Here is a 72,089-nt window from a genome sequence, read left to right on the forward strand (position 1 = left end):
ACGATTTGCAGCGGTCGGGGAGACAATCCACAGCTATCACACCTGACAACCATGACACAGCCCCCCTCTACTTCCACTTGTTTGGACCATTAAAGAATGTCATTTGTTGAAGACATTTAGGGGACGGTGAGAAGGTGATTCAACAGAATTGGATTTATAGATTCGAGCCATACAGAACCTAACTTTCATAACTTGGCAGGATTTAAGGTTTCCCAAGTAATGTAGGCATCCTTAATTTTGTGGCTAGCTGCACGTGGAAGGGTGATTATTTACTGTAATTTAAGGTGTGTTAAATTTCTACGAGGCCCATTCATAAATTAACCTCTGATTGGTTATTTAAAATAAACAAGTTCTTGCAGTTTCGTAGTACTTGCGTGGTTATAAAAGGATACTTTGTAGACCCGTTACATCAGTCAACTCTGTTGCGTTGGATACGTAACAAGCGAGTGAAATAGACTGCCAGCTGCGAGATAGGTTCTGTCATTCGCTCATAAGGAGTCAATATGGCCGAGAGTCATCGTAGGTTGTGTCGTATGGGCTGGGGTTAAAAGTGATGGTGTTTTAAGAGAGCGGTGCAGAAACTGATAGCTGCCCGCTCAGATGTGCGTGATGAAAGTGGCCGAGGAAGACCCTCTGATGTGTCTGGGAACTTGTGCAGCAAATTGACGAAATGTGCCTCTGTGACATCATTTCACGATTACGAAACTTTCTAATGCTCCTCACATGACAAGGCCAACCATTTTAACACTGTTAAAGAGAGCTAAGGCTACCATAAGTTTCGTGCATGGTTGGTGCCAAAATACGTTACTGGTGTTAACAAAACTGAAATACTGCACTCGTCGTTGAGATTCCTGCAGCGGTACCATAAAGAGGGGCTGGAATGTCCGAACAAAAACGTAACAGAGGACGAGATGCGGGTGCAGCGTGTCGAAATCTGAAACTAATGAACATTCTTCCAATAAGACCAAAAATTCTGCCAGACGCTGTAAAAGCGCAAAATAATTGTTATAGTTTTTTGAAAACGCAAATAAATTTTTACACCAAATTTCATGAGAATAACGCGTGAGAAAATTATGACAAAACAGGTTTATTGTGAGACTCCTACGAAACTCCGAAGAACAGTCCAAAACGAACGGCGCAGGAAAATGCGCGACCCTACATGAAGAACTGAAGGAGAAGCTCAGACTTTCCGGCTGGGAGATTTTCAACAGCCGCCCTGTAGTCTGGATTTGACTTTTATCTCTTTCTCAAGATGGAAGTCTCGCTGGCCGTCAGCACTTCACGATCGACGCTAAGCTCAAGTATGCTGTCAACAACTGGCTCGTGTCCGAAGGGACGCCATTCATTGTGAAACGTCCCCTTAGAAAAATAATGAATTATTGTGCTGATAAACCTCTTACATTATTTCATTTTCAAACAGCTGAGCAGAACTGGACTTACTCAGACATTTTGCTCTTTACCTATTCTGATCAACACTAAACTGACAGGCAGTATTTTTAGCGCAACGCTACCCCAGCGCTGTTAACAGCCAACTGCCCAACACTACAATAGCATATACTCCAACAATGCAAACCAACCACAGCCTTCACACAGCACAGTCAAGAGATTTTCATATAGAGCGCTACGTGGCATTACCAGCATAAAAACCTAAACAGCCTAATTACAATTGATAATGGGATAAAGAAGCTGGTGCCATGGTACGATAAATGTTTGAATCCTGGTGGCGAGTATGTGAAGAAGCAATTTCGATATGTGAGTACATATATAAAAAATCTATTATTTCTTGTTTAGTAGTCAATCGGAGGTTAATTTATGAATAACTCTCGCAACTATTAAGTTCCTGAAGAAACGTCAGCTGTTCACATAGGACGGTGGCGGTTCCAACGGCACTCGTTAAGTCTTAAAAAGAGGAGTGTACTGACTAATTGTTGCAGGTTTTCGGTTCAACCCTTCCTGAAAATAGCTACAAAATGTATTAAACGTGACGAGTAACGCACGGGCCTCAGACACGCATCGGTTGTTGGCATGGAATGATTGGTGAATATGCTCTATGTTTCCAGTCTTCTCCTCACATATACAACAGCTGTTCACCCTTTCTAGTGGCTAGTTGCACTGCAAGCTTTAACGAACGGCATGGCATTACATTCCACATTCACAAAAGCGCTGTTATATGTGTATGATGTGTGCCGCTGCCACTGTACACGTGTATTTTGTCCGGCGGACTTCATGCCGACTGCAAACTCTTGGCTTCTGGTGGTTGTTTTGAGCCTGACAGCGTAGTGCAGATGCAAGAGATAAGCTGTGGAGGAGGGACAATCCCGGCTTGCCAGAATGTTTTTGTTCTGTTTGCATAGGATTGACAGCGAGCGCACGCGTTTCAGTTACGTGCGTGTGAATGTACTTCGTTCATACGTGGTTCCACATTCTTGTGAAATCTGGACTCCTTCCTACAGATTACAAAGTAGTGATGCCAAAGTGTCCTCGTAGATGTTGAGAGCTACAGTTGTTACGTATTTCCTGTCAAAAAGATCTCTCTCTTTCCCATATGATTAGATTAAGTCAAACTGACCATACGCTAAAAAGTTTACTTCTTGACATAAATATACACTACTGGCCATTAAAATTGCTACGCCCTGAAGATGACGTGCTAAAGACGCAGAATTTAACCGACAGGAAGAAGTTGCTGTGATATGCAAATGATTAGCTTTTCAGAGCATTCACACAAGGTTTGCGCCGGTGGCGACACCTACAACGTGCTAAGATGAGGAAAGTTTCCTACCGATTTCTCATACACAAACATCAGTTTACCGGCGTTGCCTGGTGAAACGTTGTATTGGTGCCTCGTGTAAGGAGGAGAAATGCGTACCACCACGTTTCCGACTTAGATTGTAGCCTATCGCGATTGCAGTTTATCGTATCGCAACATCGCTGCTCGCGTTGGTCGAGATCCAATGACTGGAAGCAGAATATGGATTCGGTGGGTTCAGGAGGGTAATACGGAACGCCATGCTGGATCCCAACGGCCTCGTATCACTAGCAGTCGAGATGACAGGAATCTTATCCGCATGGCTGGAACGGAACGTGCAGCCACGTCTCGATGACTGAGTCAACAGATGGGGACGTCTGCAAGACAACAACAATCTGCACGAACAGTTCGACGACGTTTGCAGCAGCATGGACTATCAGCTCGGAGACCATGGCTGCGGTTACCCCTGACGATGCATCACAGACAAGAGTGTCTGCGATGGTGTAATCAACGAGGAACGTGGGTGCACGAATGGCAAAACGTCATTTTTTCGGAAGAATCCAGGTTATGTTTACAGCATCATGATGGTCGTATCCGTGTTTAGCGACATCGTGCTGAACGCACATTGGAAGCGTGTATTCGTCATCGCCATACTGGCGTATCACCCGACGTGATGGTATGGGTTGCCATTGGTTACACGTCTCGGCCACTTCTTGTTCGCATTGACGGCACTTTGAACAATGGACGTTACATTTCAGATTGTTACGACCCGTGGCTCTACCCTTCATTCGATCCCTGCGAAACCCTACATCTCAGTACCGGATAATGCACGACTGCATGTTGCAGGTCCTGTACGGGCCTCTATCCTGTACGGGCCTTTCTGGATACAGAAAATGTTCGACTGCTGCCCTGGCCAGCACATTCTCCAGAAACGTCTGGTCAATGGTGGTCGAGCAACTGGCTCGTCACAATACGCTAGCCACTACACTTGATGAACTCTCGTATCGTGTTGAAGCTGCATGGGCAGCTGTACCTGTACAAGCCATCCAAGATATGTTTGACTCAATGCCCAGGCGTATAAAGGCCATTATTACGGTCAGAGGTGGTTGTTGTGGGTACTGATTTCTCTGGATCTACGCACCTAACTTGCGTGAAAATGTAATCACATGTCAGTTCTAGTATAATAGGTTTCTCCAATGAATACCTGTTTATCATCTACATTTCTTCTTGGTGTAGCAATTTTAATGGCCAGTAGTGTATATTAACTCCTTTTAGGAAATAATCTGGTTCTTGTGAAATTATTTCAAATGGTTCAAATGGCTCTGAGTTTTATGGGACTTAACATCTGAGGTCATCTGTCCCGCCGGCCGGTGTGTCCGAGCGGTTCTAGGCGCTTCAGTCTGGAACCGCGCAACCGCCACGGCCGCAGGTTCGAATCCTGCCTCGGGCATGGATGTGTGTGATGTCCTTAGGTTAGTTAGGTTTAAGTATTTCTAAGTTCTAGGAGACTGATAAAGGATGCTAAATCCCGTAGTACTCAGAGCCATTTCATCAGTCCCCTAGAACTTAGAACTACTTATACCTAACTAACCTAAGGGCATCACACACACCCATGCCCGAGGCAGGATTCGAACCTGCGACCGTAGCGGTCGCGCAGACTGAAGAGCCTAGAACCGCTCGGCAACACTGACCGGCAAATGCAAAGACTCTGTCTAGATACAGTAGGGGTCAGTGAAGTGAAATTGAAAAAAGATAAGAATTTCTCGTCAGATGAGCAAGGATAACGCCAACAGCAACAGAAAATGGTATAACTGGACTCGTTCCGAACAGGAGGGTAGGAGAAAGAGCGTGTTACTGTGAACAGTTCAGTGGTAGGATGGTTCTTATCAGGATCGACAGCAAACCAACATCGACAAAAGTAGTTCAGGTACACATGCCGACGCCGCAAGCTGGAGAAAGTATATAAGGATACTGAAAGGTAATACGATACGTAAAGAGAGGTGAAAATCTAAAAGTCACTGGGGACTGGAATGCACTTGTAGGGGAAGGATTAGAAGAAAAGGTTATAGGATAATATGAGCTTGATACAAGAATGAGAGACGAGAAAGACTAACTGAGTACTGTAATACATTTCAGCTAGTAATAGCGATTACTCTGTTCAAAAACTACAACAGCAGGAAGTATACTTGGAAAAGGCAAGGGTGATACGGTAATATTTCAATTAGATTACATCATGATCAGACAGAGATTCTGAAATCACATACTGGGTTATAAGGCTACCCAGACCACAAAGTAGTAGCGGTGAGGAATAGGCTGAGGTTTAAGAGATTAGTAGGAAGAATTAACACGGAAAGAAATGGGATGTGAAGAACTGAGGAGTGACGAGACACACTTTAAGTTCTCTAAGGCTATAGATACACCAATAAGAAATAGCTCAGCAGGCAGTACAGTTGAAGATGAATGGACATCTCTGAAAAGGGTTGTCACAGAAGCTGGAAATGAAACATAAGTACAAAGAAGGTCACTGAGAAGAAACCTTTGATAACAGAAGAAATACTTAAGTTGATCGATGAAAGAAGGAAGCACAAATTTTGTGCGACCTACTCGAATGGAAGATTAGGTCGATTGGTACCTCGAAACACGTATCTTACAAAGCAACAGAAACGATCCGAGAAAGATTAACTGTAGGAAATAACAAATATTCAGTCTCTGTATTCGCTATAAGCTACATTTGTTTCACTACAGGTACATAAAAAATAGTTGTAAATGAAAATAGCTGCTCTTTCTGGCCAAAAGCATTGTTTAATTCACCAAAAATATCATAATATTATTGCGCGTAGCGGAGCAGATTTCTTCAACTCTAAGCATTCATGTCTTTGAGGGACTGTAGGGCCTCTCCAGATGGTGGATGTAGAGCAGCATCACCTGCAATCAAAAGTTCTTGTGAAGTTCTACAGTGGAAAATTAAAATTTTTGTGTTACTCACACAGGCAAAAAGTTTACATTAATTCTATTTAGAAGCCTCCAGTACTTGCTTTACGCCACACTTTAATTATTACTTATTAACGTGTACCTTTTCTGTCGTAGGAAGACGCTATGACACACGTTATTTCAAGACAGTGAATACCAGATTCCTTCTTCCACAAATTAATCGTCACAGGCGTTATCGCGGAAAACGCCCTTTAAATACTTTGGTTCCTCCTTTTTGCAGCTGATGGCAGTAGCGACAAGTAGTGGTGCAGGTGATAAGTTATAAGTGCCAGTCAATAAGCTTAGGCAGTTGTAAACATAAGGCCATCAACAAATTAGTCTATTTGTGGTTGCATCATAAAGCTGTTCTTATAACTAAGCTTACCAGCCCAATTTTAGTAATTTTGTTAAAGTTTTAATATTCTAGTTTAAGATGAAGAAATCTGCGGCCGAGGGTCACAAAATTCTGGATAAATGTTGAGGCACCTATCAGTGAAAGAACGCGCAGAGAATGGTTTCAACGCTCCAAGACCGGTGATTTTGAAGTCGAAGACCTTCACGATGGTGGAGGAGAGAGGGTTTTCGAAGCTACAGAAACCGACGGAAAGAGTCTCAGGAGATCGTTAATGAAAGCAATTGATGAGCCGACCACTGAGAGATAAACGGCCACAATACAGAAATAAACATGAAGAAGTGATTCTGCAGCATGGCAATGTCCTACCCTACGTCACAAAATTGGTCAAAATATACTCGAAAAAGTTGAAACGGGTAGTCCTACATCACCAGCCGTATTCTCCAGACACTGACCCCTCTACCACCTTTTTCGAACAATGGTACACGGCCTGGCGGAGAAGCACTTCCAGTCATATGAACAAGTGCAAAATAGGATTGGCTCATGGATCACGTCAAAAGCCGCCCAGTTCTTACAGTGTGAGATTCGTATGCTGCCCAAAAGTTTGAAGAAAGTGTTGAGCAGCGATGGAGAGTCTCTTGAACCGTATAGTTTTTGTAAGTTTGTCACACTACAGCATCTTCGGGGAAAAAAGGCGGTAACAAAGTTGTAAACCTAAACACTGATCGGCCAGAAAATTATGGCTACCTACCTAATAGCCGGTATGCCCACCTTTCACAGGAATAACAGCTTCGACGCGTCGTGTCATGGTAGCAATGAGGCCTTGGCAGGTCGATGGGGGGAGCTGGCACCACAACTGTTCACACAACTTGCCTAATTCCCGTAAATTCCGGGGAGTGGGGGATAAACTGACGCCATGTTCAATCACATCCTAGATGTGTTAGATTAGGCTCAGTACTGGCGAGCTGTGAGTCAGTTCTTCAATTAGAACTCTCCATGGTGTTCCTCGAACCATTTCTTCACACTCTAGGCCTTGCGACATGGCGCATTACCTTATTGAAAAGTGACATTGCCGTTGGGAAACATGCTCACCATGAAGGGGTGTACGTGGTGTGCGACCAGTGTACGAGTCTCCGTGGACGTCCTGGTGCCTTGCGCGAGCCTCACTGGGCCCATGAACGCCAGTGTGAATGTTCCGCGGAGCTCAAAGTAGCGGCCGCCAGCTTGTCTCAATCCCGCAATGAAGGAGCGGTTCCTTTAGAAGACAACGGATTCACGCTTTCCCTTCGGCATGGTGAGGGTATCGGGATACATCAGATCATACAACGCTGTGAAACTGCGCCAACGTCCAATGCCGATGGTCACGTGCCCATTTCAGTCGTAGATGCCGGTGTCGTGGTGTTAACAGTAATTAGCATATACAGGGCTATTACAAATGATTGAAGCGATTTCATAAATTCACTGTAGCTCCATTCATTGACATATGGTCATGACACACTACAGATACGTAGAAAAACTCATAAAGTTTTGTTCGGCTGAAGCCGCACTTCAGGTTTCTGCTGTCAGAGCGCTCGAGAGCGCAGTGAGACAAAATGGCGATAGGAGCCGAGAAAACGTATGTCGTGCTTGAAATGCACTCACATCAGTCAGTCATAACAGTGCAACGACACTTCAGGACGAAGTTCAACAAAGATCCACCAACTGCTAACTCCATTCGGCGATGGTATGCGCAGTTTAAAGCTTCCGGATGCCTCTGTAAGGGGAAATCAACGGGTCGGCCTGCAGTGAGCGAAGAAACGGTTGAACGCGTGCGGGCAAGTTTCACGCGTAGCCCGCGGAAAATTGGCTCATGCCACAACTGGAGACCGACAGCGCCGACTTCATCTTTCAACAGGATGGTGCTCCACCGCACTTCCATCATGATGTTCGGCATTTCTTAAACAGGAGATTGGAAAACCGATGGATCGATCGTGGTGGAGATCATGATCAGCAATTCATGTCATGGCCTCCACGCTCTCCCGACTTAACCCCATGCGATTTCTGTCTGTGGGGTTATGTGAAAGATTCAGTGTTTAAACCTCCTCTACCAAGAAACGTGCCAGAACTGCGGGCTCGCATCAACGATGCTTTCGAACTCATTAATGGGGACATGCTGCGCCGAGTGTGGGAGGAACTTGATTATCGGTTTGATGCCTGCTGAATCACTAAAGGGGCACATATCGAACATTTGTGATTGCCTGAAAAAAACTTTTTGAGTTTTTGTATGTGTGTGCAAAACATTGTGAAAATATCTCAAATAATAAAGTTATTGTAGAGCTGTGAAATCGCTTCAATCATTTGTAATAACCCTGTAGATGTGTCGTGGGCTGCGGAGGCCCATTATTAGGAGTGTTCGGTGCACTTTGTATTCAGACACACTTTTAATTTTCTCATTTTGAGAGTACTGAACCATTCAACAGCCAAGACCGCATAAAATATTTAAATATTTCTTTATTTAAGAGATTATCACATACATGTGTCGTCGTCTGAAGAGGCCCATTATTATAAGTATTGGGCACTGTGTATTCAGACACATGTATACACCGAATTTTCTGATTTTGAGAGTACTGAACTATTCAACAGCCAAGACCATATACAATATTTAAATATTTCTTTATTTAAGACGACCGGTTCCGAATCTTTTTGTTGTGAAACATGTTCTTTTTACGCTGAACCTCACGAACAAGATGTCGAGTGGATATAAATCAGCACTTTATATCGATTTGTTACCGCCAAAATGTTTCACGCACAAGATGCCAGGCGTTTTAAATACTTTAGCAACAACGAACATTTATAATGTGCTAATTTTTATCCACTTGAAGTGTTGGTGAGATTCAGCGTAAAATGAACATGTTTTACAACAAAAAGTTCTTAAGACCTGAAGATGACGGCAAAGTTTGTTGAAAGTGGCTGCTTTACATAAACAAATATTTTATGCGATCTAGGCTGTTGAATGGTTTTTAACACATGTACTCCACCCAGCACTAAAGTCTGATGTTAATTCTGCCACAGTTCGTCGCCTGTCGTGTTTTACCAGACTGCCCAGCCTACGACGTCCAACATCTGTAACTAGTAGTGGCCGTCCAACCTACGTGCTGAAGACACTTACCACAGCACTGCCCGAACACGCGACAAATTGTGCAGTTCCCGGAAATCTCGTGCCAAGTCTCGGGGCCACCACAATCTGCCTTCGGTCAAAATCAGATAGATCGTACGCCTTCCCCATTCTGCAAACGGACAGCGCGCCCACTGACACTACATGGGCCTTGCGTGTGTCTGACTAGCAGTCATTCCTCGGGAGGTGACGCTGCCATCGCCTGGAATCAGTCATATCGATAGCAGGTCGGTGGTCATAATGTTCTGGCTGAGCAGTGTATTTATGCCTCACGATAAAGGTGGCCATCAGAGCTTTGTTATCGTGTTGGAAATTTGGCAAAACCAAAGCAAAATCTCATAAACTACTTAATATAAATTATTTACGTCTTTCAGATCACTGGGAGAGTTATTCCCGGAATTCATATATTTTATGGTCTACTGAGAAGCATAATTACGTAGGAAAAAATATGACGTTTATGCAGTTGTGCATGTATTCGCACATTTATGGTGTGAAGTTTTTGATGGTTGCTTGCTGTATCGAAAGATTACTGCTGAACGATTTGTCACACTTATGTAAGCCGTTACACCGAATATATCGTGCTGAGTTATTGATACACTGCATGATCAAAAGTATCCGGACACCTCAAAAACATACGTTTTTGATATTAGATGCATTGTGCTGCCACTTACTGCCAGGTACTCCGTATCAGCGACCTCAGTAGTCAATAGATGTCGTGAGAGAGCATAATGAGGCGCTCCGCGGAACTCACGGATTTCAAACGTGGTCAGGCGATTGGGTGTCACTTGTGTCACACGTCTTTACGCGAGATATTCATACTCCTAAGCATCCCTAGGTCCACTGTTTCCGATGTGATAGTGAAGTGGAAACGTGAAGGGGAAGGAACACGTACAGCACAAAAGCGTACAGGTCGAACTCGTCTGTTGACTGACAGGGACCTCCGACAGTTGAAGAGGGTCGAAATGCGTAATAGGCAGACATCTATCCAGACCATCACACAGGAATTCCAAACTGCATCAGTACCCACTGCAAGTACTATTACAGTTAGGCGGGAGGGAAGAAAACTTGGATTTCATGGTCGAGGGGCTGCTCACAAGCCACACATCACGCCAGTAAATGCCAAACGACGCCTCACTTGGTGTAAGGAGCGTACGCATTGGATGATTGAACAGTGGGAAAACGTTGTGTGGAGTGACGAATCACGGTACACAACGTGGCGATCAGATGGCAGGGTATCGGTACGGCGAATGCCAAGTGAACGTCATCGGCCAGCGGGTGTAGTGCCAACAGTAAAATTCGGAGGCGGTGGAGTTAAGGTGTGGTCGTGTTTTTCATGGAGGGGACTTGCACCCCTTGTTGTTTTGCGTGGCACTATCACAGCACAGGCGTACACTGATGTTTTAAGCACCTTCTTGCTTCCCACTGTTGAAGATCAATTGGGGCATGGCGATTGCATCTTTCAACACGATCCAGCACCTGTTCATAATGCACGGCCTGTGACGGAGTGGTTACATGACAACAACATCCCTGTAATGGACTGGCCTGCACCGGGTCCTGTCATGAATCCTATACAACACGTTTGGGATGTTTTGGAACACCGACTTCGTGTCGGGCTTCACCGACCGACATCGATACCTCTCCTCAGTGCAGATTTCCGTGAAGAATGGACTGCAATTCCCCAAGAAACCACCTGATTGAACGTATGCCTGCGAGAGTGGAAAATGTCATCAAGGCTAAGGGTGGGACAGCACCATACTGAATACCAGCATTACCGATGGAGGGCGCCACGAACGTCTAAGTCATTTTCAGCCAGGGGTCCGGTTGCTTTTGACTACATAGTGTATATCCTCAAAGAAAGTTTTATTATTCCAATTCTAAAGATAGTCTAGTAATAGTTCTTTAGGTAAGATTTTATACTGTTTACTTACAGTACAGTCCGAGGTGTGATTGAGAGTGTATATAAAATGTTGGTAAATAAACTTAGAAAATAAAGAGAAGTGAAAATATGTTTTGCAAGTGCTCTACTACTTACCTTCAACCTCTTCTTATAGTTTTCCAATACTTGGAAGCGGCAACACAGGAGCTGTGGGCATGAGAAAATGTTAAAATTAATGTCTTTTTCTCATACTACGATGATGTAACAGTTCGTTTCACCTCAAAGCTTATCTCTCACTAGTTGTTGTCGGGTGCAAAGATCGATGATATTACAAATGATTCGGTATCTACTAGTTATGCAGACAATTTGTTTTCCATAGAAAGTTTTTTTTTCGAAAACCTAAATTGAACTACCACGTTTACGTATAGCTTGTCAGCACAGAAAATTAAAAACAAGGAAAGGAGTAAATCACCACGTGAATCTGAAATCCGACGAAAAGAACGTAAGAGATGTCTCAGGTTTGTTGTAGCAAATCCAGGATCTCAGTTGACTCCTTAGGGAGTCAATGAATTCATATGTCCATAAAATTAAAGAGGTACGGTCTCAATAAAACTCTTAAATAGGTTATCCTATGTTACAAGAAGTTATTCCACAGATAACTGGCATGAAAGAAATTCTCAAATAGGAAACACTTTGTATCTATGGCTATACTTCCCACTGTTGTTTACAGTGGTGTTATTCAGCAAGGTCCCTCTCAGGAAAGCACACGGCGCCTGTAATTTGCTGTGAACGCTTCTGTTCGATACATGTGTGACGTTCGACTCTTCGGTCATCTTTGACATCATACGCTCAGCATCGTGGCTGCGAGCAGACAGACGCAGAGACTTCCATACACTGTATACTGTCCCCCATATATTGCTCTTGTAAGAATAACAAGAGAAAAATCCTTTCTGATACGCTCCATCACTCAGCTCCAAGTAGTTTTTACCAGCAGGAACTTGAATTCGTTATGACCTCTGTTATTACACCAGAAAACCGAACAACATATCCTATCCCAAAAGACTGTTAACGACAAATATTATGAAGAAACAGTAATGTTTACCTTTGTGCCTGTAGCATTCCTTATATCTTTACATACTTATTTCCAAGTAGATCTTCCTCGTTTTCGGATTCTCTTAGCTAGTTCAGTCTACGTAAATCTGCCTGCCTCAGGACTCGCTATGTTAAAATATATAAATTTTCTACATGTATAAACACTTTTTGTATTGACACTCTGTTATTACTACAACAACAACAACTACTACGATTATTATTATTAACCCATCAAGAAAAGTTTTGCATTACCTTGGTTCTGCGAGTTCTGGAACCTATACAGAAAATTGGAGTATAGATAAACGTAAACATCATTTCCGCCCTTTTTATTGTTCATGAAAACCACACATTGCATGTTGTACCACCATACGGCGGGACCTTCAGAGGCGGTGGTCCAGATTGCTGTACACACCGGTACCTCTAATACCCAGTAGCACGTCCTCTTCAATTGATGCATGCCTGTATTCGTCGTGGCATACTATCCACAAGTTCATCAAAACACTGTTGGGCCAAATTGTCCCACTCCTCAACAGCGATTCGACGTAGATCCCTCAGAGTGGTTGATGGGTCACGTCGTCCAAAAACAGCCCTTTTCAGTCTATCCCAGGCATGTTCGATAGCGTTCATATCTGGAGAGCATGCCTGCCACTCAAGCCGAGCGATTTCGTAATCCTGATGGAAGTCATTCGCAAAATGTGCACGATGGGGGTGCGAATTGTCTTTCATGAAGACGAATGCCTCGCCAGTATGCTGCCGATATGCTTGCACTATCGGTTGGACGATGGCATTCATGTATCGTACAGCCGTTACAACGCCTTCCATGACCACCAGCAGCGTACGTCGGCCCCATGTGCCACCCCAAAACAGTAGGGAACCTCTTCCTTGCTGCACTCTCTGGACAGTGTGTCTAAGGCGTTAGCCTGACCGGGTTGCCTCCTAACACGTCTCCGACGATTGTCTGATTGAAGGCATATGCGACACTCTTTGGTGAAGAGAACGTTATGCCAGTCCTGAGCGGTCGAGCATGGCGTCGTGGTTGCAAAGATAGATCTCGTCATGGTCGTCGGGAGTGAAGTTACGCATCATGCAGCCTATTGCGCACAGTTTGAGTCGTAACACGACGTCCTGTGGCAGCACGAAAAGCGTTATTCATTATGGTGGCGTTGCTGTCAGGGTTCCTCCTAGCCATAATCCGTAGGTAGCGGTCGTCCACTGCAGTAGTAGCCTTTGGGTGGCCTGAGCGAGGCATGTCATCGACAGTTACAGTCTCTCTGTATCTCATCCGTGTCCGAACAATATCGCTTAGGTTCACTCCGAGTCGCCTGGACACTTCCCTTGTTGAGGGCCCTTCCTGGCCCAAAGTAACAATGCGGACGCGATCGAACAGCGGTATTGACCGTCTAGTCATGGTTGAACTACAGACAACATGAGCTGTGCACCTCCTTCCTGGTCGAATAACTGGAACTGACGGGCTGTCGGACCCCCTCCTTGTAATAAGCGCTGTTCGTGCATGGTTGTTTACATCTTTCGGCGGGTTTAGTGGCATCTCTGAACAGTCAAAGGGACTGTGTCTGTGATACAGTGTCCACAGTCAACGTCTATCTTCATAAGTTCTGGGAACCGGGGTGACGCAAAACTATTTTTGATGTGTGTTTTAGTGGAGCAGCAAGTTCAGCGGTAGTGGAACTACTGCCAATAGTAACTTTATTAATCTTGAGTCAGTACTGTTTATTCACATTGTCTCCACATACATCGAGAACATTTTCATTTCTTTTAATCCTCTTTTATTACTATCTCCCACATCAAAATTTGTATAATATCTTAGGTAAATCTGGTGTCAAACCCTGGTCCGATGTAATCCAATGAGGTAAAATGAATAAATAAATAAAATAAATATTGTTCCCATATACGTTCATTAGTCGTTCCTCTAAGAAAGAACCTGCAGCTGTTAATTTGTGTTCATCGATGTGAACGTACGTGCTCATGGCTGATGAGACTATTAATATTCTAATGATTAAATGCTTCTGCAACAACGGACAAGTTTTTGAAGTGTTCATACAAGCATTAGAGTTCACGCAAATCAAGGTGCAGAAAAGTGTCTAAAACTCGAAATTGTCAGTAGTGGGATATGTGGAGAAAAACTGCAAGGGTGGGTGAATGGGAAAAGGATCTGGTATATTAGCCGTGGTAGACAAGAAACTAAAATCTACCTAGACAGAAATTGGAGCTGCGTGCGCGTTCGTCTGGACGAACCACGCTATAAGGGTGCGCATAAACTTACGTCCCTGTATCAACCAGCAGACGTAATGCTACATTTAACAAAAAATTTCAGAGAACAAAGCAGTTTGCTATTAAATATATTCCCCATTCGTACCGTTATCGCTTAGGAGACTATAATCTTAAGACAATCTACTGGTTTAATTACAATTTCGTTAGCAGTGGTCATTAGAAGACATCCTGCGCAGCAGTACTAAATGTCTTCCCGGAAAACAATTACTTTGAATAGGTCGAAAGACCATGACGGAAATCTATTACGTGCTTAGAATAAAGAGAATACTGTTTTGGAGTGATTGACTTACATTACTTTATTTCTTTCATATTTCTTGCGAAAGATCATATGCAAATTTTAAAATGTCGCAACAGGTCCCGCCCAGCCAGTGGTCATCTTCAAACAATAGATAAGAAGAAGGAACAAATAACTGTTCTGTAATCTATAAAATCTGCCAAGTAATTACATAACGATGAAAAGCAGTGAAACAATACGTGAAGCACACGCGGTTTCCGTAACGTTGTCCTCTATATTTATCGCTGCAGTGGGTAAAGGTCGAAGTTTTTGCTGGTGAAACTTCTGATAAACGTCTGCATTCGCGAGAAGAATATCATTTTCTGCGGACTTTTATAATTACGTTTATGAGAATAATCATGTATGATTTGTAAACAATCTTGAAAAACTTCATACATACACGAGAAACATTTTATGCAAATTTTAGTACGTATAATAAGGGTAGAAGCATGACTGGGGAAGGGGGGGGGGAGTAGATGATGGTTCAAAGAAACAGGTTAATGTGTGTGCACTAATCAAGGAAATTACCGAATATGAATCTTCTGCTTTCTTGTTTCGTGCCTGCGTGTCGCATCGGCGAAAGGTCCACATGGTTATTAACATATTTAGCCTGGTTAATTTAAAGGGTGGGCAGATGTCGCCACCCCCGGGACGGAATATGTGTACTCCAACTCTAGCGTATTGTATTTGCGACGTGAGAGTGAGCATAAGTTTTTGAAGCGTTTGCGGATAGTGTAACTATTCAAAATGGAATCGCTATACTATAGGTCTAAATGTAATGATTCCTGGATCCTACACGCACACTACGACAGAATATTTCAGCGGCCAAGCTGGACGATATCTTCAAGTGAGAACACCATTTGCTAATTTCGCCTGAGATTGATCTTACCCAGAACGGTGGTCCTATTATATGCCACGGAAGCCCAACAACGTGTGCGTCAGAAATCATCAACAAAAAGTGAACATACCAAGAAATAATGGTGCAAGTAATAGAAACGACGAATCGCTAGCGACTATATGGATCGATACATTCTGCCGACAGAGTAAAATCCCGTTTTCTTTTTTTAATGTTATGTAGTGTCTCTCAGTATAATGTTATCTGTCAGTCTAATTTCGAAGGATTCGAGACGCAGGGGCAACTATCGTTTCGCTGTTGGGATTGTGTGTTAAACGAAGCACTCGAAATTAGACAACCAGCTAATATTATAATGAGATTAACCATTTTTGAAAACATTGTTTAAGAATGTCAGCGATCACAATCTACTTTTTGAAATTCATTGTAAAACAGGCTAGATCTCGAGAGACATTTATTGCAAGGTGACTGGCTTCGTTCATCACATGGACATCTTCAGACCTTCAACCACATAGATGCGCGTGCGCAGCCATTGTCCATGAATGTAATGATGATCATGTGATGATCGAAACCTGTCATCTATTAAAAAAAAGTGCCTCGCAATCTAGACTGTTTTTAATTAACTGGTTTAGCGCCCGCTGCTTCGCTCGCGTAGACTGTATGGTCTCGCAGATTTTTGTTATTTCTGTTCTTCTTTGATCGAATTTTTGTGTTGCTTACAATTTGCAACACATAAACTTTTCACGCTAATTGGGGCCATAGAAGCATCTTCTTTCCCGAACGTACTTCTCACCAAAAAGGAGTCCAAGATTTTTGTTAATCATTATTTATTCGTCCTTTTGGCGGTATTTCTGTGGAAACTTTAATCCTCTAATACATATAACCTTATATCTAACCGAGGAATGCAACAGCCATTTTCATAGATATAGCTTTAAAAATCTTTTATAAGATTTTTTCTTTCATTGTCATCCCCTATTTCATACCATTTAGTGATTACATTAAAAAAAAAACAGTGAATAGCCTTCTTGTGTATTTATAACAGAGACGCCAAATACTAATTTGCATTGATTTATCTTTTAAAATGTTTTCATAATGAAATAATTTCACAAAACTTTCATTTCCTACTTCACCCCTGGGGTGAAACCTCCAAAATCATTGAAACACGTTTCTTTTTTTTCTAACAGAGAAGTAAAACACCGATTTTCAGAGCGGTAGTTTTAAAAACGCGTAAGTAGTTCTTTAATAATGATTTACTTTCAGAAAAGCTTTCAGCCTCTATTTTATCCCGTTAGTGATTGACTTAAGAAAAATGCTGAAATACGTGCTTCTTATTCCTATCTCAAAAACCGAATACAATATTCGAAGTTCTTGCTCCAAAATTGTCTTAACAGCGGCATTACAGGCATTTCATTCAATGTTTCACCCCTTTTGGAGTCAAAGTTCGAAAAGCCCTTCCTTAAACAATGCTTACAATATAAGATCCACATACTCTCCAAATTTCAAATTTGAATCCTTAGCAGTTTTGGGATGGTCGGTGACGAGTCTGTCAATCACGACATTATATATCCAGGGTGTTACAAAATGGTACGGCCAAACTTTCAGGAAACATTCCTCACACACATAGAAAGAAAATATGTTATGTGGACATGTGTCCGGAAACGCTTACTTTCCATGTTAGAGCTCATTTTATTACTTCTCTTCAAATCACATTAATCATGGAATGGAAAGACACATCAACAGAACGTACCAGCGTGACTTCGAACACTTTGTTACAGGAAATGTTCGAAATGTCCTCCGTTAGCGAGGGTACATGCATCCACCCCCCGTCGCGTAGAATCCCTGATGCGCTGATGCAGCCCTAGTCAATGGCGTATTGTATCACAGCTGTCCAAAATACGAGCACGAAGAGTCTCTACATTTGGTACCGGGGTTGCGTAGACAACAGCTTTCAAATGCCCCCATAATTGAAATTCAAGAGGGTTGAGGTCAGGAGAGCGTGCAGGCCATGGAATTGGTCTGCCTCTAACAATCCATTGGTCACCGAATCTGTTGTTGAGAAGCGTACGAACACTTCGACTGAAATGTGCAGGAGCTCCATCGTGCATGAACCACGTGTTGTGTCGTACTTGTAAAGCCACATGTTCTAGCAGCACAGGTGGAGTATCCCGTATGAAATCATGATAACGTGCACCATTGAGCGTAGGTGGAAGAACATGGGGCACAATCAAGACATCACCAACAATGCCTGCACAAAAGTTCACAGAAAATCTGTGTTGATGACGTGATTGCACAATTGCGTGCGGATTCTCGTCAGCCAACACATGTTGATTGTGAAAATTTACAATTTGATCACGTTGGAATGAAGCCTCATCCGTAGAGAGAATATTTGCACTGAAATGAGGATTGACATATTGTTGGATGAACCATTCGCTGAAGTGTACCCGTGGCGGCCAATCAGCTGCTGATAGTGCCTGCACACGCTGTACATGGTACGGAAACAACTGGTTCTCCCGTAGCACTCACCATACAGTGACGTGGTCAATGTTACCTTGTACAGCATAAACTTCTCTGACGCTGTCATTAGGGTTATCGTCAACTGCACGAAGAATTGCCTCGTCCATTGCAGGTGTCCTCGTCGTTCTAGGTCTTCCCCAGTCGCGAGTCTTAGGCTGGAATGTTCCGTGCTCCCTATGACGCTGATCTATTGCTTCGAACGTCTTCCTGTCGGGACACCTTCGATCTGGAAATCTGTCTCGATACAAACGTACCGCACCACGGCTGTTGCCCCGTGCTAATCCATACATCAAATGGGCATCTGCCAACTCCGCATTTGTAAACATTTCACTGACTACAAAACCACGTTCGTGATGAAAACTAACTTGTTGATGCCACTTACTGATGTGCTTGATACTAGTACTGTAGAGCAATGAGTCGCATGTCAACACAAGCAGCGAAGTCAACACTACCTTCCTTCAATTGGGCCAACTGGCGGTGAATCGAGGAAGTACAGTACATACTAACGAAACTAAAATGAGCTCTAACATGGAAACTAAGCGTTTCCGGACACATGTCCTCATAACATCTTTTCTTTATTTGTGTGTGAGGAATGTTTCCTGAAAGTTTGGCCGTACCTTTTTGTAACACCCTGTATACAGGGTGGTCCATTAATAGTGGCCGGGCTAAATATCGCATGAAACAAGCATCAAACGAAAAAACTACGAAGAACGAAACTTGTACAGCCTGAAGGGGTAAACCAGATGGCGCTTTGGTTGGTCCGCTAGATGGCGCTGCCATAGGTCAAACGGATATCAACTGCGTTTTTTTAAAATAGGGACTCAATTTTTTTTACATATTCGTGAAGTACGTAAAGAAATGTGAATGTTTTACTTAGACCACTTTTTTCGCTTTGTGATAGATGGGGCTGTAATAGTCACAAACGTGTAAGTACGTGGCATCACGTAACATTCCGCCAGTGCGAACGGTATTTGCTTCTTGATACAATACCCGTGTTAAAATGGACCGTTTACCAATTGATGCAACGGTCGATATCGTGTTGATGTATGGCTATTGTGATCAAAATGCCCAACGGGCATGTGCTATGTATGCTACTGGGTATCCTGGACGACATCATTCAAGAGTCCGGACCGTTCGCCAGATAGTTACGTTATTTAAGTAAACAAGATGTGTTCAGCCATATGTGAAACATCAACCACGACCTGCAAGAAATGATGATGCCCAAGTAGGTGTTTTAGCTGCTGTCGCGGCTAATCCGTACATTAGTATCAGACAAACTGCGCGAGAATCGGGAATCTGAAAAACGTCGGTGTTGAGAATGCTACATCAACATCGGTTGCACCCGTACCATATTCTATGCACCAAGAACTGCATGGCGACGACTTTGACGGTCGTGTACTGTTCTGCCACTGGGCACAAGAGAAATTACGGGACGATGACAGATTTTTTTGAAGCGTTTTATTTAGCCACGATGCGTCATTCACCAACAGCGGTAACGTAAAGCGGCATAATATGCACTACTGGGCAACGGAAAATCTACGATGGCTGCGACAAGTGGAACATCAGCTACCTTGGCGGGTTATTGTATGGTGCAGCATTGTGGGAGGAAGGATATTTGGCCCCATTTTATCGATGGCAATCTAAATGATGCAATGTATACTAATTTCCTATGTAATGTTCTACCGATGTTCCTACAAGATGTTTCACTGCATGACAGAATGACGATGTACGTCCAACATGATGGATGTCCGGCACATAGCACGCGTGCGGTTGAAGCGGTACTGAATAGCAACCGAGCGGGGTGGCGCAGTGGTTAGACTCTGGACTCGCATTCGGGAGGACGACGGTTCAATCCCGCGTCCGGCCATCCTGATTTAGGTTTTCCGTGATTTCCCTAAATCACACCAGGCAAATGCCGGGATGGTTCCTCTGAAAGGGCACGGCCGACTTCCTTCCCATTCCTTCCCTAATCCGATGAGACCGATGACCACGCTGTCTGGTCTCCTTCCCCAAACCAACCAACCAACCAATTGAATAGCATATTTCATGACAGGCGGAATGCTCGTCGAAGCACCATAGCATGGCCCGCACATTCCCCGGATCTGACGACCACGGATTTCTTTCTGTGGGGAAAGTTGAAGGATCTTTGCTATTGTGATCCACCGACAACGCCTGACAACATGCATCAACGCATTGTCAATATATGTGCGAACATAACGGATGGCGAACTACTCGCTGTAAAGAGGAATGTTGTTACACGTAACGCCAAATGTATTGAGGTTGATGGACATCATTTTGAGAATTTATTGGATTAATGTGGTATTTACAGGTAATCACGGTGTAGCAGCATGCGTTCTCAGCAATGATAAGTTCACAAAGGTACATGCATCACATTGGAATAATCGAAATAAAATGCTCAAACCTACCGACGTTCTGTATTTTAATTTAAAAAACCAACCTGTTACCAAATGTTCGTCTAAAATTGTGAGCCATATGCTTGTCACTATTACAGCGCCATCTATCACAAAGCGCAAAAGAGATCCAACTAAATCATTCATATTTCTTTACGTGCTACACGAATATGTATAAATGGGTGTTCCTATTTTGAAAAACCCAGTTGATATCCGTTTGTCATATGGCAGCGCCATCTAGCGGGCCAGCCATTGCGCCATCAGATTTCCCCCTTCAAGCTTGAAGAGTTTCCTTCTTTGTAGTTTTTTCATTTGATGCTTATTTCGTAAGATATTTGACCCGGTCACTATCAATGGACCAGCCTATATATATATATATATATATATATATATATATATATATATATATATATATATATATATATATATATATATATATATACAGGGTGTTACAAAAAGGTACGGCCAAACTTTCAGGAAACATTCCTCAAACACAAAGAAAGAAAATATGTTATGTGGACATGTGTCCGGAAACGCTTACTTTCTATGTTAGAGCTCATATAATTGCTTCTCTTCAAATCACATTAATCATGGAATGAAAACACATACCAACAGAACGTACCAGCGTGACTTCAAACACTTTGTTACAGGATACCATCCTCCGTTAGCGAGGATACATGCATCCACCCTCCGTTGCATGGAATCCTTGATGAGCTCATGCAGCCCTGGAGAATGGCGTATTGAAACACAGCCGTGCACAATACGAGCACGAAGAGTCTCTACATTTGGTACTGGGGTTGCGTAGACAAGAGCTTTCAAATGCCACCTTAAACGAAAGTCAAGAAGGCTGAGGTCAGGAGAGCGTGCAGGCCATTGAATGGATCTGCCTCTACCAATCCATCGGTCACCGAATCTGTTGTTGAGAAGCATACGAACCCTTCGACTGAAATGTGCAGGAGCTCCGTCGTGCATGAACCACACGTTGTGTCGTACTTGTAAAGCCACATGTTCTAGCTGCACAAGCAGAGTATCCCGAATGAAATCATGATAACGTGCTCCATTGAGCGTAGGTGGAAGAACATGGGACACAATCAAGACATCACCAACAATGCCTGCACAAACGTTCACAGAAAATCTGTGTTGATGACGTGATTGCACAATTGCGTGCGGATTCTCGTGAGCCCACACATGTTGATTGTGAAAATTTGCAATTTGACCACGTTGGAATGAAGCCTTATCCGTAGGAGAACATTTGCACTGAAATGAAGATTGACACATTGTTGGATGAACCATTCGCTGAAGTGTATCTGTGGCCGCCAATCAGCTGCTGATAGTGCCTGCACACGCTGTACATGGTACGGAAACAACTGGTTCTCCTGTAGCACTCTCCATACAGTGACGTGGTCAATGTTACCTTGTACAGCAGAAACTTCTCTGACGCTGACATTAGGGTTATCGTCAACTGCACGAAGAATTGCCTCGTCCATTGCAGGTGTCCTCGTCGTTCTAGGTCTTCCCCAGTCGCGAGTCATAGGCTGGAATGTTCCGTGCTCCCTATGACGCCGATCAATTGCTTCGAACGTCTTCCTGTCGGGAAACCTTCGTTCTGGAAATCTGTCTCGATACAAACGTACCGCGCCACGGCTATTGCCCCGTGCTAATCCATACATCAAATGGGCATCTGCCAACTCCGCATTTGTAAACATTGCACTGACCGCAAAACCACGTTCGTGATGAACTCTTACCTGTTGATGCTACGTACTGATGTGCTTGATGCTAGCACTGTAGAGCAATGAGTCGTATGTCAACACAAGCAGCGAAGTCAACATTACCTTCCTTTAATTGGGCCAACTGGCGGTGAATTGAGGAAATACAGTACATACTGACGAAACTAAAATGAGCTCTAACATGAAAATTAAGCGTTTCCGGACATAACATATATATATATGTTATGTTCGGAAACGCTTAATTTTCATGTTACAGCTCATTTTATATATATATATATATATATATATATATATATATATATATATATATATATATTATGTGGACATGTGTCTCTCATATATATATATATATATATATATATATATATATATATATATATATATATATATATATATGAGAGAGAGAGAGAGAGAGAGATGTATCAGATTTTATTGATCCAGATACTCACTAGCGTTTCGACCAACTTTCACCGTGGGGCTCTGTACCCTTACTTTGTGTAAGGGGCTAGCAGCAACGATTTGTGGGGCTCGCGCTGTTGGTTTTCCGTGGCGTATAAAAGGTCCGCCGTTATGTCAAGGCGCTATTAGATCCGGATGCAGACCTGACAGTAATATCGACAGTTAAAACGTCCTGAAAGTAGATAATAGTGAGTGCCACGTGACGTGGTCGATAGTTTCCACCGGTCACTCTGAAAGCGTTATAACGCCAAGTGTGTTGGGCGACATGCTGTTTGGCGACACCTGTTGCTAGCGCAACAAGTGCCTGACTGCTGTGGTCTGCGCTGCGCCGCGCCGGCCTCACCTGTGAGTGTGAGGGTGAGCGCGACGCTCTCGCCGCCGCCGCACGAGTAGCTGGCCGCGTGCTCCACGTCCAGCCGGTAGCCGCCGGGCTGCCGCTCCGAGCCCTGCTCCACCGCGTCCGCCGACTCCACCTGCTCACCACAGCGGCCCTCAGCACTGGTTTTCCGTATGTTTACTACTGCTGTTTGCGTTAGCATGCAATCATATTTATCAGCGCCAAAACTCGAATATGTATCATACAACTTATAAAGCGATAAACCCAGCAAATTAAAAAAAAGTGCACTCATGAATAACTGAACTGCGAGGGGCGTTCAGTGAGTAATGCAACCCATCTTTTTTTCTCATCCAATTTTAGTTACAAAAATGCGGAATTTGTTGTGGGGCATCGTGGAATATTTCCGCTTCAGTCCATATAGTTTCATGAAGTTCCGATCGGTGGTGGCGCTATTCGTACCCTTCAAAATGGCGCCTGTAACGGATGTGCCTTCCAAGCAGAGAGCTGTTACAGAGTTTCTATTGGCGGAAAACCAGAGCATCGCAGATATTAATAGATGCTTCCAGAAAGTATACGGAGATCTGACAGTGAACGTAAGCGCAGTGAGATGGGCGAGGCGTCTGTCATTACTGCAAGGTCTCGTAAACCTGTCCGATCTCCCGCGTGTCAGTCGGTCGCACACATTTCTTCTGCACTGCTGGAACGTGCGTACACTCTTACTCGAGGTGGTCGAAAGATCACAGTCAAACATCTCACTGCTTAGATGGACGTGTCTGTTGGTGGTGCAATCTGAGTCTTCAAGAGGCTGTGCCCGCTGAGTCCCTCGTTGCCAGGCAGCACCATCTGTGCGGAATTACCTGCGCGTTACAAGGTTTATCATGACAAATTTTTTGTCGAACATCGTCAGTGGCGATTAAAAATGCGTTTATCACTGCGAACTGGAAACAAAACGCCAATCCCTGGTGTGGCGTCACTCCACCTCTCCTCCTAAGAAAAATCTCAAAGTGGCACGCTCAGACGGTAAAGTCATGCCGACGGTCTGTTTCGTGTCCTCCCTCCTGGTGAAACGGTCGACTCTGAAGCGGATTGTCCCATACTCAGAAAACTGGAGAAATGAGAACACTGTGTTCGTCACCACAAAAAATTCAAAGGGTCTTCTCCTTTCCTATGACAACGCAAGGCCTCACGTAACTGTGCGCGCTCGAGAGGAGCTCACAAAACTTCATTGGACTGTTTTCCGTTCCGTAGTCCCGACCCCTCACCTTCCCTTTTCCATCTGTTTGGCACAGTGAGTTATGCACACCGCAGGAAGCAGTACGAAGACGATGGTGAGGTTACTGACGCAGTAATACGTTGACTCCGACGTCACCAGCAGAGTGGCAGCATACCTGGTATACAGGCGTTCCCGGTAAGGAGTTGAAGTGAGCTTATGTCGAAATATGGTTTTGTAGCCGAGAGGATGGGGAATAATATTCCGTATTGAAATCCTAAATATAGCGTACCTGTATTTCTAAAAAACGTGTTGCATTACTTGCTGAACGCCCCTCATATGTATAGCAGCTGTGACGTGAAGGCAATAGGCTTTTCCCGTGACACTTGTCGAGATTGTGCAGTGGCAACTTTGATCCGGGATACTGACAGTGCCTAGACTCGTGAGCAACATCGTGTTGATGAGAAGGCTGGCCGATGAGTTCGCAGGTTGTAACAATCCGTGCATGGAGACGATCAACACCCGGTATTGAGGCCGCTCGGTTTTATGAGTCCTGGTACATACACTTCGGGAGATGCCTGTGGCAGGCTACGAGTCAGCCAGAAACAACATGCATCCAGTTTGCAACCATCTACGTCTACATCTACATCACTATTCTGCAATTCACACTTAATTTCCTGGCAGGAGGTTCGTCGAATCACCTTCAGGATATTTCCCTACCGTTTTACTCTCGAACACCGCGCGGGGTAAAAGAACGCCCATAGCCTTTCTGGCTAGCTCTAATTTCTCTCCTTTTATTACTCACTTTCGCTATGTAGGTCTGGGTGTCAACAAAACATTTCTCTTTCGGAGAAGGAAGTTGGTGACTGAAATTTCATCGAAAGATACCGCAGTAACGGCAAATGCCTTTAATGATTGCCACCCCAACTCGGTTATGATATGCGCGGTACACACTCCCCTGTTTTGCGATAATACAAAACGAGCTGCTCTTCTTTGAACTTTCCCGATACACACCGTCAGTCCTCTCTCGTAAGGATCCAGCGCAGCGCAGCAATTCTTCAGAAGAGGACGGACAAACGTAGTGCAGGCAGTCTAGTAGATTTGTTGAATGTTCTAAGCATTCTGCCAACCAAACGCATTCTCTGGTTGGCCATTCCTACAACATTATCTACGTCGTTGTTCCAGTTCAAGTTGTCAGTAATAGTAATCCCCAAGTGTTTAGTTGAACTGACATCCTTTCGATTTCCTTTATATTTGTGCAATTTGTCGTGCAACCGAAATTCAAGTGATTCCTGTTCGTACTCATATTTCTCATTGTTTAGAGCTAATCCACATTTTCCACACTAGATATCTTGGCTAAATGTGCAGTTGGTTTTCATATACTGATGATTTTACGCGACGGTAAACGACAGCATCGGCTGCCAGACATGTAAGAGAGCTGTCAGATTGTCTCCTAAATCTTTGATATGGATTGAGAACAGCAGAGTGCCTATAACACATCCTTGAAGAAAGCCAGATTTCACTTCGCTTTTACTCGATGACTTTCCTACAGTTACTGCGAACAAGTCACCTTTCAGGCAATTAATGCATGTATTATAATTTGACTGATCTTTACGCATGTTGGAATGGAATTGTGGAAACGTCCGTCATCGCCTCACACCGCCGAACGAACTACTAACCTGTCGACCAATCTCGTACATCACTTACAGTTCCGCGCAAAAAATCTGCACCTTCGCTAAAACAATGAATCCCTCCAGATTTGTGTTAAAATGGTTCGTGGAAGGTGCCTGAACCGTTATTATTATGGTAAGAGAATTTATGACGCTATAGGGCGAGAGGCTGAAATTTAAGAGAGTAATAAGGAAGAATCAATGCACAAAGAAGGAGGATATGAAGATACTAAGGAATATAGACACACGTTTGAAGTGCTCTGAGCCTATATATTCTGCGATAATGAATAGCCCAGTAGGCTGTTCGCTTAAAGAGGAATGGACATCTGAAAAAGGGCAATCACAGAAGATGGAAAGAGTGCCGCAAGTGCAAGAAAGGAGCTGTGAAGAAACAACGCCTAACAGATGAAATACTTCAGCTAATCGACGAAAGAAGGAAGTACAAAGTTTTCACAGAAATTAAGAAATACAGAAATACAAGTCAGTTAGGAGCGAAATAAATAGGAAGTGCAGGGAAATTAAGGCAAAATCGAAGACGAAATGGTTGTCGGAAGGACTAACTCAGCATATAGAAATGTCAAAACAACCTTAAGTAAAATTTAAAGCATTAAGAGCATATGGGAATTCTATTTCGAAATGCAGAGGAGAGAGGAAAGAATGGTTCAAATGGCTCTGAGCACTATGCGACTTAACTTCTGAGGTCATCAGTCGCCTAGAACTTAGAACTAATTAAACCTAACCAACCTAAGGACATCACACACATCCATGCCCGAGGCAGGATTCGAACCTGCGACCGTAGCGGTCGCTCGGCTCAAGACTGTAGCGCCTAGAACCGCACGGCCACTCCGGCCATCAGGAGAGAGGAGATAGGTGGAAAGAGTGCATTGAAGGCCTCTATGATAGGGAAGTTTCGTCTGATGTGATAGCAGTAGTAAGGCACATAGGTGTCAAATACATAAGATACAACGCGCCTGAAGTATTTCCTTGGCTGAGATTTGAAACCACTTAAAATCGGCATTTTGCCTGACATATGCAGCAAACCAAAGGCCCTTCACGCGACTCGAGCGTACGATCCGTGTGCGGTTCACTTCCCTCCCTCGCAAATAACAGTACTACGCGTTATGAATCTATAAACCAGCAGCTTATGATACTACGTCAAATAGGAGAGATGGAAATGTAACGTGGCGGACGTGAACTGCATCCACTAAATAACGCAAACTATTCATGGATATTTTATATTTTAGTGTCAGTGATTACAATTGTCCCCGGTGGCTCGTTACTTTGATTTATGGTTGGATCTGTACTGCACTAAAGATATCTGAACATAACTAAAGAAGTCGATGGCATGAGCTAAATGTCTTATGTGGAAACAAAGTTGTTCCTTTCACTCAAGATCTTTCCTGTTGAAAACTGTTGGTCCTCAAGCCGTCCGGTTCTGCCTCGGGTTTGCAGCAGAGGTGACAAAAGTCATGCGATACCTCCTAGCACCCTGTCGGACGTACTTTCGCCCGGATTAATGCATCAGCTCGACATTGCATGGACTCAACAAACCGTTGAAACCGCTGTATAAATAGTAAGCCATGCTGCTGTCCGTAATTGCATAAAGGTTGTAAGTGCAGGATTTTGTGCATGAACTGACCTGTCGATTATGTCACATAAATGTTCGATGAGCGTCGTTTCGGGCGGTATGGAAAGCCAAATCATTCGCTCGAACTGTCAAGCAAGTTCTTCAATCGTGAACAGTTATGGTCCAGTGACATGTCGTACTGACATCAATAAAAAATTCGTCCTTTATTTTGGAATATGAAATCTGTGAACGGCTGAATATGGTCTCCTAATAGCCGAACATAACCATTTCTAGTCAATGATCCATTCGTTTTGAACAGAGGACCCGGACCATCCCATGTAGAGATAGCTTACGCCATTATGGAGTCACTACAAGTTTTCACAGTGCTTTGTTGACAACTAGTGTTCATGGATTCGCAGTTCTCGCCGCACTAACCTTACCATCCGTTCTTACCAACTGAAATCGGTAATCATCTTAACAGACCACGCCTTTCCAGTCTTCTAGTATCCAACCGACGTAGTCACGAACCCAGGAGAGGCGCTGCAGGCGGCGCCGTGCTGTTAGCAAAGGCACTCGCGTCGGTTGTCTGACGATGCAGCCCATTAACGCCAAATTTCGCAAAACTGTCCTAATGGATAGGTTTTTCGTGCGTCCCACATTGATTTCTGCGGTAATGTCGGACAGAGTTGGTTTCCTGTTAGGACTGACAACTCACGAAAACGTCGCTGCTCTCTGCATCTACATCTACATCTACATTTAAACTCCGCAAGCCACCCAACGGTGTGTGGCGGAGGGCACTTTACGTGCAACTGTCATTACCTCTCTTTCCTGTTCCAGTCGCGTATGGTTCGCGGGAAGAACGACTGCCGGAAAGCCTCCGTGAGCCCTCCAATCTCTCTAATTTTACATTCGTGATCTCCTCGGGAGGTATAAGTAGGGGGAAGCAATATATTCGATACCTCATCCAGAAACGCACCCTCTCGAAGCCTGGACAGCAAGCTACACTGCGATGCAGAGCGCCTCTCTTGCAGAGTCTGCCACTTGAGTTTGCTAAACATCTCCGTGACGCTATCACGCTTACCAAATAACCCTGCGACGAAACGCGCTGCTCTTCTTTGGATCTTCTCTATCGCCTCCGGCAACCCGACTTGGTGCAGATCCCACACTGACGAGCAATACTCTCGGTCGTTAAGTGAAGGCCGTCGCCCACTGCGTTGTCCGTGGTGAGAGGTAATGCCTGAAATTTGGTATTCTCGGCACGCTATTGACACTGTGGATCTTGGACTATTGAATTCCCTAACGATTTCGGAAACAGAACGTTTCCGAACATTGAATTGCCTAACGATTTCCGATATGGAACTTCCCAAGGGTGTAGCTCCATCTAAAATTCCGCTTTGAAAGTCTGTTAATTCCTATCGCGCGGTCATAATCACGTCGGAAAGCTTTTCTCATGAATCATCTGAGAAAAGCTCCGCCGATGGACTACCCTTTTATACCTTGTGTAAGCGATACTACCGCCATCTGTATATGTGCCAATCGCTATCCCATGGCTTTCGTCACCCGAGGTGTACGTTAAAAAGGATACAAGGCACTATGATGAGGTCTGCCAGGGAAGAGTTGGCCTACAGACATCTTGAGTATGGACTCTCCTGAAAGCAATGGTAGAGTGGCGTGCTTTCCAGAGCTGTACTCGCAAAGATGGCAAACTAAGCAGAGTGCCTTTCCTTTGAAGGTTTTGCTATAATTTATGTTCTGCGTTGAACACTTTAGTAGTCGTATATTACAGGCTTTCTTTCTGTTGAAAGATATTTTCACAGAAACAAAAGCAAATTGAGCTAACCACAGCAGTCATCATTACATAACTTGTAACTAGGTATCAGAAACCACGGGTTTCTTGTACCCAAAGACACTGAGAATGTACTTGAATAACTTCCTAAAATTTTTTGGTGGAGTTTGGGTTCACCCTGAAGCACGGAATGGGAATGATGATGCCTCATAACCAGTAGTCTTCAATGAGAGAAATATCAAGTGGATGGTTAAGCTTTTCATGGAAGAAGTGATAGCTCAAGCGACGAAAATATGACTTTGACATCCCTTGCAATATATGAGAGATTATTGTAGGATCTTACGGTTCCATGCTTCACTCGGTACAAATGCAACCCTCATAGCCAGCATGGGTAACCTTTAACTATCCGCGGGCCTCACTCACATAAATATTGACCCTCGCGGGCACACTCGTCACCTGACGGACAGCAGCGTTCGTATTGCATAAAGCCAAAACTATAGCCGCTGATGTTAATCTGTTTTCGGTGACGCATCGATGGGGGAGACACTCCTATTCCGACACTCCATGCCAGCAAACTATGCCTCGAAACAAAAGTTTTTGAGAGTACGTTTATTTTATGTTCACACCATCTTCAGATGTCTACGTGTCATGAACATTGTTTCTTGCCTTACTGCATTTTCAGCAGCTGCCTTAACCCTTCAACTTCTTAATGTTCAATTGGTATTGTTCCAAACTCCATGCCTTGTAAATACCTTAAGGCTCAAAACATAAAAAAAAAATACTTTTCTACCCCTCGCTAAAACTTCATTATTTGTTACACTTGCGTTCATAGGGCCAATATGACACGGTGGGGGGGGGGGGGGGGGGTTGAAACTTCACAGAACGTACAAATATTATAGTCAAGTATTTTTGGCTACATGACTGTTCTCTATACTTAACGATTTTTCATGACGAAGTAAATGCCTGATTTTTTATTGTTGGAATGTGCGAAGAATACGCAACAATGCAAGCCGCTGATTGCGTTCTACAATATTTGAACATTATAACTAACAGTTACATTTTATCAACTGTTAGCCGTGCGGAGTGGCCGCGTGGTTAGAGGCACAATCTCACGGATTGCGCGGCCCCTCCCTCCGGAGGTTCGAGTGCTCCCTCGGGCGTATGTGGGTGTGTGTGTTGTTCTTAGCATAAGTCAGTTTAAGTAGTTTGTAAGTCAAGGGACCGATGACCTAAGCAGTTCGGTCCCTTAGGAATTAACACTCATTTGCTCATCAGCTGCTGTGTGCAGACTCAGTTCAGGTATCTATCGTAGTAATTTCTGGATGGCTATCATGACAAAACCAGTTGTTTCTGATGAGCAATTGGAATCATTAGTAAATGCACCTGACACCGATGAGAATATTTCTGAAGGAGAAAATTACACTAGTGATGACAACATTCATTATTCGTCTGATTCAGAAAACGTTTCATATACTGAAACTCCAAATGACAATGTGCAAGCTGTTCAGCTGATTCGGTCTAAGGAGAAAAAAAAAACACGTGGAGCTCAGAAATTTTTGCGCAGACTGGTAGAACTTACATCATTGTTGAGATTGTTGGCATGTAATACAGTAAATTTTTTTTATCTTGTAAAATATAAACCTGCATTTAAAAATATAATAATTTTTAATAACATACCGTGTCTTTAGATAATATGTGTATATATTTTTTAAGAGAGGTAGCAGGGTTAAGACTTCCGTTCCAATATTCTGCAACGCCATTAGTGCAGGAACGATATTCACGACACGCAAATAAATGTAACCATCTGAAGGAGGGATACCAGGCATCTTGAAATGTCATCGTGGACAAAAACACGCCTATAAAAGCGAATGATTGTAGCTAACTCACTGTAAATTACCTTCAGTTTCAACAGTTGTAGTGTCCTACACTGAAAAGCCAAAGAAACTGATACACCTGCCTTAACATCCTGAAGGGCCCCAGTAGCACGCAGAAGTGCCGCAATGTGACGTGGCGTGGACTCGACTGACGTCTGAAACAGTGCTGGAGGAAACTGACGCCATGAATCCTGCAGGGCTGGCCGTAAATCCATAGGAGTAAGAGCGGGTGGGGATGTCTCCTGAACAGCACGTTGCAAGGCATCCCAGATATGCTCAATAATGTTCATGTTTGGGGAGTCTGGTGGCCAGTGGAAGTTTTTAAATTCGAAGAGTGTTCCTGGAGTCACTCTGTAGCAATTCTGGGCGTGTGGGGTGTCGCATTGTCCTGCTGGAACTGCCCAAGTCCGACGGAATGCGCAATGAATAGATGCAAGTGATCAAACGGAATTCTTACGTACGCATCACCTGTCAGAGTCGTACCTAGATGGATCAGGGGTCCCATATCACTCCAACTGCACACGCCCCTCACGATTGCATAGCCTACACCAGTTTGAACAGTCCCCTGCTGACATGGAGGGTCCATGGGTTCATGAGGTTGTCTCCATACCCGTACACATCCATCCGCTCGATACAATCTGAAACGAGATTCGTCCGACGAGGCAACATGTTTCCAGTCATCACCAGTCCAACGTCAGTGTTGACGGGTCCAGGCGAGGGGTAAAGCTTTGTGTCGTGGAGTCAACAAGGGTACACGAGCGGCCCTTAGTCTCCGAAAACTGATATCGATGATGTTTCGTTGAATGGTTCGCACGCTGACACTTGTTGATGGCCAAGCATTGAAATCTCACTTCTGTCACATTGAACGATTCTCTTGAGTCGTCGTTGGTCCCGTTCTTGCAGGATCTTTTTTTCCGGCTGCAGGGATGTCGGAGATGTTTTCACGGATTCCTGATATTCACGATACACTCGCGTAATAGTCGCACGGGAAAATCCCCACTTCATCGTTACCTTGACTGTTAACACCACGTTGACTCGTTTAAATCTTGATAACCTGCCATTGTGGCAGCAGTAACCGATCCAACACTTGCTGTCTTATATAGGTGTTGCCGACCGCAGCGCCGTATTCTTCCTTTTTACATATCTCTGTGTTTGAATACGCATGCCTATACCAGTTTCTTTGGCCTTTCAGTGTAATAGTCCTCTCAATCCCTCCCACGAATATCTACCGCGGGGCCGCGCGGGATTAGCCGAGCGGTCTGGGGTGCTGCAGTGATGGACCGTGCGGCTGGTCCCGGCGGAGGTTAGAGTCCTCCCTCAGCATGGGTGTGTGTGTTTGACCTTAGGATAATTTAGGTTAAGTAGTGTGTAAGATTAGGAACTGATGACCTTAGCAGTTAAGTCCCATAATGTTTCACACACATTTGAACATTTTTCTAACGCGGGGACGATTGCCCCCCTCCTCCCCCCCCCCTTACCACCACTGCCCACGTTAGTTATAGGGCCACTTCATTGTCCGTCAGTCTAGTGACACTCCTCTCTCTCAGGAACCGGTAAAAAAGTATGAGGTTGAAATTCATAACAAATAATAATTGGCCGTGTAAAACATTTAAGCTTCTGAGTCAATGCAAGATACGACCATTTACGTAATATATTTTGATATTCGCGAAGTCACTCATCAAAACATATGAATGAGCTATGTATACAGATAATTAAGTCTGTAGGGAATCCTCAGATCGCTAAGTTCTACTCGCACTTGTATAACTTTTATTGTCAGTCCATCTGGAATGCTTTAAAAGATGGGTGGCACCGTGTAACGCTACATGCTATTCCTAGGGAAGATAGTGTTGCTTATCTCTCGCAAAATACTACTAGTGCAGAGACAATTTATGGAGCACCTGGTTTAACCTTTGATATTTCGTACAATGACACTAGGAATTCTAGTGTGATACTCGAGTGTGGACGCTGGCGGCTGTGTTCAGTCTCCTCCTAAAACGACTCCACCGCACTTGTGACGCGTCCCTTTGCTCTCGATTGTAGGATGAAGTTCTTTACCTCGTCCGTCCACACACCAGACGAGTTCCTCGCACTGCGCAGCGACATGGAGAAAGTGGGGACAGTGCACTCTGACAGTGGCCGCACGTCGTCAGCAGTGGTGGTGGTCGTCGTCGACTGCCTGGTCGTTGGCACGGTGTACGTTGTCAGCCTTGTCGATGTTGTCGGGGTTGCTTGCGGCGACGGCGTCTTTGGCGCTGTCGTCGATGGAGACGCATACAGTTTCTTATCCACCACCGTCGTAGAGGGGGCCACCGCAACCTGGAAGTTCATGTCAATTCAAATGTGTTATGTAAAAGCTAAAAGCACGTCAAGAGTTTTCAATGCGCGTTCAGCTTAATTTGTTTTGAAACACCTTTATCGGCGCGGAACATTTAGTGTACTTTGCAAGTGGATATCTACTGTCTGATCAAAGTATCTGGACACATATTAGGGGGCAGTAATGTAGGGTGCGTCTACCGTTAGCCTTTACGGCGGATAGAGTTCTGCTGGGGACACTTTCAGGTTATGTCTGTGAAGGATTGGCAACCAACTCTTCGAGAGCAGAAACCGGAGATGATAGGATGTAGGACTTTGGGGTCTTGAGTAAATTCCACGTTCTGATTCGTCCCAAAGAGAACCTCTGAGAAAGCCAGTCAATTTCAGGAATGTTATTGTCAATAAACTATTGCCTCGGATACTTCTTGATGGACATGGAGAATTGTGAATGTTATTGTCAATAAACTATTACCACAGATACTGCTTGATGGACATGGAGAATTGTCACGCTGACACAATAATCGTCTCTCAACTGTCCCTCTGCTGTACACTGTACGCAGTCCTGTAAATGATTTTTATACCCTTCTAAACATAGCATTTTCTTAAGCAGACAAACGGACCACATTCTAACCACGGAAGATACTCCCTACTCGGTAATATCCTCTGTACTTTACTGTAGGCACGGCACATGATGACATGCAAAGTTTTCCAGGCATTCGCCAAACCAAAAACCTTCCATCTGACTGCCACAAGATTTAGCGTGATTCATCACTTCGATGCTTCCCAGGCACCCACTGTTCAGTAACGTCCCTTTTCACACACCTGAAGCGCCACTTAGTTTTAAATACAGAAAAATGTGGCTCCTCGACAGTGGTACCCCTTTATTTCTGACTCCCTATACACTGCCATTCCTCTAACTGCACCGCTGTTAGTACTTTGGAACTCGCGACTTCATTTCATGCGTGATTATGCAATCACCCTACAGAATGCCCGTCAGTCTCTGTCCGTCATTACATGAGGTATTCCTGTTCTTGGTTCACAGGTCGTTGTTCATTCGCGTTCCCACTTGACGGCCACGTTACCCACTGTACCTGATAGATTCGTTATTTAGGTGACATTAGGTGACAAACGCAACTTCGAAGTCACTGAGCTTTCCTGGGCACCTCACTCTGCAGTTACTGCGTATCTAGTGACAATAAAATGCAATCCGCCCCCTTTCACGCTGGTGTATCGGCCCCTCGTGGTATCCAATGCTCAGTTCCACACTATACAGGAGCGTCCTGATCATACTGGTCAAATGATGCAAATACCGTGATTGGCAGTAGTGCGGACACGTAAACAGATCTCAATACGTGTAACGTTATACAGGAGGTTCATTTAATAAAAATCCGAAGTTTTAAGGAATGATTTTAATTGAATCAACTTTGGGCTTTTGGTGAAACATTCTAAATTAACTAAACAAACACTGTTTCTTGCCTTGTTTCATTATTTTATTATTAATGTTATCGCACAACCTAGGTTTCGGGTTATAAGCCCATTTTCAAGTACATTACTGATTTCCAAAGAATCAGAACGTAGTTTGGGGGGGGGGGGGGAGAAGGCAGCATAAATTTCCTGGACGTTAGCTTAAAGACAGAAGACAGTAACAATAAATGTAAAATTCACCGAAAAGATTCCTTCACTGACACTTTCATCCCGACTTCGTCTCAACATCCTAAAACCTGCAAACAGGTAATAGTACATTGAGCTACAAAGCTGAAATGATTATCTCTGCATTGTCATCATGTTTATCTGTGCATTATCATCTTTGTGAATCAGTAATGTACTTGAAAATGGGCTTATAACCCGAAACCTAGGTTGTGCAATAACATTAACAATAAAATAGTAAAACTACGCCAAAACAGTGTTTAGTTAATTATAAGGAATCTATTACGAGAATAGTACACAACATTTATTTTTCAACGTAATCCCCCTCAAATTCTGTACATTACGACAGTGCTGGATAAGCTTCTCAAATCCACGTACGAAGAATTATTGGGAGCGTGTGCATAACCAATTATGGACTTGTGCCTGGACCTCGTCATCAGCGAACCTTGGACAGTAAGAACTTCTTTCAGTGGATGAAAAATGCCATAATTTGAAGGTGCAGATCCGGGTAATACGAGGAGAGGCGCATGGAAATGAACTTCAGTTCTCCCTGCATATTTACATACATCTTTCTTACATTTCTGATGTCGAATGTTTTAGACACTTACTTGAACAGTAGTACGCCATGAATAATGTGGCGGGCTGATCCGACGCTAATGTTCATCGGTGCTGCAATATCACTTACGGCAATACGCCTATTTCCCAGTATGAACTCATCAACTCTCGCAGTGATCATCTCCGTGACAGCACAGACAGAGAGTTTTGGGCGTGGCGACTCATGAACACTTCTTACATGCCATTTGAACTTATCCGCCCACTCGTGGACTTTTGTTGGCACTGCCATCCGAAGGTGAATTTCGATTGATTCCAGCCCTTCAGTTAAAGGAAATCTAATGACACCCCGCTGATAGGGTGGCACCATCTTGTTTCACTGATTCCCAGGATCCCATTCACGCGGCAGGCTTGCCAGCTTCGTCTGATAATAGTTCTGGGACACCAGCAAAAAATAACAAAGAACTACAAACTTTGTCGAAGTTTTGTATTTCTCATTCAACTTTTTCGGTTATTCGTTGACTGGGCCATGTATGATTTAATATTATCTGCAGGGTGATTTAAAAGGTTGCTCAAAGGCTCAACTTTTTCGGTTATCTATTGAGTGGACCTTGGATCGTTTAACATTGCTGCAGCGTGATTTAGAAGGTTGCGCAAAGACGGAAGTAGTTGATACACGATTCGAAATGTAACCATCATGGAATAGGAAATTACTGCCTTGAAAGTAATCGTGATCCAGTGACAGATTTGGAATGTCAGGAACAACAACCGAAGCAGACGTGCCGCAAGTTCAGCGAAGATAAGATGTTTCTGTGTACATACAACTACTTGTGAGGACATATCGAAAGCCTCGTATACACGACACCAGTTCACGACGCAGAAACACTTCTCACCAGGATACTTGCAGCGTTTGATGATATTTACGCGATGCCTGGTATAAATGGTAGAGTGCGCCATATTTCTTTTGGAAGGTATTATGCCTATGCAGATCGTAATTGTAGTCGTTTTGGACGCCTTCTGTAATGTACTGTACTACACTGTAGAGAAAACAGTACACTATCCTTTCTGAACCTAAGGGACTTTTACATTGATTGTCGATGTTTGGGCCACTCCAGAGCTTTCACTGGCTCACGATTGCTTCCGAGGTCACAAGTTCCTGTTTGGAAGTTATTGTGTTTCGACTCCTCTATCAGCTTCTTCCATTTGTTTTCAGCCTTTTGAATCACTCTGAATAAACCAAACCTCTTACGAAAGCTCAACGGCCACTTCAGAAGTAACTGGAGATACAGAAGAACAGTCCTGTCTTACTAGTGCAAAACAGTGTAATCGTGTGATATTTTTCGACCTTTCGTTCATATAGAAAGAGAAGTAATCGTCTGAAATAAAATAAACTGTTCTGTTTTTGGAGCTGTCGTGTTGATAACCAGAATGTATTCAAAAGTAGCATCACGTATTTGTAAAAATAAAGTATTAACAAAATGTTAATTTGGTTTTCAGAAAGGATTTTCCACAGAAAATTACGTACATGGTTTCAGTGGTCAGATATTAAATGCTCTGAATAACCGAACATCACCCACTGGAATTTTCTGTGATCTCTCAACGGCTTTTGACTGTACGAGTCATGAAATTCGGCTAGATAAGCTTAAGTATTGTGGTATGAGTGGGACAGTACACAAATGATTTAATTCGTATTGAACTGGAAGAATGCTGGTTGAAATTAACAGTACAGCCACTCTGCAAAAATCAGCAGAGTCCTCTAACTTGAGAGGATCAAGAATGGTGTCTCACTGGGTTCAGCGATGGGTCCCTTATTGTTCCTAATGTGTATTAACGGCTTGCCACTCCACATTCATGAAGATGTAAAGCTAGTTATTGCTGATGATACAAATATAGTAATTACACCCAACAAACGAGAATTAGGTGAGTATAAATGATGTATTTCAGAAAATTATTATGTGGTACTCTGCAAATGGACTCTCACTAAATTTCGAAAAAAACACAGTATATACAGTACTTTGCTGTAAAAGAAATAATGCCGTAGATAAATATAGACTTTGAACAGAAGCCTGTTGTTGAAGCAGAGTATTTAAAATTTCTGGATGTGTGCATTGATGAGAAATTGAACTGGAAGGAACACATTGATCATCTACCGAAACGTTTGGGTTCAGCTACTTATGTTATTAGGGTTATTGCTAATTTTTCTGATAAACATATCCCTACAGTAGCCTACTACGCCTTTTTTAATTCACTGCTTTCATATGGCATCATATATTGGAATTCCGGCAGGGGTGGCCGAGCGGTTCTAGCCGCTACAGTCTGGAACTGTGCGACCGCTACTGTCGCAGGTTCGAATCCTGCTTCGGCCATGGATGTGTGTGCTGTCCTTAGGTTAGTTAGGTTTACGTAGTTCTAAGTTCTAGGGGACTGATGACCTCAGAAGTTAAGTCCCATAGTGCTCAGAGCCATTTGAACCATATATTGGAATAATTCATCATTCAGAGAAAAAGCATTAATTGCACAAAAGTGTGTAATGAGAATAATAGCGGGAGCCCACCCTAGATCACCTTACAGACATTTATTAAAGGAACTCGGGACATTCACAGTACCTTCGCAACACATATATTCACTTATGAAAATTGTTATTAATAACTCATCCCAGTTCAAAAATAATAGCAAAGTGCAAAAAAGAAATTTTATCGTGTAAAGATAATTTATATTAAACTGACACGTTCCACATCATTACAAAATGTCGTAGTCATGATCTATGGAACAAGTATTAATGTAATACAATATAATGTATTAATTAGTCGTGAATATGGCATACCTTGTTTCTTTGTTTTAAAGACTGCTCATTGATAAGTAAGTGAAAGGTGTGTCCTAACATTCAGTATTTCTTTTTAATCTCGCGAATCGTTCTGCCCAGCTTAATTTCACTATCTGAAGGACCAGCAAGAGTTCCAGTTGCCTTCAATATATATCATTTAGGAAAAGGTTTCGGGTGTAATTCGAGACATTTGAGCTTAGTCTAGTGGTTAGACATATAGTGCCAATAACTCTTCTATTTCCTACCGGTTACAGTTAATAAATATTTCACCTAACTGCAAGGTAAGAACTTTGATTACTGTGAACGCCATTGAGGATCGTTTGATACGGATACATAACTTGTAATGTCACGTAGGTTTACATTCCTGGACCACTTCAGTACGTGGAATTAGCCCAATCCAGCCAGTGGGCTGACTCATGTTCTAAGGATAAGCGATACACTTGATTTTGTATATGCCACTTTGTAAGACGTGATGTTTGTTATTTTGAAAGGTAAATTTATGACGCTTGGTTTGAACACTGAAGAGCATTGATCTATAACGTTTATTAGAGTGAAATTCTCGCGTAACATCTTTAACGCCTAATATGGTTTTGATTGCTATCTTATTGTAACGAGCCCGTGAATAATTCTTCACCTTAGACTGCGTTAAACCTTGCGGCAGGTTACTGTTCATCTACGGCTTCTATCTGAAGAGTCTACAGATCAGAAATAAAGACTTCCACAAATAAACGTTTCAAAAATTGCATTCAGCTATGCGGGAAGAGCATAGTACGTCTCCAACATTTAAAACTTTTTCTCCAACATTTGAAACTTTTTTGTAGTGTGTTACTGAGATAGTCGCAAAAATTTAAGAATGCTATAAAAACAACCAGTTTGATGCTAAATATGTAATGATGATTGCATTTGCCAGCGACCATGTAATTATTTCTAACAGTGATGGGGACTTATAGAGTGCCACGCACAAACATTTTTCAGCTCAACTGCACATTCATGGTATTAGAACAAACTACAATGATACTATTGCACTTAGAGAGTCAGAAGCAATTAAATGCAGAAAACTGACTGAAAAGGGGCAAACTCGTTTCATCTAGTAGGAGACATAATATCGTCTAAGCATAAGTGCACATCAGAAATTTTACGAAACGATGGCTCATCCTAATATGATGAGATTTCAGTTCTAACGAAAGAAAAAGACTCTCATAGGAACAAGAGAATACCGAAGGAGAGATTTCAAGAGAACTGTGGAAATAAGGTTCAAATGGCTCTGAGCACTATGCGATTTAACTTCTGAGGTCATCAGTCGCCTAGAACTTAGAACTAATTAAACCTAAGTAACGTGAGGACATCACACACATCCATGCCCGAGGCAGGATTCGAACCTGCGACCGTAGCGGTCGCTCGGTTCCAGACTGCAGCGCCTAGAACCGCACGCCACTCCGGCCTGCGTTGAAATAAGGGTAGAATTAGAAACAGAAAGTATACGAAATCACTTACAGGACTGCAAAAGAAAGTGGACACATCTCTTGTACAGTGTGTGTACAATGTCTGAAATGACAGTGTAACAGCATGTGGATGTGCTCGTGCTCAAGTGTCGCGAGCCCCGGTTCGTTGTCCAACGAAGCAACTGCGCTGGAGTAGTTGACTGTTCACATGACAGAAATAAAGGCCTGAACACGTCACTGTACTCCTTATCATTAACGGCCGCTGAGGCCGAGGGGTTCTAGGCGCTTCAGTCCGGAACGGTGCTGCTGCTACGGTCGCAGATTCGAATCCTGCCTCGGGCATGGAAGTGTGTGATTTCCTTAGGTTAGTTAGGTTTAAGTAGTTCTATAGGGGACTGATGACTTCAGATGTTAAGTCTCATAGTGCTTCGAGCCATTTGAACAATTAACAGCAGTAAAATACCTACCTGTGCTGGACGCCAGTTTTCAACTCTTTTTTTCCTGGAATATTAGCAATCATATAAATGTAGGTACATTTATTCAGTTCTTTCCTACATACTGAATGGTCAATAGATTTTCTCTTGTTACAGTGCTGTTACATTATAAAGGGTACTCGAAATTCGTTTACATAATGAAGAGGAGCTCGAGTTAGGGAAGCGTTATGAAGGACTTGTGTTAACACATCCGTTCAAGTATTTTGATACAGAATATATGATAGTATCTTAAGTCGCCGAAAGCTGAAGCGGGGAGTGTCGGAGTCAAATAGTTCTCACCCCCCCCCCCCCCCCCCGCCGTTCCCTCCATCCAACGAAATTAAATTGTTATTCCGCGTCCGGTGACATGGAGGGCCTTCCATCCCTTCTTGTTCTAAACCATTTCGTGAATCTGTGACTACTACCTCATCGAAAACTGTTTTTCCTACTGCAGACTGGCCGGTTAGTTTAAACGTGAATCGTATTGTGACGTAAATATTAGTCTTCGATGTAGTTTTTATTGATGTTGGGTTTATTGCGCTCAGCTGCATGGTCAGCAGCTCCCTGACTGGATGTAAACATACACACCTGGTGATGTAAAAATTATCTGTTCTCGTAAGCGAAAATTCCCAGGAACGCGCATCAAATTCCTACGGAACGTTTGTGTCAACACAAATATATGGTTCGTATATATTAATTGCCTCCATTGTTTGAAGAACCGTCTTAATGACGGACTGAATACTCAAACAAAAATCAGTGAACAGGTCACCCACTCAACAGCTACCTGATTTCCTCCTCCCCCCCTCCCCCAACACAGGTAGGAGGCCGGACGTGTCCTAAAAATTTACAGTTGTCAGTTAGGAACGTCTCTAGCCAGTCATAGTGTAGCATGTCAGAGTCTGAAGCAAATGAAATTAAGATATGTTACGTCGAAGCTGATTTTCTACTGTTCACGTATTGGTGTATCATTCCGCCGAAGAAGGGAACTGTATGTCGCTGAACGGTATCCTGTTCGTGACCTCGTGAGGATCGATGTTATTTTCGTTACAAGTCTTGACAGTAATTATATACAGATACAACAGTCCAAACTCGTTTCTATATTGGTAAGTTCTGTATTGGTGACTTACGCAAAAACTGAGCACCAACACTATGCAGAGCATTGTGCCGCTGTATAGAGACTAGCAGACGTTAAGCAGCAATACTGCTGGGTCCTGTGATTCAGATCTGAAACAAAAGAAAACCACATAAAAATATCTGTTCTTGCAGCAAAACACTGAGACAGACTCCCATATATGCAGAAAATTTTTCGTTTATCACTTTATCGGATAATATATGACAGAGAATGACAAAATATGGGTTGTCGCCATCTAATAATGTAAGGGTAAGGACAAACGAATTTACACGTCGAAAATAATCTTAAGTTACCTGGGATTCTTACAATTACAAATATATCATACATGTTGAGATTTATATATACCAGAAAAGTTGTTTATTAAAAAAAGTATCTTACGGCTATATCTGTAACACGAACAATTCTTAATACTTCAGTAGAGAGACAGAAAAACAGTCTTGGTTGTTCTACACAAATTGCTTGCACAAATGTTCAGGCATGGGAAAGTAATTATCTCACGAATTGTTCCAAAGCTCACTAACGTATTAACCTGTTTCTCAAAAATGTTGGATTTAATCTTTACATTCAAGTTATCTATCATGATTTACCTGTGAAGCAATTGTATTTTTGCATTTTCTGCGCTATGAGAATTATATGCACCGAGGTAAGATTATTCAACACAGCAGACTTACGTGCAATTACAGTGATACTTATTTGGTAGGACTTTAGACGACAACAATTAACCAGAATTCAAAGAAACTGAGGAGAAAAATCAATAGCAGCTTAATACGTACAACACAACTGAATTAGAGCCAAGTACATTTTAATTTGAGAATAAGTGGACGTAGGAAAGATCTGTGCTGAGAAATGAAAGCACAAAGTACCTTGTTGAACTGGTACATAATAGGTGTGACTGCTTATAAACATATATAAAGAGAATATTGAGCTAGGCAATCTATCTGAGCTAAATAATTTAGCACTGCATTAAATGAAATAAAAATTAAACTAACTGGAATAAGGACACATGTTGAACATAGGAAGAAAGCGAAGGAAAAAAGGTAATCAGTTATTGCATTTTATTTGACATTGCTGTGAAACTAACATTATAAAGAGCAGTTATGAGAACAGTTACTGAGAAAACGTATGTGAAAAGAGGTCGTCCTCACGTACTAAAATAATTCTATTACTTGTTTTCTCAAATCATAAAATTCAATTTAAATTCTGGATGAAACAGAAATAGTTTGTAAAGATAGCTATTTTTTATTATTTTGTAGATCAGGTAATATCACTATTAATAACAATATCACACAAATGAAAGTAGTAAATTTCTATTTTTGAGTATTTAACGTGGCTATACGCTGAACATCTTGCCAAAAATTTCAAAATTTGGGTTTAAGTGCACCAAGAAATATAATATGTACTGTAAGCCATTAGTGTGAAAATATATGTTATATGGAAGAACACATGAACAAATTCTCGTGTATCATAATCCTAGTGATATATGCTAAATATAAACATTCTTAGGAATATAGAAAAACTGTAACATAAATATAAATATCAGATTCGGAACCTTTTAATTAGGTTAAAATCACAGTGGTTTTCATGAAAGCTTAACCGAAAATAACCAAAGTTTTACCCCTAAATCTCATTATAAATTAAAACTTAAAAAAAGAATTTTTGTATAAACAATGCAGACAGTAACATTATAAAACATAAAGTATTACAAAGCGAATTGCTGCTCAAGAATATTTCCGGATATGGAAGAAATTGTTCAAATAATTTAAGGGTTTATTTCACTGCAGTGAATGTTGGTCATGTCAGGTAGAACTGTAAGGCGAATGGGTAAATTGTGGGTACAAGGGGAGCTATTTTAAATAAAATGACAAGAAAATTAAGTACAAGTTACTGGAAATGACGAAATATAAACGATAACGCTTAAAAACTATCACTAAAAGGACGACTATGCCAATATTTCAAGAAGATGACTAAAACAAAAACAAAAGCATTCATCAAGGAAGGAGCAACTTGTTGATACTTGAGTTATTGTTGAATCTTAACACAAAATACCGAAAAACGTGTCTGGGAACGGAGGTAGCGTTAGTAGCGATTAGACAGACGCTGTTAAGCCTTCATAAGCACTACCTTCAGCTAGCTACCGCTTTCGCGTGCTGTCTTCTGTTGTGACACAAGTAAATGACGTGAAAGGAGCAGTACTGATTCGAAAGTTAACGTCTTTTGACAGTCGCTTTCTTTGTAACAATTTCTCAATGTTTTGCGTACTGAAAAATAATGTTAGGGGTTCGTCACAGCTTGCGGAAACAAAACGTTTTACCACTTACCAGAAGTCTTATGAAAAGGGTCAATCCTGCCGGCGAGCTGTACCAGGATGGATGCGAGGCGCTGTCCCGGCCCGCCCCCGCACGGCACCTCACAGTTCATTAGCTCCCTCCCCCCTCCTTCTCCCTCCCCTCCTCCACCTTATCGGCTTATTGGCTCCTCTCCGGATAAGTCTGTTGCCGCCGTTCCTAAGCTCTCCACCAGAGCTTTCTGACGTCATGTCTGTTTACACGGTAACACATGCCGCGGTAGCTGTTTGTGTCCAGGTCGCAGAATACCTGTCAGATCGTAGCCATAAGTTTCCGCGTCAAGCACACTCTCGGTGGGGGAAAATAAAATGGCTAATACGCTTAACGTTACGTGCGCAGTTAGACAGGAAATGGATCTGAAACGCCTTCTGTTAAAATGAAACGTTGCGGAGCTCACGCCACGCACGTTGCGGGGCTTTAGAATACCCACATTTACCTCTATTTCATACAATTCCATATTTTAGAAAGACTCATTCACACCACTAAATTATGGAATGGCTTTAAGAAATGTGTTCCATATTCTTTCAAGAGGTACTATGTATAATATTTTTCCGGAAACAGTTACTTATTGAGATATGAAATTTTCTATTCAATGACAAGCGTCTCTCTGTTGACGCTACATGAGGTGTTCAACATGGCTACCACCCATACATACGTATCCTTGATCCTTATTCCTAAAATCATCTCGAATTGCTGCAAACTCGTTTTATCAATAGGACACACAATCCTGCAACGTGTTAAAGTTGGTTTATATGGAGTAACCAACAGCTTTTATCCCCACAGCCATGAATGTCAGGGCTTGTGTCAGCTGTACAGGAATTCCGTGCTACTACACCTCCTTGACCAATTCGTCTCTTGTCAATCGTTTAACGTTTATGTTAGGTACTATCATGCGATGTGTAGACTACGAGCTTGTGTCCCGTCTTGCATAAACTGCACTCGTCGTCTTAAAGTTCTTCAGTACGGCTGGTATTTTGCCACGCAGAAAGAAATAAACCTCGTCTCCTGATTTGTACAGTACTCTGTAGGCTCCTATGAACAGTGCCTGCCACGTATTAATACTACAGCGAACATATTACCTACATCGCCATGGCCACTCAAGGTTTTACATCTGACAGCATGCGGTTTTTGCATTAATTTATTATTCCATTCATCGGTGTATAAAATCTAAGATTTGAACTTTGGATTTTGCCGGCCGGAGTGGCCGAGCTGTTCTAGGCGCTCCAATCTGGAACCGCGTGACCGCCGCTACGGTTGCCGGTTCGAATCCTGCCTGGGGCATTGATGTGTGTGATGTCCTTACGTCAGTTAGGTTTAAGTACTTCTAAGTTATAGGGGACTGATGACCTCAGAAGTTAAGTCCCATAGTGCTCAGAGCCATTTGAACCATTTAGAGTCAATTTACAGGGCTGGAACCTGGAATCAGCGCAAGTGAAATGGCCCATATCGCAACAAGTATTTTTCCCGGACATATATCCATAGTTCTTTTTTCTAGTTTTCACTGTCACCATCTCCTGCAATAATATGGGGCTTTTTTTATCCAAGAAGCATTATCTAATGTGAGCATGATCCATAGCTCCGAGGATGGCGACGGCGAACTACATGCACTACAAGCCGTATCTCTTGCCGGCCGCTGTGGCCGAGCGGTTCTAGGCGCTTCAGTCCGGAACCGCACTGCTGCTACGGCCGCAGGTTGGAATCCTGCCTCGGTCATGGATGTGTGTAATGTCTTTAGATTAGTTAGGTTTAAGTAGTTCTAAGTTATAGGGGACTGATGACCTCACATGTTAAGTCCCATAGTGCTTAGAGCCATTTGAACCAACCGTATCTCTCATTTTTTTCGCTTCCTATCCTGATTCCTCAACTTCCCATGTTTACAGATAGTGTATGTCAGTTCTAGAGATATTATTTTAGAAAACAGTTGGAAATGCTTATTTAAAGAGAGTAATAAAAAGGGGCTGCAGGTATTAACAAGTACAGAAAATAATTTCTTATCTCTGAAGTACTATATCGTGAACCTGAAATGTGATGTACAACTAAGTTAACAGTTCAGATTCACCATGAAATATTTCAAGAAACCTTTAAAAACGCTTGTACTCCAGAAACAGTGGCATGCAGTTGTATTCTGGTTCACAAACTGTGACAGAAATGGAATTCCATCCGCTCTAACAATGCGTAATGTTCTTAAAGCGCTAGTTGGCAATTCGAAGTTGACAGCCCACAAGACAATTTGATCTTGGCCTACAAGTGTTCTGTAATAGCCTGCGAATGAAGACTGTCACCAGCTTCCAGAACTTCTTTCGCGTCCTACTCAACCCGTTATTTTAGAAGTAATACAGTAGGCGAGTGACCTGCTTTCAGAGAAAATAGCAGGAGTCGATGGCATACTTTAGTACTGATATAAACTACAGGCGAAATCTACATTCATAAAAACGATGCCTGAGGACGAGGAAAGACAAGTTCGTGCGGAAAAGGGTGTTAGTCAGGCCTGATCTTCCCCCTGTTTTAACTTGTATGTTGAAGAAGTATGACGGAAGTAATAGTTTCAAAAGAAGAATAACACTTTTAAAATGTTAAATACAGAATTAGGGTTCGAAGGTGACATAGCAGTTACGAGAAAGTGAAAGACATAAACCGCTTAAATAATATTAATAGGGAACTGTGTTCACAATATTTGTTAAGGATTAAAGATATAGGATAAAAGTGTTGTTGAGAGATTGAATAGTCTAACAACAAAGTTGATTCCAATGCTATACAGAACTTTTACCATTGAAGAAAGGTTGCTCACGATGGCAAAAGTAAGGACAATATAACAAGTACGTAGAGGCAGACGAAAGAAAAAAATCCTCAATCTAATGAAGTCCTACTGGCATTGTGTATTCATACAGAATTTTGAAAGTATGTCTTGAAATCTTCAGACTACGCAGCGTGTGGACGTGAAAGGTGAATCATGCGAAGTACAGAGAATAATAATCTAGAAACAATGGAAAGGCGTTATAATCGAAGAACGGGAAAAATTACGAACGTAGACGAAATACAAAGGGAGGAAATGTTGAAACAAAGAGCCGGGGAAAGTAGTCTATGCAGAAGAGTTAGTGGAACACGCATTGAGCTGTCCACCAATATTTAACTTGGCACTAGAAAATATGTGGAGCCAGAAAAATACTAAAATATAAGAAAGAGAGTGTTGAGTACAGTAGTTGAAAGGGTATGAAAGGACTAGCACAAAACCAGGTGTATTGGATTGTAGCATCAAGCTCAAATGATCTGAACAGAAAAATAAAGTAAAACTCGCTCGTATAAATTCGTATCACATCTGCAGTTACAGTAAAAAGTAGCTGGATCGGGGTAAACTTGAAGCCATAATGAGAAATAACAGGATTATAAATCACGCTAGTAGTGGCGGTATTAGTGTAACACTTCGCACAAATGCAAAATTCACTCCTCAAGTTGGATGGTAGCAGGGAGTTAATAGGGAAGCACTTAAACATCATATCGTCCGTTCTGAGAAACATTCGATCACGGTAGCGCAGTAGTTAAGACACTGGACTCCCATTCAGGAAGATCGTGATTCAGACCCACATTATCCCATCTTCATATACCTTTCAGCTTGGATGATGAATCACTTCTAGTGAATTATGCGATAGTTAGAAAGTTCCTCTCCGATCAAGTCCTGTGTCTTTAAGTATTCAAAGATCACTGTAGAAAGAAACAGACAAATCACTAATATAACAAACGTTAATAATTGCAAACAAACATTACTAATATAACAAAGTTTAAGGATTACAAACAAACATCAAGTCTATTAATATAATCTGTCGAGCAGGAAGTCTTCGGGGCTCCCATTATAGGCTCTTCTGGAACACTCTTCAACGATGTGGCTGATGGTCTGACTTTCTCCGCAGTCACTCTGAGGGGATAGTATTTTATCCCATTTATACAGGGAGTAAGCCCATCTGCCATGACGAGTTCTAATCCTATTTAGAGTGGACCACGTTTTGCGTGGTAGGTCAACACCAGGTGGCTTTTGTGTGATGCAAGGCATGTTATGATTTTGCCATGCGTTCCATTTTTCAGACCATGCATTTGTGATACTGAAACCTTCTTGTACACAGTTCCTTGCAGTTCTTGTTGGCGGGTTCCTAGATCGAAGCCTATTAGTGTTTGCAGCCTCAATGTCATGGTGGATTGGCAGGCTTAGATTTCCCATGATGTTTTTGTATTCACGTACAAGGGCGTCAGTACGTCGCAGATGTGGCGGCGGGATGTGGCTTAATATTGGGAGCCGTTGCGCTGGAGTGGGTTTAATTACTCCAGAAATCATTCTTAGAGTGTTATGCAACTGGACATCCACCTTTTTACATGTGGGCTGTTTAGCCAAATCGGAGCACAGTATACGGCAGCCGAGAATATAATTGCTAAAGCAGAGGTGCGGAGAGTGGAGGCCGTTGCTCCCCAGGTAGTACCACAGAGCTTTTGAATAATGTTGTTTCTTGTCTTTAATTTTTCGGCAGTCTTTGTTAGGTGCTCTTTAAAAGATAGTGTTCTGTCCAGCGTCATGCCCAAGTACTTCGGAGTTTCATTATGCCTGAGAACGGTGTTTTCAAATTGAATGTTGAGATCCTTTCCAGCGAGTTTGTTGTTGGGATGGAAGCAACTAACCTCTGTTTTGGAAGCATTTGGTTGAAGTGTCCACTTACGAAAATATTCACACACTATCTTCAGGTCTTTCGTTAGGATATCCTCAGATGCTTCAATTGTGCTACATCTTGTATCGAGGGCCCAATCGTCGGCATACCCGAACTTTCTTGATTGTGTTTCCGGCAGGTCTGCAATATAGAGGTTAAACAGCAGTGGTGCGAGCACTGATCCTTTTGGTAAGCCATTCTTAATTTTTTTGATGGAGCTGTAGTCAGTGTCCATACTTATTTGGAACACCCTATCATTGAGCATGCTGTTTATTAAGCGTGCTATAGATTTGCAAGGAATTACTCGAAGAATTTTGTACATTATGCCTTCTCTCCACACAGTGTGGTAAGCTACTGAGAGGTCAATAAAGGCGACTGATGTTTTCAAGTTCCTCTGGAATCCCGCCTCAATGTAAATAGTGAGAGACAACAACTGGTCGGTACAACTTCTTCCTGGCCGAAAGCCTGCCTGTTCAACTGGGATCGCCCTGAACAATTCTGGGCTAATTCTGTTATATATAAGCCTCTCTAGTAGTTTGTAAATTACACACAGCGTGGCAAATGGTCTGTACTTTTTTGGGTTGTCAGCTGGCCTCCCATGCTTTACAATAGCTATTACCTTAGAGCGTTTGAGTTCTTGTGGGATATTGGCAGTTTGCATGATGTTTGTGAAAAACTGAGTCAGCCATAGTTTTGTATACTTGCCACAGTTTATTATGAATTCAGGGCGAACGTTGTCGAAACCTGGTGCCTTGGTTGGTTTGACATCTTTCAGAGCTTTTTCTATGTCTTCGCTAGAGAAAGGGAGAGAGTGTTCAGTTTCTGTGGCTTAATTTTTTTTAAGATTTTGAGTTCTCGCTTCACTTGGATTGTATGTGTTTGCAGCGAACTTCCGGACTGGCATTACCAATGAATGGTTAACTGACCCGCAATTGCTACCCCCCCTCCCCCTTTTTTAATTACACAGTGTGCGTCTGAGCTTCTATGTTGCTGGAAGACGTCACATTTCCGTGTACGTATGTGGTTCCAAAATGATGGATGCCAGCTCACTTTGTGCACCATGCTCGTTATCTGGTCAGAAGACGTAGTTTTATTGATGACTGGTGTCCCTCTAGTTACTTCCAGATCTGCCTCAGACGGGGACAAGCACGTTGGAATATTTCCCACTGCATTTCCCGTAGTTTTGTAGGACGATATAGAAAATGGAGTAGGGGATCAGTTCACGAAAGACAGCGAACGAATTATTTCATTGCATATCTCAGCACGCTTTATGTGTTGCATAAACCTGTATTCTCTCTGAAAACTGCAGAAAAAGCCATTTTTGGTCACGTCATAATCGAGATTATATACGCTGTAGTTTTTATTAAAAATCAAAGATTTGAAAACTAGTTTCCTTTTGAGTTCATTTATAAGCAGGTAGTTTCGATGTAAATGATACGATAACGGTTTTTAATTATAATTTGGAACCAGTAATTGTATTCTTATTTCATATATGCCACACGTCGCCGCCTATCCTACTTTATAGCTTGGGCAAATATACGACCTTCACGTTTTGTGATGGTGCATGGACATTCAGCACCTTGTCGGCTACTGTTAATCCATGAAGAGACGCAGGTGGTCTCCAATGAAGTTCAAGTGGTTTGCAGTTTTCATGATGCCTCCGATTACTATCACACAGTTCATAGAAGCCGAATTTCTCAATACCAGGGGAAATTTTGTGATAAATACTCCCCAGAAGTAGCAATTTTAGAATTGCAATTGAATGCCTTTTATTCAGCAGTTAAGATACGTTATTTAATTATATTATGTTTAGTACAAATTTAATGGATTAATGAACTGAAAAGAAATCTATAAGGCATTCAACAAGGTTTCTAATATGTTATGAAAAACTACTAAAAAATATCATAAAAATATGCTGAGATGCATGTTCATGCAAAACTCAGGTTTTCAGTTATGAAAATTACGGGTGTAATTATAGCGACTTTAAGTTGAAATGTAGCTTATATAGGCAAACACATTAGTTTGTCGAATATAATTCTTTTGACAAATTTAAGATAAGAAAAGTCAGGTATCAATCAATCAGTACGCCTTAAATAATCTTCATGATATACGGCAAAGCAAATCGTCACAGACAGCCGTCCTTGATAAGTTGCCGATTCCGAGACGGGGAAGTGCACCGTCCTCGGATCGAATTCGACGACCTGGGTCGATGTACTGGCCATCCTGGATGCGGTTTTTCGGTGGTTTTCCACACCCCACTAGATGAATACTCGGCTGGTACCCAAGTTCACCCTCGGTTACAAGATTCGCAAGCATTTCGAAATCGTTTTCTCACTTTCGAAAGAATTAACACTACACACAGACAAATGGGAGTAGATGTTTTCTGGGCGTAACAGTGTGTCGACAGGAAGGGCAAGCCAAATCTGTAAATACCCGTACCGACCATGCACCGATGCGGTACAAAGACACAAGCGAAGTGTGTGACCACGGAGAATTTCCTGGCGTATTTACTGATGATATGCTTGTTGGGTCTGCAGCCTGACCGTATAATCATCTGGAGACAATATTTCCGTTGTTTATTTTGTGACCATTTTAAGATGAGAACACTGTTAACTATTCTCACCGGAACTGTTTGATGTACTGAAAGGCGTCTCTTTTATACGCCGCAGAAGGCCAACAGTGCGTGTTCCAGAAACCGTCGTGGTTGGCCCTTAACGCAAGACAAGAACAGCGTTTCACCGGTGAAAGCTGACAAAAACGATGAATCGCTTTCCAGCACCAGCGTCATTTCATTGTGCTGGTCGACTCAACGACAGTTGTTTTATTATAATGTCAGATACATAAAACAGAGTTCCAAATCTTACTTAAACGGTGGCCTTTGTCTCTACTTTATAATGTTTCATGCCAATCTAATTTCAATCGATTCTTTTAAGATACAGTCCCAATTTTGAGATGCGGGTAAACCTTTTGTATCATATAATATTCGGCGGTCCTCGGTAAGAAGTGCTCTACCACCGCAGATTCATCAGTCTGCAACAATGATGTATGGCGGTGGAGTTCAGTACATTTGTCGTGAATGATGTGAATAGTTTAGCCGATAAACGAGATCCCACAGTGTCTGTAAACAACAGGCTTCCTCACTCCGAGGAATCTTTTACCGAACCAAGGTGCGCTCTAATCTCATCTGGCAGACTAAACATACCTCTCATTTTTTTTTATCCATCCTATTTTTGAATATAGGCGCCCAGCGTATCGTAGGAAGGCCACTGATCTACGTGCATTTTCTTTTGGTTCCGGCGAAGGTCCAGATTCGAAGGCACGACGGATCTGTTCGTCTACATAGCCATTCAACCTTAGAGGTTTTCAAGTCTTGAGTCAAGCTTTATGCGACTTGCATGCCGTGATCCCTGGTTGCCAACGTCTACAAGACCCCTGTGCGTTGGTACGATGAATGGCAAGTCGTATTATGTTGACCCCGAAGAAAATGAAGAAAAAGAAGTAAATCTTCATCCAGTGTCCTAATCACTGCACCACCTCGCTCGATATATAGAGATCGATCCGTGGTGGTGAGTTCCTAAGGAGCCGTGGCTAATGGACGCGCGTTTCGAGGCGTCTTGTCACGGAATGCTTGACCCCTCCCGGGGGACGTTCAAGTCCTCCCTCGGGCAACGATTTGTGTGTTGTTCTTAGCATAAGTTAGTTTAAGTAGTGTGTACGTCTAGGGACCGATGACTCAGCAGTTTGATCCCTTAGGAATTCACACACACAGTTTCTATGAGACCGAACTGCTGAGGTATCGGTCCCTAGTCTTACGCACTACTTGATCTAACAAAGTAACTTGCGCTAAGGACAACATACACACCCATGCCCGAGGGAGGACTCGAATCTCCAACGGGGGGAGCCGCGCGAACCGTGGCAAGGCGCCACAGACTACGTCGATAGATCGCGCGGCAGATCAATGCGTGTGAATCGGTTTTCCATAAATACAGTGGTTTTCCATAAACACAGAGGAATCCCATCGTTCTTGCTGTAGACCAGTACCCCTACAAACGGAATGTTTATACCTCTTTCGTTCGCCACTGGGAACTTGATGCCTGGATGATGGTATTTAAAATGATGGAGGGAACAGTTCCGTGAGCAGAATAAATTTATTTTTTTTTCCTTCAGTGACCACAAAACGTTTTTGACCTTAGACTATCTTCAGATCTGTTTTAAAACATGTCCTACTACAACGAAATCATAATGGCATTGTCAAAAAATACTCACAAAACCAGCATTTTTTGACGGTGGCATTATGGATTCATTATATTAGGATATATTGTAGAACAGCTCTGAAGATGCTCATTGGTAAATGAAACCGGTAATCTAGGGACCAAAAAGCTTTCTGATCGTAGAGGGAAATAAAGGACACTTATTCTACAATTTGAGCATCACTCTTTTATGCGCATTTATGAGGCAGCTTATGGTTGGAACACCTTGAATAATCTTATTGGCGAAGCTTGGCTTACACTTCATATCGATGAAGCTACATATGTCATTATGTTTTCGCTGTTTTAAAAATATCACTTTCAGTACCGAGCGACGCAAGAACATGCCTACCTTTGAATCTTATGGTACAAATCCTGTTTTTGATCTACTTCAGTTCTGAACTTGACCTCTCACACTGCTGTTTATGATTATAAGTTATAGGTACATTCTGTGACCGCGATGTCAGGAAAACTTCTTCGACATTCGTTTGCGTAAAGTGAGGTGTGGGATACGTTGGCTGTCAGAGGGACTGAACTTATTTTAGTCTGCCAAAATACCGTCAACTATTCTCTGAAATGTTTCAGTTGTTTTGCCAAATTGTGTGCTCGACGCGAGAGAGCACGAGATGTTGTTGTTGATGTTGACTTAATTCACACTAGCTGTCCACCGAAATATTCAGCGAAATAATCCGAGAGAAACTAATTACCCCTACGTATTTTACTGTTATAAGAGGGTACACACCGCAGTATTAAAACAAACGTTTTTATTTGGAGCTCTGATGGTACTCTCTGCCATGTGGTAGCGGTCCAAGGCGATGGCCGCGTCTGACGGTTTCGTCGTCCACGATTCGCTAAACCATAATTCTTCTCGCCGTCTTTCACCACCTGTTTCTGATGGGCGCCTATTGCTGACCTTAAAGAAATATTTGTATATACTCGCTGTTATCTACATTATGAGACGTTAAGAGCCGAATCCATAACTTGCATTTAGCTATGCTTGCCTCTAGTGACGGGACAAGAGCTTCGTGACTCTAAGAGCAACATTTACCTTAGAGAGGCACCTTTTATCACGCCGTAAAAGCTTTTTAATACCGAGTTCGTGGGACACCTGACAGCTTATTTCACGAAAAACTCCGTTGCACGGCCATCGACTAAAGCTTTAATATGACATACCAAGCAACACTCAGATTACGGGAGGTATTTTCTCAACGTCACGGGAACAAAATACAATCAGCCCCTACGCACTTACGTGTTACATTAGGTACACTTAGCACAGAGATTACAGGTACAGACCCTTTAGTAAATATCAAACAATGGACTTATAGAAACGAAGTGACTCTGCAGGAACAGAATAATCTCCGAAGCAGTGTTGACATTGTCATATTAATTACATAATCTCCTCCTATTATAAACATTTATTTGGCCAGATGCAATAAAATACATCCAAAAAAGATACATTTGAATAACAAATGGGTGTTCACCATTCTTACTAATTTTCATCAGTCTGACGTCCGAATCGTAAGGGAAAACGACTGAAAGAAACGGTATTGTCCGTCTTTTACATATGCATATAGCTATAGTGTGCAAAACTGTTTTCACAATCGTAGTGTTTAATGAAATGCTAAGAATAGTGAGGACTCACTACTATTCTATACTCCGTAAATTATAACGTTTTCGGAGTCGTGAGCGTTTTTTGACATGGCCGTTCTTAAGTAAATTGCAAGAAACATCTACGTATTGAAATTCGAGACGATTGCACATTAAATTATTATTTTTATTATTATTGTTATTGAATTAAAACATTTTATGTATGTTGTTATTTCATCGAAATACGACGCAACTGCGATACTCTAGAAATAAGAATGCAAGAACTTACATAGTGACGGGGGGAAGGGTGGGCTAGGGGAAGGCAAGAACAATAACCAGCTGTGACCTCTCATCGGGATATGTATGCAACTGTGTCAGGAAACTAAATAAATGATAAAATATTGTTCCTGGTGGTTCAGGACACGCAATGTGGGAATTAAATAAAATACATAGTTCGTGCCCCTACTCGCGCAATCGTTTCTGCTCCACGACTCATACTTGTTCACTCAGTCACCCGACCCCGAAGGCTAACAGCCTGTGCACGTTTCTCTGCAGGCGATAATAGATCACCACACTCCCTGGCAGAGGGGATACACTCACGCCACCTGTCTTAGGTCAGGCAGAGATGGGTACAGGTAAGATCCGAAACATCATAGTGGTACCGATATCTGTACACTTAAATCCGCCAGCTAAACTTCTTCCAAAATCACATGAAATGAAGTTTTTTAGAAATATAAAGAAAAGAAATCTCTCCAGTAATCATGAAAATTCCGAAACTGGACCAAAAAATCGAAAAATACAGGAAAACACTAAAAGAGACAAAACAGCAATGGTGCCCTTTGGCTCATCATGCACAGGAACTCTGAACAAATAAAAGCATTCGCACTTCCATCCAGCAATGCGTATTCATGAATATTTTACAGTATTTCTAAAGTATTCACAAGACAGTATTGTTACATATTTTCAAGGATGGCATGTAACATGTTGCTTCTTTTCCCTTTCCAAATGTCTGTATGTCAAAATAAATTTCCGAAATTTCAAGCGTGAAAAATACCAATATACTTCGGTTGTCAAAGTTCGTGTAAGATTCATAAAATCGCACAGCACGACTAATTACAAATGACGAATAAAGGGTACCACATTCATAAAGACGTCTGTTGTTCACTAGACCGAATCCTACTCTACGTTGTTAAATAATAATTGACATACACAGAAAACACACAGACAGCATCATCGCAGTTAGTTGAATAAAAATGCATATGTACTAAAGTTGAATAATCCTGTGTAATATTTTTCATGTCATGCAGTTCACGATCTCTCCTGTTGACAGCAAATGGTATGTATTAGCTGAAGTTCATATTACGTTCACCATTTGCTCTTAAACATCCCTTCTGAGGACAAGTAAGACGGGAAGGTTCTGTTTCTGAGCCCCACGTGGCTACCAAAATATATACTCATGAAGACATCAAAAATTCTCCTGCATATTAAGTGAGTTTTCGATTTGAAGACAACGTCTCCATTCATCTTATGACGTTATTCTGGGACAAGTTGGAATATGTAAACCAAGCTATGCTGGTATGTGATAATGTTTTAACTATATCATATGAAACGAGTGCGAGAAATTACTAGGAAGTACTGTTCAGAATGAAGACAACATGAAGCTGGAATGTACACGGTACTTCACAAATTCTATTACAGGCTTCTGGGAGCTGTAGAAGGGACTTAAGAAATAAAGTTAAAGTTGGTTGGTTGGTTGATTGGTTAATTTGGGCTGAGAGGAGAAAACAGGAGGTCATCGATCCCAGCGGATTAAGAAAGGATGGAGAAGGAAGTCGGTTCAAAGGAACCATTACGGAATTTGGCTGAAGCTATTTAGGGAAATCACGCAGGTTTGAGCAGCCAGTTCTGCCTGGTAATCACAGCACCACCTCGCTCGGTCGTACACAGCGAGTTCTGATCTATGGGCTACAGACGAGTACATGGCTTGGGAAATGATCCGAGTACTCGTGGTCGGATTCTCTCTTTCGTGACAAAGGACATCCTCTTCAAAGCCCGTCCGTGGACATCGGCAGTCAACCCTCTGACTTGCAGACGTACCAGTTTCTCGCAGCCATTCTTTTGGTGGAACAGACTGGTATTTGATGTCATAATTACAACAGGGACTTTGGACGGCATCCTATTCACAGTTTTTGAGCGTACCGTGAAGCGGGAGATGTGAAAATGATCATATTTTCGAACTCATTTTACTTTCAGATGTTACATTTTCGGACGTGTGTCCCATATGAGAACTTTATCTAGTAAGACCCCTCCGAAACCGTTAGAGACCTGTAATAGAAACTGTGAAATTGTGTATAATTACGGACACGATAAACGAAAAGCTTGAGCATTTGCTTCAACACGACAAACACGGTCATCATTTGAAGGAAGACTGAGGAGTCAGAATGATGGAAAGTAAATCAAGAATTTGTGAAGGAGAGCATGGTACGAAGAAAGTACAAGGGAAACAAAACATGAAAAGTTACTGATGGAAAAGAATTTGCAAGACAATTGATAAACGAATGCTGGCGTTTAAATCTTTCCAAAAATTTGTGAAACAAAAAAATAATTCAAATGGTTCTGAGCACTATGGGACTTAACTTCTGAGGTCATCAGTCCCCTAGAACTTAGAACTACTTAAACCTAACTAACCTAAGGACATCACATACATCCATGCTCGAGGCAGGATTCGAACCTGCACCCGTAGCAGTCGCGCGGTTCCGGACTGTAGCGCCTAGAACCGCTCGGCCAATCCGGCCGGCTTTGTGAAACAAAACTTGTATTTAAATCACGTCAAACTAATTCTGATACTCTGTAATTTAACACTTTTTACATTTAAAATTCAGTAGGGGACAAGACCACGCAGCTTCGAAGCCCAGTAGTGTCGACATGCTCAAAATGGCTACACGACCGCCATTTATGCAAGACAAGGCAGGTCTTGTCGTAGTTGAGGCCACGTACGCGCCCCGCCAAGTTCCGGCGAAATATCTCCAAACGACGGTTATTGACTTGGCGATGAACGGAGCTGCTGGCATGAACTTGTGCGTGTGCCCGCGGCGCTACAGTGGATAATGTCTTCTCCGTTCCACGTGATGAGGAAATTTAAGAAATATGATGAACAGTGAAAGCAGTACCTAGAGTTCACAATTCATATTGCGGATTAAAATATTGCTACAGAGAAATCAAGAACGGATTTAATGCTCATAGTGGACGTAAAGGTTCAATAATGTCAAATATCATAGTGAAAAGTGACAAGGAAAAACAGAATTGTTTGTTACATAAATTATACACTGCGTAGAAATGTAAAAGATGGAATTACATAAATGAGACAAAGATGACGAAAGTAGAACACTGTGGGCAGAAATAAAAGTTTTTCTTTATTATTAGTTCTCATCGGAGGACTGTTTTGAAGCAGCTCCACACCCTAGTGCATACTGTGCAAGTCGCTTCATATAACTACTGCAATGTACAATGCTGGGCTTTATAACTGCAATACAGGAAGAATAGAAAAAAAATTATTTTCTGAGTGTACAGCACGTTGTAGCGTCGTAACTTGGCGAGGGTTGCATTATGCTTACTTAAAAACTCACACTCAGATCTGAGTTTACTCAGGATTTAAGGCGATCCCTGAAACATATTCGCAGTTGCGACTATGGAAAACCATTAGCTATATAATGGAATGAAGACAATGAAATTTTTGTGCCATACCGGGGCTGAATCCCAGATTTCCACTTAGCGCGAGTGGTCGCCGTACGATTAGGCTATCTTAGCGCGACTGAGAGCTAGACCGAAGCCTCCGTATGTCGCTAACCACTTGTCAACAACCAGTACTCGTACATTCATTATGTGTATACCCGTACAGGAGAGACACCTTTAATTAAAAATCACCTAGCCTCCGTAGGGGGATAATTAGGTTGTCTGCATGCATGACCGAAGGAATATTGAGTCGTAATTCTGAACAACATAGCCACCAATATCTTATTAAAGTCGTCTGTTTCCTGGTAAACGAGCGGCTACGTACAGGGATGAGACAGAGACGGGTTCAAGCTGACATCTTAATGGCCTCTTTGACAGGAGAGAGAGTGACCTGGTATTAGGCTAAGAAAGCAGATGTTATGACAAGGAAACGAGATTCTGAGTTGGGTAACTGGTCTGCGTTTTATTGCTGTTTCACATGTATGCAATGAAGATGCAGAAGAGCTCACATTAATTTTATAGCTGCAGTAACTGTAAAATGGAGGTGAAGGTTATTAGATTCGTCAAGCAGCTACCAGAATGAATGGCCACCCCCGCCGATAATTTTTTAAGATTCTGGTATACACATTAACGTATCATACTATAGCTCTCCAAGTACAGGAGTGCCAGATTCTGTTGTCTTAATCGAACCATTATTTTCAAGTACCTGTCACAAGGAAAGTGGCATGCAGACATATATTCTTGTAAACAAATGTGCGATAAAAATCAGGTGCGAGATGTACACAGGGGTATGATTTCCAAGTCTTTTTTTAGTGCACAAGGATAATTGAGTACAATGTCTACCCACATACTATCTGCTGTGGGCTTGTTCATCCGAGGCTGCGTTGAGGGTCTCTATGCAAGGCATTTTGAGCTGTTGGCTTACAGATGGTACATGACTGCGTTGCTTTTTACCTCCAATTCGCTATCGGTGAGCATGAAATCAGCGGTTTCTCTAAGCGTATGACCTCTCAATGGACTGACAAAAGCGGCCTACTGTGCGCGTCTCCCTAAGTTACAAAGATTACTGCTAATATTCATGCTTAGTCGATTTTTCTTTTACTTCTGGTAACCCTTCATGATTCAGTCGTTACAACATATAGAAAACATGATTTAATTTGTATGCGATTTGGGGCTTTGCAGGGTGCAAAATTTAAAACACAGCTTGCAGCGTTGGTAGCAGCAACACCTCCAACCAAGCGGTGAGCAGATTTGATCTCTTCTTCGATACCAGATACGGATACATCGCTCCATGCTACTTCAATTGTAAACAATTCGTCTACCATAATGGCTGCCAAGTGGTGGCGTGCCAGATGTTTCCAGTTGGAGAATGTGACAGCAAGGTCAACAACCAAATACCATCTCTTTCGAAGTAGGTCAGGACATCAGGGGCAACATGGGTTCTTTTGTTATCTCAATTAAAATATAACCTCATAGAGACCTCCAAGATAGGGCACAGCAACAAGCCCTAACACACCGGCACTGTAACGGTTACAGTCCAGATTGCAAGCTATGCGGCAAAGGTGATCCTGTCTTAAACTGAATGGTAACATCCCATACCATTACGTCAGCTGTTGTGTGATATGATAACTACGAGTGCAGGCAGCAAATCTGTTCTCCTCGTAGCATCCAGCAGTGAACATGTCCATTGTGGTGCCGTGATGTCCGCGTTGTCGGTGGACACGCCATTAAAAGTGTACTTCTGCTGCCGCGTCAAAGGAACCAGCTTAATGACCACAGTGTAGTCAGTCCGTGATGCCCTATAGGTTGTCGCATTTTTCGAGTGTACCCTTGTCTACAAACGAGCTCATTTCCTGATTCAAGTTATGTGACGTGCCCATACGGTGCTGCTGGGCTGAGCGAACACTATCTCCGTCCTTTCGTGCTTTACTGAACCCATCAGTATCATATTTGTATGGCAGTCGTTGAATGCTGACGAATGAGAGCAGAAATCCTGTGGAAAAATTAACCGCAAATTCGATATGTCATGATGCTTGCTGTTGAGCTTCGACACTTGCAGGTAGATGTTGCTCCTTCTTATATTTTCAAGAAATTCTAGCAATAGAAATCAATAAATTACATTACAAAACTTAATTCACTAGAGCACATGAAAAATGAAATGCTGTTAACTACGTCTAGTAGAAACCTGTGTCGTTACAGGAACGCCTTTATGTGTCGATGCTATCTTGCTGTGTGGCTGGTATTATCTGCGGCTAAGGAGGAAGCTAAGCACCGTAGGCCAGTGTGAAGTCTTGCAAGATTCTGCCTGGGGACGAGGAAGTGAACACAGTGCCAGCTGGAGTACGTGGGGGAACAGTCAGTCTGCATATCAGTCTGCATACTGCTGTCATGTAGGAACGGCTGGAGAGTGACGAGGGCAGTGCTGAGCTACAGGCAGTGAGCGTGGGCGGTCTGCGTGTCGCTTCTCGGTGCCCGGACGGACGCTGCGGAGCTACAGGCAACGAATGAAGGTTGTCTGTCTGCTACTCATAACTCCGGCGTATGGAAGACCCTGAAATCGAAGCTATAGCCGTCACGCTTCGATAAGGTCTTTAATACCTCCAGTAATCACACGCTCCTTTCCTTGTAGTGATACACTACATACACTATCGCACTTTGTAAACAGTCATGGAAAAAAAAGGTGGCGTCTAGAAACTAATATGTACATAGAATACACAGGAAAACAAAAACACTCCTTCTGAGAGCGAAGAAGTCATAGGCAAACAAAACACTGTTTCGGAGTAAGTGTCGTGGCATTGTGGAGGTCTTTGCGCAGATCAATAGAAATATAAGCGTAACTATCTCCGATGGTAACAGTTCCTTTTTTTGTCAAATTTACATAACTTAACAAGTTTTACACATTTAAGTAATGAAAGTGACATGTTATAAACAATAGTGTAATAATCTTGTTTACAACACTCGCAAAATTTGTATACAAACAACAGCTCGTGTTACATTTATTACGTAATTTATTTTTTGTTTGTTCGCAGGTAAATGTCTGCAGTCCTACTAAAAATAAAAATCGATATCCACAGTACCGTGGCAGGCCACAAGAGGCGCCAAAATGGCACAGACCATTTCTAAAGTGGAGACTGGCTGCGCCAGTTTGTTTTGGTTCCTCTAACTGCGTGCAGCGGTATTACAACACACGGATTTCAATATGTAATAGGACTGCAAATATGTCCTACAAAAAACAAAAAATTAATTACTGAACAGTTTCTGTCGGTGGACCATTTAAAAGATTGTGACTACCCATTGTACTTTGTATTGTATATGGGCTTTCTAAAGCAGATCTTTTTACCTTCAAGTTTTTCTCAATTTTACAAAAAGTTTTCAATATCTTTATACGCGGAGTTAAACAGCCGCAGTTAGGCTGTATGGGTTATAATTTTCGTGCTGACAACACATCATGCAGTCTTGGGGGAACGGTGAGACCACAGCGAGGGGAAGCTAGCGATTGGAGTACTGAAAAGTACTGTGCTGCGCCGCCGACGGCTGCCCGCAGCGTTCTGATGCTGAGTGGGTTGCATATGCAAGCGATGTGTGGCGCAGTATCCGAAATACTGACATATATAACTCAATGCTGTAATTGTTGTATGTGTAATCTTACGCAAGTAATGGTATCTCTATGGATTACTGCACAACACATACATAGAAAAAATGATGAGACTGAAACGAAGAATTTGGTGCCGCCGAGGTGATTCGTAAGTACATTACGTTGTTTGAAACCTAAATGCAAGACGACGCTAACATTTAATGAACATCTTTTAAAATATACGTGTGTTCTTAATCACTCAGTTCTCAAAACTATTTACTTTCGAAGCAACTAGAATCTGTCACAGAAGTGAGACATGGAAAATCTTTACCGAATAATAGTTATCGCTCTAACTCTTGTTACCTAGCAATTAGTTGTAAGCCGGCCGGGGTGGCCGAGAGGTTCTAGGCACTACAGTTCGGCACCGCGCGACCGCTATGGTCGCAGGTTCGAATCCTGCCTCGGGCATGGATGTGTGTGATGTCCTTAGGTTAGTTAGGTTTAAGTAGTTCTAAGTTCTAGGGGACTGATGACCTCAGAAGTTAAGTTGTCAACTTCCAAGTATTATGTTTTTCTCGTCTATAACTCACGAGGAGTCTTTGCTGTGATACCTCTGACCACTAGCCGATATCTGTGGAATCACTCCTGGCTTCGGTACGCTGGTTTGTCTCAACTACTTCAATTTGGGCGAGCGCTGGTTCTACAGTGAGAAGTGGAGGCGGCTGAATAGGCAGCCTTGTCTATGGTATTTGAAGATGAACAAGCACAGTCCTGGCTCGCGTTTTGTCCTGTTATTGTGTGTGAGGTGGTGTCACAGGAAACGTGGCTGCTCCGAAATATACTAGAAAGAAGCAGAGTGCCGTATGACTGTAGCATGGGTCTGAAAGTGTGAAAATATAATGAAGATTGCGAAGAGCATTTTTCTGTGAACGACCGCAGAGAAACAAGGCAATGTTTATTACAAATAAGTGTTTGGCGAGCCTTGTTAATTCGGGGGCTTCTTATCTGTTCTGAAAGGTTGTGAGTAACAAGGAGGAACTTGAGATTTCGGTTATGTACGGTGCATTTGTTTCGTAACCATCCTCAGTAAATACGTTCTTCATTCACCTAACTACTTTTGCCTTTTCGTTTGTTTCACGAATACGAGTTGAATGAAGTTTTTGTCCTACTTTGGCATAGCTACCATGTGGATCTTGTAACTTAAATTATGGTCTTTGATGTAAATCATTTGTATTTTTAGGGTTTCAGTAATCATCGACTGATACGAACTCTCTTGCATTTATTCGCACACTGCCCCCTCAATAAATTGAAATTATATATTTATATGTTGCTTTTTGTCACAGTGCCATTATATTGCCATGGACTTCCATTATTCAATAATGTAATCTTACTGCGGTTTTTCGCTTTCACATAATTTATTCTCACCTTAGTCGTCAAATTACATTCATATTTGCTACTGACGAGTGTCGTTGTGAAACTTCCTTAGATGTTAATGATCAGCACATCAATTGGAACTTGCCAGAGTGTTCCCCGCACCGCTCCAAACACTACTGGACTTGTGACAAGGCGCATTATCTTGTTGAAAAATGCCACTGCCGCCAGGAAACATAATCTTCATGAGCGGGTGTACGTGATCTGTAACCAGTGTATGACACTCCTTGGCTGTCATGGTGCCTTGCACGAGCTCCACTGGACCCATGGATGCCCACGTGAATACTCCACAGAGCATAATGGAGCCGTCGCCGCGGTATTGTGGAGCGCGATTTTCATTTTTAATGGGACTGCAGACATTTACCTGCGAAAAAACAAAATATAAATTACGTAATCAATATAACATGAGCTGTTGTTTTTATACAAAATTTGCGATTGTTGTGTGCACGAGATTTACACATAATGTTTTTTACAATGTTACCCTCATTACTTAAATGTGTAAAACTTGTTAAGTTATGTAAATTTGACAAAAAATGAAACTGTTACCATCGGAGATAATGACGCTCACATTTCTATTGATCTGTCTCCGTGCCGCAGTAAAGGTGTCAAGGAGGTGTTCCCCTGGAAGACAACAGATTCACACAACCCCATCGTCATGATGAAGAGAGTATTGCGATTCATCAGACCATGCACCATGCAACGCTCTGCCACTGCGTCAATGTTCAATGCCCATGTCCACGTACCCATTTCAGTTGTAGATGCCAATGTTGTGGTGTTAACATTGGAACACGCATGGGTCGTCGGCCCCGAAGGCCCATCGTAGAAATGTTCAAACACACATGTACTCTGCCCAGCATTAAGGCCTGATGATAATTCTACCAAAGTTCGACGCTTGTTCTGTTTACTAGTCTGCTCAATCTAAGACGTCCGACATTTGTAATGAGAGGTGGCTAGGCCAACCCCCACCGTCTGGATGGTTTCACCTTGGTTTTTTCACGTGTTTAAGACTCTCACAACAGCACTCCTCGAACACTCGATAATTCGTGCAATTTTCAAACTGCTTCTGCCGAACCTCTGTGCCATCACAGTGTGCTCTCAGACAAACTCAAATAGATCGCACACCTTGCCCGTCCTACAGCAGGCTCACTGGTACTACATGCTCCATGCATGTGTATGACTAGCAGTAATTGCTCCCCAGGTGACGCTGCTATTTCCTAGATGGGCTTACATTGATAGAAGGCCAGTGGTCATAATGCACTGGCTCAATATAGGTTTAAGCTCAGAAAACTGATTCATGTTTTCAATGCAACTTCAGTAATAGCTATAAACTTTTGTGTTGCAACAAATTAAAGCGAGAAGTACAATCTGTTACTTCATTTTTCGACATATCTTCCCGCACCCACGACAGCGGCAAAGTATTATCACCACTCAGATTCAGCTTTCCTGGAAGCAAGTGCTAGGGCAGCAGCACAGTGCCACATAGCTAAAGGGTGTCGAGGATTTGCCTACCTGCAGGCGCCTAAGAAGTGGTTAAGAGTTGTCTCTGTACAGATACCTTCTTGAAATGCTCAACAGAGGTGCACAAGTGGCACAGGGAGTATTTCCAAGCTGCAGGGTCCTTGGCCATTTTATTTACGTACCGTACGTGTCAATATTGAACCCACCATCCCTCCCTCATGATCACGCTAGAAGAGGGCGCTAAACAGGAAGGCTGAAATTGTATTAAGGCCCTTTGCTGCTACAGATCATTTTCAAATTTAGTATAATGGTTTCCAGTGGTCTCTAGAGGCTCCATCCTGTGTACCAGAGCAAAATATTCCATGGAGAATAAAGTCTTCCAAGCTGCCTGTCAAAATAATTATGTTAAATAGTCATTACCAGTGTCACATCACTAGAGCTGCATCTTCAGGTGATCTGTATAAGAAATTAAAACATTAGAGAATCACAATAGTTTTGTAAGAGCCATGTACTATCACAAAGGGCCCTGTATCAATGAGAGCTGAGTACTCATAGATTGTTTAAACAATTTGCTGCCGCAAAGTGGTTGTTTAGTCCAAAATCCCATTGTTCGTCGTCAAGACAAAACCTATAGAACAATAAAAGCAGTTACTACACTTCAAAGCAGCCCCACGATGTTCTTATAGAAGGGCTGAAACATCTGGGGGTTGTCAGCAGTGTCAGAGGTTGTCAAGAAAATCATCCTGTTGCACATCGCACTCTAAAATGTCGTTTTTGGCTACGAGATTGTACATAAACGCCCCAAAAGAAGAGGCATTTTCATTAACCCTCTTTATGGCACTTCCTGAGATGCTTTCGTGTCATTTCTGAGCACCGGCGTGTCTGAAGTGTTTTCTTCATCAACCCATAGGGAAGTCAATGGTGGATGTCTCGGTTCTGATCTCAATCGCAGAGTCGTCAAGACAAGAGGTGATATGAGGGTAAAGGGAAGAGGAATGACGACCTTCTCATCGTGTGATACGTTCCTGGTGACCCTGGCTGGAATTGTGGTGATATGGGATGGACATTTTTTAACCTACCTTAATTGTCGCATAAACTTCTTCTGAAGTCTGGCGTTTCTCTCCCGTATGCAGAAACCTCGCTGTTTCCAGTACCGCCGATCCCGAGGGTGTCGTCGAGTGCACCATGCATTTGCATCATTACACTGGAAGTTTGTAGGTTCCATTGAACCAAATGTCGGCCCCCGGTAGCTGAGTGGTCAGCGCTACAGAAAGTCAATCCTAAGGGCCCGCGTTCGATACCCGGCTGGGTCGGAGATTTTCTCCGCTCAGGGACTGGGTGTTGGGTTTCCTAATCATCATCATCTCATTCCCATCGACGCACAAGTCGCCGAAGTCGCGACAAATAGAAATATTTGCACCTGGCGAACGGTCTACCCGACGGGAGATTCCCTACTCACACGACATTTATATTGAACCAAACCTCACATTTCTGCGTCGCAATGAGGGAAAATGACGAGGTTTGAAATACGTAGCCCTTTAAATCTTTCGTGCAATGCAGTTTTCATCTCTCTCAAAACACGGTACCAGAGCCTCACATTACAAATGTCAAACTGTATCGCCACATTCATCTTTAGGAGATGTCGGTGGATTTCAGTTGGTGCAATTTACTCAGAAGTGTGGAATTCAATAAGAGATTTCTGTTTTATACGCACCACATTCTCAGGCCCATTTTAGAGCGCTCCCTATCGCTGCTACTGCTGCCTGTCAGATTAAGGGGAAATTTCTGAATATGGTAATACACAAAGATAATCCGGCTCGGAAGCTAATGTTTAAAACAAACAAATAGGAGGAATCAGGTTCGGAAAGAACGCCGTATTGTACTGACGTGGCGAAAGTCATGGAACAGCTCCTAATATCGTGCCGGAAACATTGAGCCAAGCTACCTCTATAGCCATCCGTCATTGTGAAAATGTTACCGTTGCAGGATTTTGTACACAAACTGACCTCTCGATTATGTTCCACAGATGTTCAATGGGATTCATGTTCGGCGCTCTTGATGGGCCGCTCGAAATGTCCAGAATGTTCCTCAAACCAATTGCGAACAGCTGCGGCCGGGTGACAGGGTGCGTTATCATCCATAAAAATTTAATCGTTGTTTGAGAACATCAAGTCCGTGAATGGCTGTAAATGGTCTGCAAGTAGTCGAACACAACGGTTTACAGTCAATCGTGCACGTAAACACAACCCACACCATTTTGTAGCCACTACCCGCTTGCACGGTGCCTTGTTACTAACTTCGGTCCATGGCTTCGTAGGGTCTCCGCCACATTGGAACCCTACCATCATCTCTTTGTTACCAAGTGGAGTCGTGAATCATCAGACCGGATCACAGCTTTCCAGTCGTCAAGGCTCCAACCACTTTCCTGTCGTCTAGTGTCAACAACTGATATGGTGACTAGTCCAGGAGAGGCTGTAGAGGCGATGTCGTGCTGTTAGTAAAGGCACTCGCGTCATTCGTCTACGACATGGCATATTAACGCCTATTTCGCCAAACTGTTCCAACGGAAAGGTTCTTCGTGCGTCCCACATTGATTTCTGTAGTTACTTCACGTGAAGCTGCTTATCTGTTAGCTGTGGCAATTGTTCTCAGCAAACTCCAGACGCTGTGGATTTCAAAATACTGTATTACCTAATGATATCCGGAATGGAATGCCCCGTCGTGCGCCCATAATCACGTCGGACACCTTTCCACATTTTCACATGAACCACCTGGGTACGAATGACAGTTGTGTCCGCTATACTACCGCCATCTGTGTTTGCGCATATCGCTCTCCCATGACTTTTGTCACCTCAGTGTATAGCGCTGTCAGGTTTCCCTTATCCTTCTTTGTAGTTGGTACCAGTACCTAGGAGCAGTGAGAGAGCACTCTGCATGTCTGACCAGCTGGCTACACGCAGCTGCGCGTCCACCGCGCAAAGCGCACAGTGGGCGGGTGTGGGCGACGCGGCGCGGTGCCGGCTGGACAGCCCGTTGTGTGTCGCGGCCGCCTGCCGCCCACCGCCGCGGCGCGACACAATTAGCTGGTTTGAAATACGGCCGCAGTAATTGCTGGCCGCGAAATGAGCGCCACCGCCGCCAGCTAGGTGGCAATGCATCCCAGCGCTGCCGCGTCATACGCAGCTAGGCACACGTTTTCGGAATTAATTGCGACTGCCGCTGTGAGCGTATAGCCACCGCCCGCGAGTCGTCTGCGTATCTGTGTATCGCTGAACATGCGAACCCCTCGCTCACCGCGGATTTGGTAATTGTTAGACTGTGAACACGCGGCAATGGGCATTTGAGTGCTGATTACAATGAATGTAAGCACCCCCTCCCAATAGACACCACTCTAATAACCTGCAACGTCGCCTTTAGCCTCGGCAACATCTTTGTTTCGAAAAAGAAGGAAGACTCCCATTTCCTTTGTGTCTGAAATGTAGAGCTGAATCGACTGACCGATGATAAGATCCTACCAAGTTGCGAGAAATCATTGTTTGTCCATACTTGTAGCAGTTAGTTTTAGAATCTTCGAGTATTTTGTATGAAATAAAAATTAAAACACCTTTAGCTGTCTCTTTTGCATTCAGCTTTTATACAACCAGTTTCGTTGTTCCATTATATCTTCTTCAGGCCCCTTTACCATCGTAAATTGGGAGGAATCCAAATATGCGCACAACAGATTGGATTCCTCCTGATTTAAGTTGGTCAAGAAGCCTGAAGGCGGTCTAATAGAACATGGTAACTGACTGTGTAAATAAATTACACTGAGGTCAGGAAAGTCGAGTGACAGCCGTACGCAAATTTACAGACGGCGATAGTATCGTATACACAAGGTATAAAAGGACAATGCACTGGCGGACCTATGCTCTGGTAATTCACGATAAAAGCTTTCCGATGTGATTATGGCCGCGCGACGTGAATCTGAACGCGGGATGGAAATCGTTAGGGAATTCAATATTTCAACGTTTGCAGTGTCAAGAGAGTGGTGTGAATGAAAAATTTCAGGCATAACCTCTAACCACGGCCACCACAGTGATCAACAGCCTTCACATAACGAACGACAGAAGCGATGTTTGCGTTGAGTAGTCAATGCTAAGACAAGCAACGCTGTGAGAAATACACATCAATATGGGACGAACGACGAACGTATCCTTACGGACAGTGCGCGAAATTTAGCTTTAATAGGCTATGTCACCAATATCTTTGCTAACGTCATCAGTGCCTCTCCTGGGCTCGTGACCATATCGGTTGGCTCCTAGAGGACTGTAGAAAGTTGACCTTGTCATATGATTCCAGATTTCAGATGGAAAGAGCTGATGGTAGGATTCAAGTGTGATAGAGACTCCACGAAGCCACGGAACCAAGTTGTCAACAAGGCGCTGTGCAGGCTTGTGGTGGCTCGATAACGGTGCGGGCTGCGTTCACATGAAAACTGGGTACACTGCTCCAACTGAACCGATCACTGACTGAAATTGTAATTTTGGCTGGTTGGGAACCATTTCCAGCGGACAACGTTGGAAATTTTATGGATGACAATATGCCATGTAACCGACCACATTGGTTGCTGGTGGTTTGAGGAACACTCAGGACTATTCGAGCGAATGATTTGGCCACCCAGATCATCCAATATGAATCCCATAGAACATTTATTTGACATAATCGAAAGATCGGTTCGTGCAGAAGGTCTTGAAATTATGGACGCCTACAGAGGCTCAGTTAACTTTTTGTACCTGGGATTCACAGTCGTGTAGAACTTTATAAAAGACATCATATTTACGCCAGGAACTGTAACCCTTTCTTTATTTCACGATTGCAATTTCGGCCTTAGGCCACTAACAAGAGCAGATTTTTGTGGCTTTAAGCCATGTCAACTGAAAATGAGCTGACACATTTATATGTCGTTGTCATTACTATTATATGACGCTGTTGCGTATTGCGAGCACACATATCCATATGTCACAAAACAACATAGTCTGTAGACACTCATGTTCGTTAGCTCATCACTAGTCACTTACTTTTATGGAGTGAGTAGTGATGGAATAACGAACATGAGTGTCTACAAACTACTTTGTTTTATGACATATGGATATGTGTGCCCGCAGTATGTAACAGCGTCAGGAATGTATTTGATAGTAATGACAACGACATATAAATGTGTCAGCTGCGGTCTAAAGGTACGTTGTCCAAGACGCGACGCACACTAGCGACTGCGACGGGTCGCTACGTGACGTCAGAAGTTGCTTGCTGGTGCATGCGCAGTTCGAGTTTGGGATGCGACTGTTGCGGCAGCTGCCGCCGCACTGCACCAGTTAGCAGTGTTGCGACGGAACTCGCACGACACAAAGACGTACGGCTGCCAGAAAGATGTCGAGCCAGTCAAGGAAAACTGAAATGAGCCACTCATAGGATGTGATTCTCTGTGAGCTGGTCTCGCAACATCCTTGCCTTTACGATTTGAAGAACCCTAAATATAGAGACACTATGTTCAGAGACAGAATTTGGGAAGAAATTGGTGCACAGTTGAAACTGGCAGGTGAGTGAAATATATAATATTTTCCCATTAATGCAAATTTTTCAGGCCTGTTATGAAAATCAGTATAATCCATGCAGATGTAGAATTAGAATGATGAAAATGAACTTGAAGGTCAATTTTCGCATTACTCTTGTTTTGTGACGATAAAAATTGAAAACGGCAAGTACATTATAAAATGAACAATCTAAAGTACAACGAGAAGTTACATTTTACAATACCTTCACTTTGAAAGTAAACGGTAGATTGGTGTCTTGATGATACCTTCTAGTTGTGAAAAACCACCACCAGATTGTTGTACAGCTTTCTGTAATCAATAGATGCTCGTTTTTGAGGAAGGCGTTTCTTAACAGATTGCGCAAACAGTATGCTGCAATAAGTAATTTGGCACATTCACTTCAATTCATTGGTAGAAGATGGTGCTCAAAAAACTTGTGCCAAAAGTGCACTACTGTTTTACAAGGCCCTTCTGGTCTGACACAGTTCACAATTGAAATTCGTCTTTTGTAAATCCTGGAGTCATCTTTTGAGTGCAGCTTGGCAAGATTAAATGTTCATGTCATCCATAACGATGTATGCTGTCAGAATATAAGAATATGGAAGTTCATTTGGATGGGAATAAAGACTCAGTCGGCTATGAAAGTTGCCTTAGCTTGTTCCAAAAGTTTCTGCATGGGAGAAACTGACAAGTATAATTTGGGGAAATTTTGTGAACAAGCACGGACATTATTTCTTCCACATTTCTGCCAGTGTATACTGTAGACGTTCAGAATGAAAATTCTAGAGATGTTTAAGGTGTAACCCTATCTTGTTGTCAAGAACTTGAAACAATGCAGTGACGCAAGCGTGCGCTTATTCTTAATAAACTTATCTTTCATTGGAATTTTAGGTGAAATGTGCAAAAACAGATGGTGGAATATTCGGGACTCGTATCAGAGAAATAAACGAGAAAGAAAGCTTGGAACAGGTTCAGATGCCTCAGCAAAACCACGAAAATGGGTTCTGCTTGATCACTTGGGTTTAAGAAACCTACATTTCGTGGCATTTTAAATGAAATTGTCAAGAGCATATGGAGAAATATTAGTAACTCATACCGGAGAAATATGACATAAAATGGTTTCATTAGGTCCAAATGTGTCAGCGAAACAAAACAAATTCATTCTCTATCGTGTGATGACCACACGATTCTCGTTGCGCGTCGACAGAACTGGCGGCTAGTCGCGACGCTCCCGGAGATATATGGGCCCAAATCTCGGTAACGGAGTTCGATATCATTCTGATCTCAACTTTAAAAATAATTTCGATATGTTAACTTCTTTTCATCGGCAACGATGTATGACCTAACGTAAACCATACGTAAAGTAGCCAGCGACCACATTTTTCACTGTACACAATTCAAATTTTATGCAGTAGGTTACTTGTAAATTAAGTATCGGGATAACTGTAACGAATATCGGAAAAATAGACACCTCATTATCAAGCTGTGATGTGAAACTGTAAGATACGCAAACATCAATTTTTTGTGCCTTTTACTTTCCTCACAATTGATAGAGAAGTAATATACAGCGAAAAAAACACGCAAAACCGGATGAGATACTTTTCAATTTTTTAAAGTAAAAGGAGAATCTGTATCGAGAAACTAACTCTGGGAGCCGATGTAACTTTGTTGCATTAACATACAGTATTTTTTACGGCAAGAAAATCGGAATTCTTATTTTTCTTATGTATTTGAATCCGCCGCCGCCGACCGGAGCTTGGGAAACGGCGACGACTCCAGTCGTCTTGCGGCCGTGTCGCCGTCTGCCAGGGTGGGAAAAGAGGAGGGAGCAGCGTCGCAGTCGCAGCCAACTGTCGCGTCTTGCACAACGTAACTTAAGGCGTTGCAGTCATCGACTGTGCGGCTGGTCCCGG

The 72,089-nt window shown here is 42.7% G+C and overlaps 1 protein-coding gene across 1 annotated transcript; it reads right to left on the minus strand.

Moving 5' to 3' along the window:
• Positions 1 to 11,250: 11,250 nt before the first annotated feature.
• LOC126148131 (uncharacterized) lies at positions 11,251 to 43,955 on the minus strand. Its single transcript, XM_049915737.1, has 5 exons — positions 43,863 to 43,955; positions 41,540 to 41,636; positions 33,217 to 33,477; positions 23,061 to 23,190; positions 11,251 to 11,305 (listed from the first exon to the last, which is right to left on the minus strand). Exons 2-5 carry the CDS (start codon positions 41,570 to 41,572, stop codon positions 11,268 to 11,270), a joined length of 462 nt encoding a protein of 153 aa, XP_049771694.1. The 5' UTR covers positions 41,573 to 41,636; positions 43,863 to 43,955; the 3' UTR covers positions 11,251 to 11,267.
• Positions 43,956 to 72,089: the final 28,134 nt, after the last annotated feature.

The sequence above is a fragment of the Schistocerca cancellata genome, chromosome 2, assembly GCF_023864275.1.
Source record: "Schistocerca cancellata isolate TAMUIC-IGC-003103 chromosome 2, iqSchCanc2.1, whole genome shotgun sequence".
Taxonomy (NCBI): domain Eukaryota; kingdom Metazoa; phylum Arthropoda; class Insecta; order Orthoptera; family Acrididae; genus Schistocerca; species Schistocerca cancellata.

Coding starts and splice junctions, on each gene's coding strand:
- LOC126148131 (XM_049915737.1), bottom strand. CDS start 41,572: ATGCTCTGCATAGTGTTGGTGCTCAGTTTTTGC. Junction 33,478..41,539: donor TGTTGGTGCTCAGTTTTTGC/GTAAGTCACCAA, acceptor ATGAACTTCCAG/GTTGCGGTGGCCCCCTCTAC. Junction 11,306..23,060: donor GCTCACCCTCACACTCACAG/GTGAGGCCGGCG, acceptor TCATGCCCACAG/CTCCTGTGTTGCCGCTTCCA.